General features: G+C 35.5%; 1 non-coding gene across 1 annotated transcript; it reads right to left on the minus strand.

The window, feature by feature from the left end:
• Positions 1-35,088: 35,088 nt before the first annotated feature.
• LOC121142534 lies at positions 35,089-35,255 on the minus strand. The gene has a single exon (XR_005879576.1). It is a non-coding gene; the product is annotated as a U1 spliceosomal RNA (small nuclear RNA).
• Positions 35,256-72,089: the final 36,834 nt, after the last annotated feature.

Here is a 72,089-nt window from a genome sequence, read left to right on the forward strand (position 1 = left end):
TACTTTAGATGGTCATTGTTTCTTAATTATAGTGAGTAGTCTTTTCATTTTGTCCCCTCAGTAAACATCACACAAACCATAAATTAACATAGTATGGGAAATCAAATAAAAAAAGAAAATCCTACGTTGCATTTCATTCAGGTTTCTTTTTGATCCCCCTGTCTGCCACTTTACTGCCCCCTGTGCCCAATTTACCTAAGAGATCTCAAATAATTTGTCTTCCCAGGGGGATCTAATAATCCATCTTAGTATCCTCCTTGTTGCCTAGCTTTTCTGGAGCTGTGGATTTTAGTCTAGTTATCCTTTGCTTAAACATAATATCCACTTATGGCTGAGTACACACTATGTTTGTATTTCTGAGTCTGAGTTACCTCATTTAGGATGATTTTTTTCTAGTTCCCTCCATTTGCCTGCAAATGTCATGATGTCATTGTTTCTTACAGCTGAGTAATACTCCATTATGCAAATGTACCACATTTTCTTTATCCATTCTTTGGTTGAGGGACATCTAGGTTATTTCCAGGTTCTGGCTATTACAAGTAATGTTCCTATTATCATTGATCATCTCATTAGATGCTGAACAAGCCTTCAGCAAAATCCAAAACACCTTAATGATAAAAGTCTTGGAGGGATAAGGGATACATAAACAAAATAAAGGCAATTTACAGCAATTGAAAATTAGCATCAAATTAAATGGAGAGAAACTCAAAATGATTAAACTAAAAGCAGGAACAAGAAAAGGCTGTCCAGTCTCTCCATATACCATATCTCTTCAATATAGTACTTGAAGTTCTGGCTAAAGTAGAAAGACAATCAAAGAAGATAAGATCAAGGGGATACAGAAAAAAAGGAAGAAGTCAAACTATCATATTTTGCAGATGGTATGATAGTAACAAAGTGGCTGCAAAAACTCTATCCTGGAACTACTACAACTAACAAACACCTTGAAATGTGTGGCAGGATACAAGATTAACTAAAAAATATCAGTATCCCTCCTATTCACAGATGATAAACAGGCCTATGAAAGAAATCACAGAAACATCACCCTTTACCATTGCCATAAATGCCACAAATATAAATATCTTGGGGTAACTCTAACCAAACAAGTGAAAGATCTGTACAGCAAGAACTTTAAGTTCCTTAACAAAGAAATTGAAGAAGATATAGGAAAATGGAAAGATTGCCCATGTTCTTGGATGGATAGAAACAATGTAAAAGAAATAAATGGCAATCTTTCCAAAGGCAATGTACAGTTTCAATGTAAGCCCTCTCAAAATCCCATCATAATTCTTCACAGAACTTGAAAGAACAATACACAAGTTCATATAGAAAAACAAAAAACACAGAATAACCAACACAATACTGTACAGTAAAGGAACTTCCAGAAGCATCACTAGCTCTGACTTCAAACTCCATGATACAACTATAGTAGTAAATCAGCTTGGTATTGGCATAGAAGGAGACAGATGGATCAATGGAATTGAAGATCCTGGCATTATCTGACACACCTATGAATTATCCAATTTTTGACAAAGAAGCCAAAATTGTACAATGGAAAAAGGAATTTTTAACAAGTGGTTCTACCATAACTGGATGTCAACAGGTAGAAGATTGCAAATAGACTCATGTCTATTACCATGCACCAAACTCAAGTCCAAGTGGATCGAGAACCTCAACCTATATACAGCTACACTGAACCTAACAGAAGACAAAGTGGGAAGTAGTGTTGAATGCATTGGCACAGGAGACCACTTTCTAAATATAACACCAGTAGCACAGATTGCAATAAGTGGGGCCTCCTAAAACTTAAAAGCTTTTTTAAAGCAAATGAAACTATCAATAAGACAATATGACAGTCTACAGAATGAGAAAAGATATTTACCAACCCCACATTTGACAGAGGGCTGATTTCCAAAATATATACAGAACTTAAGAAACTAGACATCAAAAACATTACAATTCAATTGAAAAAATGAGGTACAGAGCTAATCAGAAAATTCTCATCACATGAATCTCAAGTGGCCAAAAGACATTTAAGGAATTTCTCAATATACTTAATCATTCATCAGGGAAATGCAATTCAAAATGACTTTGAGACTATATGAATGGCTAAGATAAAAATCTCTGAGGACAGCTTTTGTTGGAGAGGATATGAAGAAAAGAGTTCACTCCTCCACTGCTGGTGGGAGTGCAAACTTGTACAGCCACTTTGGAAATCAGTATAACAGTTTCTCAGAAAACTGGGAGTAAATCCACCTTAACATGCAGTGATAACGCTCTTGGGCATATACACAAAGGATGCTCCAGCATTTCACAAGGATGCTATCTGTGTTCACTGCAGAAAATATTCTGTCAGTAGATGGTGGTAAATAAAGAGACTCATTGTTGCTTAGTTGAGAATAATTAAGAGTTGAGTGTTTGTTTTTTCCTAAACAGGACATTTACTCAGTTCCCTACAGATTAAAGAATGCTGTAGAGAGGGATACAAATGAATAAAATCAGTTATAGAGAGAAGGACTGAAAAGTGTTATCTCCTGAGCATTCATAAGCAGTGCAGTGATTAACTAGCAGCAGCTGAGGATGCCTGCATTGCATGAGCACAAGATTGAATCTGCCAAGCATAAGAAGCTTGGAGAAAGGTGTAATGCATCAAAAAAGAACATGCCTTCTAAGGTGAGAGTCTGTGGGAAATAGAAAAGTTGCCCTTTTAGCTCAAAGTTTGAATGTTGATATTGTGTGCAGAAAGTATCTGCTATTGTTTCCTTCCCTTCCCTTTGTCTTTGGATATTTCTGATCTGAAGAATCTGTCTCTACAATGACTTCCTCTCAAGCATTGCTACACCACTTTCACTGATCTAGCTATGTGCCATAACACCTTCATCCTTGTTTATCTACAAGTAGAAACTGGACATTTTGGTTAAGTTGTCCACAATAACCCTGGCTCCCTATTCAGCTGAGTTTCAGGAATTCTGTGATTTCTCCTTCATGAATCCCATTCAACATGATCTCAGCTTGCATTATGGCAATGTGTCAGTCTGTCTTTACTACAGACTCTTACAGACACAGTCATGTATGCCCTTGATGTCATGTGTAATTGCAGTAATAATGAACAACATTAAATTCATATGCAGATTCTTTCATAATTCCCCAGTGAATATTTTATCAACATATTTAAACCACTGAATTAAACTTAAATACATTTCATGACACCAAGAAAGTAGTATGAACTATAGAGACAAGAAATTTAGTTAAAATAACTCATATTTATATCAATTATTGATTGAATGGTAATTATTGATTATAACAATGGTAGGCTGAATATATTACTTAATAATTTTTATATTACAAATTTACTGATAATTAAGCATTTAAAAAATTGTTGAATGCCGGCAAAGTACATAAACAAGTTGTGTGGTAGACACTTATCTGAATAAACTAGAAAATACATTCAAAATACAATTTTCCAATTTATGGGAAAAAACATTGATGACTAATATAAAATGTTGTGATAAATTGTGAAGCTTTAAACAATACAGAATCAATTGAAGGCAAAACAATTGAAAGTTTATCAAAATAAAAAGGCAGAAATATTTTTTAAAAATGTGAGAGGAAACATCACTAATGATATTCTAGACAATCAAAAATTGCTGATGATATTTAAGTAAAAATAGAAAAATAAATATAAAATGATGATGAATAAGACATACAAGTCTTCATCATAATACAATGATGAAGCAGAAATGCACTCATTTCAAAAATTAATAAATGATGTATAAAAGCAGTAAAAATATTTGTAAAACTGTACAGTTTAACATGAATTTACTAGAGAGTATGAAATTCTTTGCAGCAGATAAATATTTTAGCAAATTATATATTATGCAACCAACAAAAGAAAATGAATATTTGAGAAGAAATTTTAATAGATTTCATTACCAAAATTAAACCTTTATATAAAGCTTAGCATAGGAATTTTAGCAATTATAAGAAAAATGCCAGTGACATCTCTGCTGCGAAAAACTCTGGACCAACATTGATTAATTTTCAGAATTCTACTAATTCAGTATACTGGCAATTAATTAAGTCATTCTTCTGAAACTAATGTTGCTAAAATGAAGTTTTCAATTTTTAAATACTGTGCTAATCATTGGAGGTTAAGAATCTCAAGTTATGAAGTTTCCACTTATCACTGCTTTCAAAGTGTCCCATTCTCCTATATCATTTCCTCTAACAGTAAGTTTTCTATGACAGTAATGGTGAAGATTCTGGGGAAATAAACTGAATACTTTGCTTCATTATTTCTTTCAAGTCTATGATATAAATAACCCTGATGGTGTCTGGTAATTAAATCATAGATTAGAATTATAATCAGACCTTGGTTGTAGAAGAATGCAATTCAATAACTAATAATATATTGTGTTCTCAGTAACCATTCTATCAGTTTCTGAGAAACATTCGTAGAGACAGATTCTCCTGAAAATTACACACATTGATGAACTTTGTTTCCTGTAAATGTAAATTATTTTGTCCTGAGGAGAAAGAAATGCACAAAATATTTCAGTGAGCTAGAGGTGTTTCTATGCTTAAATGTGGCAGGGATCTAAGCAGAATCAATGCATGGGAATAGGGAAGTTTGCTCCAAACACAAATATTTTTATTGACATCAAAGACCTATTACCTCTTTAAGGAATATTTGTTCAACTAATCCGTATGTCATTGCTATGGTCAGGTACCACTACCTTGACAATATGAATTGACAGAAGTAAACATAATAATAGATTAGTATAATCTCAGCTGTTGAAAGAGATAATTCAGAGCATGTTTGTATTTCAGATCTTTGATCCATGAAGCCATAGACATTTTTTGATGTACACAGTTGTCAATTATTATTAATGTCAAGTCTATTCTGCTTGACACTTCTGTGGTAGTTCTACCAGAATTTCAAATACTGACAGAAGTTTTATAGTAAAAATATTTTGTGACATCAAATGACATCAAATTTGCAAAAACATCATAGGTATTTGGGTTCTTCCAATGGAATTTATTAAATGTCATTGACAAAATAGCTGGTATTTCATAAATAAACAGTGAATTTCACTTGAGGCCGTAGCACTACTTACCTGGATACAGGTTTTTTTTTTCATGACTTTGTGATGGCCTGTGCACTGAGCTCTATTTATTTGCACTACTGGAACAATTTTGGTTATCAAAAGTCATCTTGCACATAGTCTACTATAGTTGACTTTCTTTAATTCTTTGGAGGCTTGTCACCCAGTTCCCAAATAAATACACAGAGGTTTTTTATTGCCTGTGAATGCCTGACCTTAGCTTCCCTTGTTTCTAACCAGCTTTTCTAACTTAAAGTATCCCTTTTCCCACTATATTTAGGTTTTAGTTTTCCTTTCTTTCCTTCTTATTCTGTTGCTGACTGTGTGGCTGTGTAGCTGGCACCTGGTATCCTCCTTTCATCCTTCATTTCTCTCTCCTCACTCTCTTCCCTAGATTTCTCCTATCTATTCTCTCTGCCCGCAAGCCCCGCCTATTTCTGTATTCTGCCTAGCTATTTGCTGTTCAACTCATTATTAGGCCAGTGGTTTTTCAGGCAGGCAAAGTAGCACAGAATCACAGAAATAGACAAATGCAACGGTAAAAGGCTTCAACACTACCTTGCACCATTGAACACATATTTCACAGCATAAAGGAATGTAGAACATTTTTTATCCTTTTTTATTTAAAACAGTCTTTTTCTCATTTTACATACCAATCTCTGTTCCACCTCCATCACCTCTTTCTGATCCTATACTGAACTCCCACCCTAGACCCCACGGGAAGGCAACCAACTGTGGCACATTACTTTGAGGTGGGACCAAGGCAACCCCCGCCCCATGTCTACGATGAACAATTTATCCCTCCAAAGAGAATGATTTCCAAAAATCCAGGTCAAGTACAAGGGATAAATCCTGATCCCACTGTCAGTGGCCATACAGACTGACCAAGCCACACCACTATGACCCATATTGGAAGGATCAAGTTTGGTCACATGCAGCTTCCACTTGCTGTCTGTTAAGAACCAATGAGCTCCCACTAGGTCAGCTTAGCTCTTTCTGTGAGTATTCCCAAACAGGTTGACCCCTTTGGTCATGTTATTGCTTCTCCTTGTCTTCAACTGGACTCTGGATGGTCTGCCCAGTGCTTAGCTGTGGATCACTACATCTGCTTCCATCAGGTGGAATGTAGCACATCTTAAATGACTACCCTAGTCCTCAGTCTGCATCGTATAAAGAAAAAAGTTCATTGAAAGGGGGTGATCAGGCATGAAAATCCTCAAAATTCATTTAGATAGATGGAAAATTGCCAAAGAATACAAATAAATACATATGACAAAAGAACTGTAATCACAGCCTCGTGTACCATTCAGTACATATCTAGGCTTTATGTGTTTAACCAACATTTAACTTATTAGTAGTTTTTAAAGAAAGTTGGAGAATATTCCATTTTCCTGGTTGTACACCTTTGAGGAACTTAATCTATGTTGTAATCTTCCTGTTTTAGGGTATCTGGAGACACATAACACATTTCATAGTATGTAATTAACTGAATCACTACACATCACTCAATCTATGATTTACCCATTTCTGTCTTCAGTCTCTTACCAAATTTTATCTTTTCTATATGGTGATTATACAGATTTTTTCCTGAAATTACTCATTCTATAAATGAATGTTAATATTGAAAAAATCATTACTGGAAACCCATACACATTGAGCCATCCAAATTTTATATTGCTCTCTAATATCACATGTCTTACAGCTTTTGTTTCTGTGGTCAATTTAACAGACTGAATATTTTCAAAGTACTTCTTGGAATATTAATTCTTTCAATCATGTTTTCAAAATGTGTACTAAGCTTAGTATACTCAATTCTATTTGATGATTTTATGAAAGGGCAACAATTACACTATTCCCACTCTTGTACAAAGTTTTAGTTCATGAATTAGTGTGATCATGTATGTATGGAAAATATTTCAAGTATATGTTGTCAGCCAATTATTCTAGATGGTAAATTTTGGTGGTCATAAATTTTGTACTGTTGAACATTTTATTTAAACTCAACAGTAAAGTATAATGGTACTCTCTCATTACTTCTCATCACACTAGAGCAAGTGAGTACTATAAAGAATAAGCTTGGGATTTCAATCCTGGCTCAAATGCTGACCTGAAAAAAAGTGACCTGAAAACTATGCTACCTGCCTCAAAATAAATCCTTAAGTCTTATAACTGAAGGGCTTAAATTTCTTAAATCAAACCCAGAGTCCTATCTAGCAAGTTGTTGAACTGGAACATGAATTAAATTCCCAGTCTCACAGGTTATCTTTGAAAGGAATATGACCCTGAAAATTGTAGTGGGACATATGTCCAAAGCCAGTTTATCAAGGAATATCTTGCCTGTTGCTTCTGTCAAGTTTTCTATACCAGTATAGCAATGCTTCTACCAGTCCTTGAGAGAGTTCCCTCTTCTTTAATTGAAGAACATATATTGATCTCCCTCTACTTTGCCACCTTACAGAGATTTGTTATTTTCAAGATGGTCTCTCCAGGTATATCTACTAGTTTCTGGATTTTCAACTAGAAACAACTTAACAAACACTAACATTGCCATTCAAATTATCACATGACAGAGTATTAAAGAATAAAAAGTAATCCATGAATTTTATAAATTGCATGGACATAAATTTGGAATATGAGATGTGTCTCAAGAATGTCACACAATGTTCAAGAATACAGATAATGATTCATTGGAATGGTCAGGATTTATTGGAATAGGGCCACCAAGAATATATTTTGGGTCTTCCTATTAAATTGCAGGCTCTTCACTATAGATTTGGAGGAACAACCTTTTTCCCATAAGTGCCCCACATCAGCTCATTTATATAAGAGACTGAGCCTCCCACTGAGGTTCAGAGGGAAGTCTCTACATCTATTTTAAGCTACTCTGCAAGCTTCTCTGTCAGCAAAGGGACTTTCTGATTTAGCAATATTCTTGAAATATTCTGGCAGACTTCTATAGATAAGAGGGCACACTAATGTCATTCTCTACACCTAGCCAATGTTGTTTTGGCATAATCTTTGACTCACCGCTGGACCTACACTGATACTGTTTTAGTATGATGCATTAAAACAAGGAAATCTACTTTTGCAGTTTATAATCACCATCATGGATATTTTAACTAATTTTAATAAAGAAAAAAATCAAGAAAGAAATTCAAACAAAAAGGAGAAAAAATTTATTGCTTTGTTTAGAAAAATATCTGGAACTCCAGTTTTTACTTTGATGACTGTTTGAAATATGGAAACAAAATTGTCACCATACTTCCAAAAGTAACTGACATTTTTATGTACTGAACATTATATAGTATTCATATAAAAGATGTGACTTACTGATGTATTTGCATTCTTACTATGGTACTATATGATTGCACAGATTTTTCATATTCCCTTTGGTTGTCATAGGTGATATTTTTTAATCCCTTGTTCATTTGTAGACAGTGTAGTCTAATTAAACACCTCGTGCCAGTACCTACAATAAATGTATACAGATATTTTTCATATTCTATAATCATATAGAGTGTAAAAGCTATTTGAATACAATTTGCAATAAACTCTTATGAAGAGTAACTTTGAGATATTTTAAAATATTTAATAGACAATTCAATAGCCCGTCCTTTTTTAAGAGGCTGAGAGTCATTATAGGTATGTAGAGATGGTCATAGTGATTGCACAGATTTAAGGCTGACAGAAATGAAGACAGAATGGTTTAGCATAACTCCATTTCAATGATCATCTTCATTACAGGGAAAGTGAAATTTTAGAGAGATCCAGATATAAGGAAAACACACACACACACACACACACACACACACACACACAGAAAAAATGCAAGGTCATAGTGGTTACATTGTCAAATGCTGCTGAAAATAAGTAATAGTTGTTAAATGTAAGGAGGAGCCAGTAAAGATTCTTTCCAGGATGTTTTGGAATTATAGTTAGGCTCACTCTTCTGAATACAATAAAGGTAATATACAGCAAATCAATAGCCAACATCAAATTAAATGGCAAGAAACATAACAATTCTGCTAAAATAGGGGAAATGACAAAGCTGTCCACTTTCTCTATACCTATTCAGTATAGTACTTCAACTTCTACCAACAGTAATGAGACAACTGAACAAGATCAAAGGGATAAAAGTGTAAAGGAAGAAGTCAAAGTAGCTCTATTTGTATATGTTATGGTACTACACATAAAAACCCCGAAAATTCTTTATAGGAGGATCTACAGCTTTTAATTGCCTTTAACAAAGTGGCTTATTACAAAATTAACTTAAAAAGAAATCACTAGTCCACCAGTATACAAATGATAAATGGCTGAACAAGAAATCAGGGAAACAACACATTTTTACAATAGCCACAAATAATATGAAATATCTTGGTATAACTCCAACCAAGCAAGTGGAAGACCTATATGAGTAAAACTTCAAGCACTTGAAAAATAAACTGGCGGATATATCAGAAGATGGAAATATCTCCCATGCTCATGGATCACTAGCTTTAACATAGTAAAATATAACCCTCCTATTAAAGGCAATCTATAGATTCAATGTATTTTACATCAAAATTTCAACATATTTATTCACCAAACTTAAAAGAACAATGCTCAAACTCATATGGAAAAACAAAAATACCAGATTATCTAAAACAATCCCGTATAATTAAGAAGTCCTGAATGTATCACCATCCCATATTTTAAGATATGCTACAGAGAATTAGTAATGATTACATAATAATACACAGTGTAGGTGGTAAAACAGAAGGTGGGTAATAGACTTGAATACATTGGCACAGGAGACAGTTTCTGAACAACAACACCAATAATGCATGTACTAAAGTCAACAACTAATAAATGGGACCTTATAAAACTGAAAAACTTCTGGAAGACAAAGATCACTGTTGAATGGAAAAGATGAGGTTCTAAAGAATGGGGAAAGATATTGAACAACTGACATCTGACAGAGGGCTGATATACAAAATATATAAAGAACACACAAAATTAGTCAGCAACAAACCTATTAATTTTATTTAAAAATGTGATACAAATTTAAAGAGAGAAGTCCTCAACAGAGTAATCTCAAATGGCTGAGAATCACTTATAGGAATATTCAACATCAGGGAACTGCAAACCAAGATGATTCTATGATTCCATCAAAATGGGTAAGACCAAAACCATAAATGACAGCTCATACTAGCAGGAATATAGAAGAAAGCAACAATTCTCTAATGCTTATCGGGGGTACAAAATTTTATAGCCATCATGTGGCATCCAGATTTTTCTTAACCCATAACATAAATAGACTGCAGATTTCTCATAGAGATATGTGCATATTACTAAATACATCAGTTTAGATTTAGTCATACTGGTCAAGAAGTCTGGGACTTTCTCCCTTATTTCTGTTTATCCACATAGTTATCAAAGATGCAAATAGTTACCCTAAAAAGAGACTGTTTGCCCAATGTGAAAAAATAAAACAAGAAAGGACACTAAAATGAGTCTTGTGTACTATAAAGTACATGATAGTTTTGGTAATTCAACAAGAACCCATCTTAAAATAGCAGCTGCTGATAATTTTAAACCCAGATACCTAAAGAACTCCCATTAAAGTTGAAATCAATTCATATATAGTTTTAGTATCTGGGTGACCTTTCTTCTTCTTATTTTCCCAATGGTTGCACACGGAATTTTTTACCATTACAACTTTTTTTTTGTCTTTAGATGTGTTCCTTTAAGTGATATATCCAATCCCAAATAGCTTCTGTACTTCCTCATAAGCCATTTTCTTACTCTGTGGGGAACTGATATAGAAGACCTGACCTTGGTTTTAAAGGAAATTGAAAAAAGAAAAGGAGTGGAAACTAAAGCAATGCAAAGACCTGTACAATTCAAGGTCAGAGACAAATCAGAACATAAGCTCTTCTAGAGATGTGTTATGTCCCATTGCTTTCTTTTTTAACTATTTTTAAATGTCCTATGTATATTCTTCATGCTGAAAGTACAAAACCATATCCCAGAGCACTACATGCCTATGGCATTCCAAAGCATGTGGTCTTGCAATCCTGGTTTTGCATCACTAGCATATATCATTGAATTAGAGTTCAAATACTGTTCCTGTATATGTCTGTAAATAACATCTGAGCATTCTTAACTGTGAAAAACTGAAAATTCCCCATTAAATAATAAAGTAAGTTAATGTGACTTGATTCTGTATAGAATAGAACCGATGGGAATGATAGAGATTTATGTTCTACATAGCTGTCAAAACTTCCTTGTCAAAAAAATTGATCTTGTAACAAGTATTAAGTTGCCAAATTTGCACACTTTATGCTCCTTTATTCTCTAACTCTTTATTTTATAAAATATTATAGGACACACCTAAAAATATTCAGACCTTTCATTATATAAAACATGTTCTATAATTATTCAAAAATATATTTTAGAATCTTAGAATCTGTTAATTAATGTTAGTTACAAGAGTCATGAGAGAAAAATAAGGCCTAGAAATGAAATGGTGTTCACATAGATAAAGCCTTTTCATAAAGGCATTTTACCTCTTACAGATTCATTGGAATAAGGGACTACTTCTGAGGATAAAATGGCAATATAATACCAGTATTTGCAGCCAAATATTTATCCAAGAGAAATAGGACACAGAATTCCTAGAGAATATAGATTAAAGTTGTTTTTATTGGTTTTTATCCACTCTTTTTTATTTAAATTAGAAACAATCTTGTTTTACATGTCAGTTCCCTTTCCCGTCCCTCCTCCCCTACACCCCACCAAACTCCCAACTCATTCCCTTTCTGCTCCCCAGGGAGGGTCAGGTCTTCCATGAGGGAACTTCACAAAGTCTTTCACATCCTTTGAAGCAGGGCCTAGGACCTCCCCCATGTAGCACTGAGAGAGTATCCCTCTACATGAAAGTGAGAATGTGCTAAGAGCAATTACACAGCAAGTGTCTTCTGAAAAAAAATTTAACTTAGGCAAGTAGCTCAAGAAATCCTTCCTTCTGGTAGTTGCTCCTAATTTTCTTCTGTTGTCTTATTTCAAAAGAAAGTATTCAACTTTTACTGAGTTTTGTAACTTTTGCATGCATTTGTACAAATGTTTCTATATTTGTGATTTACATACAAGAGAATATATACATGAAGAAAACATTCATACAAATTTTACACTCAGCTCATTGCTTTCTGCCTGCCCTGCTTCTCTGGGAACTATATACTCATTTTCAGTGTGTTCTTTTATTTTTTTTCTTGACACAAAAGAAAACACTTCTAAGGAAACTGACTATTCTTGGCGAAAATTGAGAGTGTACTGCCATAGTGCATGGACTCAGGTTCCCTTTAATGAACTTTTCCCATTTTGGAAGATGTTATATGTGTTTTTCATGTTATAGAACAAAATAAAACAATACGTACATGAAGGGTAGGAAATAGCTCCTCTGTAAATTCAAATATTATGACTGTTCATGATTGTGAAATGCCTAGTTAATTCATTGTAAATGTTTTATAAAAGAGTTAGATACAGAGGATGGCAGTAAATAACTAATAACTAGAAAAAAGTTATCTCCATATAGTTCTTTGCTTTCTATTTATAAAATTCTGTCTTTGCCAGGAGATGTTGGCCCACATCTTTAATCCCAGCACTCGGGAGGTAGATATCTGTGAATTTGAGGCCAGCCTGGTCTACTGATCCAGTTCCAGGACAGGCTCCAAAACAATGCAGAAATACTTTGTCTTGAAAAACAAAAACAACACAAAATTCTGTCTATGCAGAATCATAACATTTTAGAGAGTGAATCAATCTATTGTGTCATTAAAAGACTTCTTCAACAGCCTTCACTACAGAGAAACCCTGTCTCGTAAAACCAAAAAAAAAAAAAAGACTTCTTCAGAGAATTTCATTTGTATTCTGAGTAATTACATATGACTCTTGTTCTCCATTTATGAAATTGAAAATTGGCTCAGTAAGGAATCACTCTTTGTGACAGCATGAGATTGGCCTATCTTGTACTGTGTATGAATAAACTCAATGTTTAACAGAGATGGTAGTGGCTGTTCTGAATCAGCCATTTCTGTTCATTTATAAACAATTTTGTGCCTGAATCTCCCTGAAGACTAAATAACTAAAAAACAGCTCTATTTTAATTTTATCATTTTCTTTCACTGTGTATCTTATTGTCTGATACTTAGGAGGTTTACAGTACATGAATATGAAAACATAATACAAGTCCAAGGCACCATCAAAAAGCTAAGAAAATAACATAATTAATTTAGAAAGATTTGCTATTGTTAAGAATGCAGACAGACTCTTGCATCTGACCCAAACAATTTTGATATTTTAGTTCCATGTTCCAGACCAAAAATTTAGCTTGTGTGCATAATGAAATAGGTACTGTTTTTTTTTACAATAAAAATCAAGCTATTGAGGAAACAAAGATGGCTCAGTAAGGAAGAAAGAAAGTTGACTGCCAAGACTGAGTTAATCCCTGGACTCCACATAACTGGTGGATAAAACTGGGTTCTGATAACTCTTCTTCCGACCTTCATGTATGTCAAGGTGTGTGTGTGTGTGTGTGTGTGTACAATTACACAAATATGACCTCCCCAACAAAATCAGTACATTTCAAAGAAAAGAAACAAAACTATTATTTTACAATAGTAGTATTATTTTACAAAATTTCATTTGGTTCTTAGATTTATTATTTTTAACATGTAGTTTTATATCCTGTCTCTTTAAAAATAATTTTGTGTTGCAGGATTACTACCTGGGTCCCATTGCCACTTCAGACAGCAAAAGTAACACACAGAGACTCTATTAGTTACAGTACTGTTGGCCAATGTTCAGGACTTCTCATTGGCTAGTTCTGTCTTAAGTATTAACTCATGACTACTAATATATATTTCTATGAGGACTTATCTTTCTGAGGATGGCATCCTGATGTGTCCTCTCTTCCCTGAGATCACATGGCAACTCTCGTGACTATGTTTCCCAGAAACCTCCTTCTCTCCTAGATCCTGTCTATCTTGCTTCCCTATTGGCCAAGAGCATTTTATTCATTAATCAATAAGAGACATATACACAGAAGAACTTATCCCATCATTTCCTCTGTTCTGTGTAAATAAAAAGAAAGGTTAACTTTAACATGGTCAAATTATATATAACAAAACAATTATGAAGTAAGGACTATGGTTACAATAGTTCATTAACATTTAGCCATTTAAAGAAAATATTCTATCATCTATCCTATCTTTGTGAGTCTAAAGTCTTATATGTAACTTATCTTTAATCCTAAGGACAACAATAACCATAAGTATCTGTATTCAACTCCACCAAAGACCACAGAAGGATAACATATAAACAATGGAATCTTACTACCCAGACAGTCACCCAAAGTTCCTCTGTAACATAGGGGCATTCACCTGCAGCCCATGGGCCACATTGTGTCTGGCAGATTTCTCAGCAAAGCAGGAAATTTTAAACTGTCCATCTGCACTGGTGGTTTATCAGTTGTTGTTCTGTGAACTGTACAACATCTGGCAGATGCTTTTATAAACCACAAACCATGTGGGAGTGTCCATTTGTAAATTAGCAGTCACTTTCCTGTAGGTCCTGCATGTCCAGTTTATATAGCAACAGTCAAACAGTTCAGACAAGAGCTTTTTCTTGCCCAAATGGCTAGTCTTGCCACATTGAAGGCAAACTTCATACCGAGTTTGTTTGATGCCCATCTTCCTCCCTGACGTAATTGGTGTGCCAGGAATAGTAGTGTGTCACTATCATGAAAAATCTTAAACCATTTAAATGCCATATATACGGTAGGTCATAAAAGGTTTGAAGAATAGCTATCCATCTCAAACCCATCTCTGTATATCTAGAAAACGTAACTATAAGTTCTGACTATTATAGGTGACTATATACAATATGTATTTCATTATGCACTGCATTTTAAAAGATCAATATAAACAAAATAGTTAAACAAGAAGAGAAATATACATATCACAAAACTGACCTTAAATTTGTATCAATAAATGAAAATCACTCCCAATACAAAGTATTTTTTCTATGCCATATTCTCCCTTTTATCTTTTAAAAGATATTGGTTGTGATTGTTAACCACTTATAACCAACTCTATTTAAAGGAAAACAACAATTTATAAACAATATTTGGGAATTTGGTTGTTTTTCATTCCAAACTGCTTCCTGCTATTTGGGGGTGGTGTCCATACCATGTGGATCATGACAAAACACAGAAACCTGGCTAAGTACTTGTTTTTGTAGTCTGCAAGGCTGCATCTCAGCTGTTTTAGATTTTGCTTGGGACACTGTTTCCAGGGGTCTTGCTTCATCAAACCATATTAGTATGGAGTGAAACCACAGCTTTTCATTTTCTGGTGAAACACAAGTAAAAACCTTTTTTTCCCAAGTAACATGCACTTATATTTAAATTTAGAAGCCAAAGAATTTTAAAAATATTTAAGTTGGATTAATTCAGCAGCATAGATAATCAAATGTCTTTTAACAATTGTTGCTCCTTCCACAGCAATTAGAGAACATAATAGCATACAGTATCCAGACTCTCTTTGTACTTTTATTCTTTACGTGGCTTTTTTACTAATATATTTCTTTTACTTTTATTTATTTATTCTTTTCTCTGAGACAGGGTTTCTCTGTGGAAATCCACCTACCTCTGCCTCAGGAGTGCTGGGATTATTTTTTTCTCTTCTAAGCCTACGTATATCTTTATAACATACTATAAACCTTTTAGAGTTTTTACTTCATCTGAATTTGACTTTACTGTAAATATTTATGTTTTTCTGGTCATGTGTCAGTTATCTATTAAACAACATTGCTAAAATTAAACTTGTAGCTGTTTTAACTGCTGTCTTTCCAAGATGGCAGTCATAAGTTTACCACCAGCACTGGCCGTGGAAGTCTCTGCTTGTCTCTAGCAAACAGAGCCCACATGACTTGTCTCTGCTCTTTTGTTTCTAAAAATCCCTTTTAAGCTTTTTGTCATTCTATGTGGAAATTATTGTAACCAAAATTGGGTGCCATTTCTGTTGTGGGATTCCTTCCTGGGTCACATCACCGCTTTAGCCCCCAAAATAACACACAAAGACTCTATTCGTTACAATGCTGTCAGCCAATTTATTGTAGGGAGAGGTCTACAAACCCATAGTGTTGACCATGTCAGTTTGGGTGTGTTCACAGGTACATAGAACATACAGGGGTTAAGAAGAGCTAGGGGGAAGAGACTTGCTTTCTCTGGGTTCTGGTTGTAGCCTGGAGAGTAGCTTGAAGAACTTTGCTTCTAGGCTTTGTTGGCTTCTCCCTCAATAAAATATCAGAGGACATTCCGATTTTGTGTTTCTTAATATTTACACATTAATGTTGATCTTAGTTTACTACACATTATTTAAAACATATCATTGGTAATTATTTGGTAACTTCATACAAGTATTTTGATCACATCAGTGCCCAACTACTTACAAATCCATCTGCCTTCTTGAATTATCTACCTTTGTGTGTGGGACCAAACACAGGAGTGTTGTGAAACTATAAGGGGTCATACCCTTAAAGATAACCAACTCTACCCAGACTAGTAGCTATCAGTTGCTAATAAGTCCTTACAAAGGAGTGGGACTTCATGTTTCCTTCCTCTATCCTTTCTAATATTTTTAAGGTTTAGCAAACAAAGGGCTTTTGCATACTATCCTGACCACTTGAGTTCATATGTGTAGCTCCTGTTTATAAAACACTATTGTGTTGAAGTATATCGGCTCCTTTTTTCTCTCTGCTTCCTCCTCTTCCACAACGTTTGCTGAGCCTAGGGAGTGTGTGCTTGATACTGTTGTATCATTTAGGACTAAACCTCTATAGTTTTTTATTGTATATATTGACTCAGAGTAGGTCTTTGTGGTTATATATCACAAATGAGGATTGAGAGATACTAATATGTAAAATAACAGTATGTAATTAGGCATTATTTAAATACTGATATTTTTTTGCAAAGCATTCTCAGTAGCTTCTCCTTTAGGGTCCATTAGTTGTTCAGATACAGGTTCTTGGTTTTAACAAAGGTGAAAAGAAGTTCCATTTTGTGGAGAGGACCTTGCATCCAATCAATAAGTATTTGTTTTCATCCATGGCAGTCATATAACACTGTGTTGGTGGACATTTCTTGTCAGGCAGATCAGTTTTATAAACCACAGAGTTCTCGGGTGGGTGAGATTATTAATTGTTTTTCTCCTATAGTAGTGTGCATAATACCTTAAAAGACAATGAAAGCTTGTCAGTAGATATGAAACTCCTAGACTGATACCCGGATTTCATGTATCACAACTGAAATATATGGTATCTTTAGTAGAAGGGTCTAGCCATCAAGCTCTGGGTGGTAACCAAGACCAAAAACATTAGCCTGTAATATTTTACAGATTTATGGAACTTCAGTGGTCAAAGCCTATGGTGTCTTGTTGGAGGAAGACTGATTTATAGTTACAGGGTTATTCTATCTAAACTCTTTTTACATTTGTTTATATATCTACCTTAGGAAGCTATAGTAATAAATTTCACATGACATCTCAGTAGTCCTTAATATTGGATATTTATCTCACATTTCCTCCTGTGGGAGATGAATTTTCATTGCCATGTTTGAACCCACTTATCTGTTCCAGTTCCATTTTTTCCTCCTCTCCCTTCCCCCTTTCTAGGACCCTATTCTATCTCCCTTCCATTAAAATCTGTCTCCAAAATTACCCCTTCCTTGTTTCCTAGAATCTACAGACATTCTAAATGAAGCACCTAAGACACATATATAAAGCTTCTAAACTTGTATCTACACCTGAAGGAAAACAATAAATACATGTATTTCCCTGATAGGGGAAGTCCTGTACATTTGTTAATAAAGCACTGTTGGCCAATAGGAATCTAGATGGGGGGGACTAGGAGTCCAGGAGGATTCTGGGAAGGAGAAACACAGGAGTGTTCGAGATGTAACGCCATGGGGTAGGAGCCCGGAACTATTCTCCGGTAAGAGATATACTTAGATTAACAATTATGGGGTAATTACTTAAGTCTGAGCTAGCCAGTAAGAAACAAGCAAGGCCAACAGCTTCATAATTAATATAGCCTCCTGTGTGTTTATTTGGGACTGATGCGGCTCTGGAACCAGGCTGGCATGAAGGCTTCTATCAAAGAAAAAGCTTCTCTTAACAAAATGGTGATCAGGAGTGGGATCATCAATTTCCAGGCAGAATGACAAAAGCTTTAAAGGAATTTTAGAAACAGAAGAACAGAGAGAAGCACAGATTTTGGTAGCAGCAATTTTCTCAGGTGTGCTCTGTTTTGCTAGCAACAAGCCGAGATTCACGTGGCTCGCTTACCAGAGTCTTCCTGACTCCGCATAAGAAAAAAAAAAAAAAACAGCCAGCAAGGTTGTTTTAAGACTCTGCTAACGATTGAAAGGTGTGTACATACAGCTGGAAGTGGCAGCTTTTGCTGGATGTCAGCATGGACTGAGGCAGTAAGCTGGAGTCACGCTTACGCCCGCCATCTTGAAAAAAAGGCAGTTTAAACTGCCGCGGTTTTAACAGATAACACACGTGGCCAGAAAAGCATAAAGATTTACAGTAAAGTCAGACTTGGATGAACAAAACCTCTAAAGGTTTACAGAGTGTTTAAAAATATACGTGAGATTGAGAGAGAAAATGTAACGGCAAAGTGGTAAATAAATACAGAAGCCGGCATTGTGGTGTCGCATGCTGGTAGGATTTCCTCCAGAGGCAGAGGCAGACAGATTTCCAAAGAGAAACCCTGTCTCAGAGAAAAATAAATAAAAGTGAAAGAAATAAAGTAATAATAGATAAATAAATAAGCCACGTAAAGATGGAAAATACACAGAGAGTCTTGATACTGTACGCTATTGTGTTTTTCAATTTTTTGATTACTCAGGAAGGAACTGCTAAAGTACACTTGATTATAAATGCTGCTGAATTAATCCAACTTCTATCTTTTAAAAATGCCTTGACTTAAAAATTTAAGTATAAGGATATGTTACTTGGAAAAGGAGTTTTAGTTTATGTTTCCACAGAAAATGAAAAGCTGAGGATTCCTTCCAGGCTTCTGTGGTTTGATGAACCAAGACCCCCGGAAGCAGTGGGCCAGGCATTTCAACAATTGAGACAGCTAAGATGATGGAGCTTTACAGACCATGAAAATATGGATTTATACAGGTTTCTGAGTTTTGTCATGATCCCCATGGTGTGAACAGCGACCCCTTCCAGCAGGAAGCAGTTTGGAATGAGCGACGTCCTAATTCCCATCTTGTTTATAAATCTTTGTTTTCATTTAAATGAGTTGTTTATAATTGGTTAATGATCACAGCCAATCTCTTTTTAATGGTAAAAAAGGGAATTATGTTATGGGTATTGTTTTTCATTTATTGATACAAATTCAAGGTCAATTTTGTGATGTGTATATTTCTCCTCTTGATTAAGTATTATGCTTATACTGATCTTTTACAACGTAATGCATAATTAAATACAGATTATAGATAGTTACTTATAATAGTCAGAATTTATAGTTAGGTAAGTTAGGTTTTCTAGATATACAGAAATATATTTGACATAGACAGTCTTCAAACCTTTCAAAGACCTTCAGAAAATGGCATTTAAAATGGTTTAGGGTTTTTCTTGACAATGAGAAATGTCTGCTCCTGGCAGCACCAATTACGTCTGAGAGGAAGATGGGCATGGAAGAAACTCGTTATGGAGTTTGCTTTCAACATGGCAAGATTACCCATTTGGGCAAGAAACTGCTCTTGCCTAGACTGACTGTTGCTGTATAAACTGGACATGCAGGACACACAGAAAAGTGACTGCTAAACTCAGTCTTACAGGGTTCCTGCTTCATGGAAGTGTCTACCAGACTTTCTACAGGACAGAGAAATGACTGACAGTCTGCCAATGCAGATGGACAGTTTGAAATTTCCTGCTTTGCTGAGAAATCTTCTGGACACATTGTGGCCTATGGGCTGAAGATGGATGCCCCAATGTTACAGAGGAACTTCGGGTGACTGTCCAGGCAGTAAGATGTCTCTGTCAATACTAGTGTTTATATATTATCCTTCTGTCGTCTTTGATGGAGTTGAAGATAGATAGTTATAATTATAGTTTTCCTTAGTTATGATAAAACATAAGCTACATATAGAACTTTGGACTCACAAGGATGGGATGGATGATATTTTCTTTAAATCTTGCTAAAATATTGTAGCTATGTTCTTATTTGATAACTGTTCTGTTATATATAATTTGACTATGTTAAAGTTAAGACCTTTCTTTTTGTTTAAACAAAAAAAGAGGAGATGATGGGGGAAGTCCTGTACATTTGTTAATAAAGCACTGTTGGCCAATAGGAATCTAGATGGGGGGGGACTAGGAGTCCAGGAGGATTCTGGGAAGGAGAAACACAGGAGTGTTCGAGATGTAACGCCATGGGGTAGGAGCCCGGAACTATTCTCCGGTAAGAGATATACTTAGATTAACAATTATGGGGTAATTACTTAAGTCTGAGCTAGCCAGTAAGAAACAAGCAAGGCCAACAGCTTCATAATTAATATAGCCTCCTGTGTGTTTATTTGGGACTGATGCGGCTCTGGAACCAGGCTGGCATGAAGGCTTCTATCAAAGAAAAAGCTTCTCTTAACACTTCCCAATTTAGGGTTCTTAACTAAGAGTAATATTTATTCAGCTCCATACATTTATCTGAAAATTTCTTGATGTTTTCTTCACAGACAAATAATATTCCAACTCATACATGTGCAATAATTTCATTATTTTTCTTACAGTTGATAGACAACAATGCATTTTGTCCCTTCCACTAGGTATTGTGACTAGACAATAGTAAACAAAATGTTCACATCAGATTCTAAAGTCTGTTGCTCAATATCCTTCAAACATCTAGAAATGATGATGTACATTTAAATGTTACAATGTAATTTCTATATATTTTAGTGTTGTGTTATGTTATTCATAAAACTTTTGATATTCTCCCCTTACTTTTGGACAAGAAAAGTTAAACCAGTTCTGTCATCAAGCAACTGAATGAAGACCTAAAAAATAACCTATGAAAATAATCTATTTTTTTACATCAGAACAAATAGGAGATCCAAATATGAAAAACACCCTATAGTCTATATTTTTCATATTGTGGGGGTATTAAAAGGAAATAATGTACCTTAAGAGACAAGAGGAACTGTGACAAAAAGTCTTGACCTAACATTAATATTATTTCTCATATTGTTTATATTATGAAAGTAGAAATATGTGATAAACTAAATAACAAGCAATTCAAAAACTTCCTTTGTTTTTCGTGTATCAAGATAAAAACTGAATATAAAGATTGATTTTTTAATATGAAATGTTTTTTTGTTTGGTGATAATCTCTCAGTAGTATACTATTGTTGATATAGAGTTATAACTTCATAATAGAAAATGGTTAAAAGTCCAAATAATTTCATTTTTACTTTTTAAAAACTTTACATGTTTTTAATTATTTTATGGGTTTTTCTCTATCTGTGTTGTGTATCTTGGTGTGTACACATGGCATGGCATTCATGTTAAGGACAAACTAACCATGTATGGATTGGTTTTGTCTTTCCAACACGAGTTCCAGATATCACCATCCTGATTTTAGATGTCTTGGCAAGTGCCTAATTAGTTGAACTATCCACAAACTTTTGAAATCTTGATTTAGCTCAAGTGAACATTTGATTTTCTATAGATAAATACATTTTATTGATTATGAATGTTTTCTGTTCCATGATGTTAAAAATATTAGTTTGCTATATATGACCTTGCTAAGTATTCCATAGCTAAAACAATAATATAGTCGCCAAATTTCATAGTACCCCATTATATTCATATATAATTTCACTTCATGTCAGATCACCAAGAATACACTCCATTCATTTTCTAGGACCTTAACAGTTAACAGTAATGGGTTCCTTTGCGATATAGAGTAAAAAAAGACAATTCCCTTTAAGAACTATACTACTGATTTTTCTGAACATTTGCTAATTTGAGAAGAGGTCTCAATTATTGACTATGGCTAATTGTTCATCATCTGATTAAGCACATCTGCATTCCCCATAAAATGCAAGTGGTGCATAAAAAACTAAGAAGGTAATTCAAACAAGATGCATGCAGAAGTAATTCCAATGTCCACAAATCCAACCCTGTCTTCCCCTCTCAGGTCATGTGTAAGACCTGATATGGATTGTTTCGTAGTAAGTGACTAAGGAAGAGATTAGCTATAATTCACATACAGGTTATCAGAGCCCCTTTCCTTAGGTGTCTTCAGCTTGAAATTAGAAGAAAATTTCCTCAAAGAAAATTATATATGTGTGTGTGCACATGTGCACACACGTACATATGTAATATACACATGCATGTCATAAATTGAAAACAAGAACAAGGGAAAGTTGACATGTACAGCAACTTTTCTTTAAATAAATGGAAAACTTGCACAATTCAGATTGCAGGATGGTAAGACGCATGACAAGGAAATGATGAGAAACTTAGTGATGGTGGCAAGCTATAGCCATATTCCACATAATTGTTTGCTAATGCCAGACAGAATCAGACAGATAATATTTTAAATCATAGACCACAATTGATATTAAACAACTTTTTACATATTATAATGCTTTATATGTATAACTATATCTTCTTAGTTTTAAATAATCATTTACATGTAAAAATGCTGAAAGTATTTTAAACCTGCATTTGTTTAGATTGCAAATATTGAAAATTTTAAATTAATGCATAAAACAACTTTTATCACTTAATTGATGACTGGTGAATGTCCTATTATGGGCAAAAAACACTATGAGTGATGCAGTATTTGAATTTCCTTTACTAGGTATGACATATGGGATTTTGGCATATAGACACACATCACACACATACATTTGGTATATTTTTTATATTTGCATGTTATATCTTGCATATAAATATATAAATGGATAAAGATAGGTGACAGATATGTAAGTAGATAAATGATAGATCAGAGATATAAAAACACATACTAGCCAGGCGTTGGTGGTGAACACCTTTAATGCCAGCATTTGGGAGGTAGAGGCAGGGAGATCTCTGTGAGTTTGAGGCCAGCCTGGTCTACAGACAGAGTTCCAGGACAGCCTTCAAAGCCACAGGGAAACCCTGTCTCAAAAAACAAAAAAAAATAAAAACAAAAATCATACTAAGCATGAGTTTCAAGCTTTCCAGAAGAAAAAAAAAAAGATGACTATTTTTGATCTTCTTTGTGCCTATATTGATATTGCTGTAAAACAAAAACTTGCACACTGAGAAGAAGGATGCAGACATTCCAGGTAAAAAGGATTTGTAAACAGGGAAACAAGAGAAGAGCAATTACTAATGATATACAGACAGCTGCATAAATGTAGACAGGAGCCACATAGAGTCATAAGTAGAATATAAAATTATGACAGCATATTTGAATATTAGACTGGTGAGAGTTTTTATACTGAATTCAAGAATCTTAAGGTTTTACTTTATTAATTTTTTATTTTCTGTTTAATATTTATGAGTGTTTTGCCAGAATTTGTATATGGAGACAGGCATCTGCTTTGATTACTAACCATGTACAACCAAGAAAGTTGAAAGTGAAGCACCTATGGTATCAAGAAGAGAAACTCTTCTTACCTACACCAAGATTCCTGAAGTCAGTGAAAAAATGCATTGTAGTGCATTGCTGGCATGTTTTATCACCATACTTTGTGTAAATTAAAGTAATTCTTGTCTATACAATGTTTTTTCTTTTTTTTACTCAAATAATACTTCCAAAGAAATAACTCTTTGGAAGAAAGAAAAACCTATCACCATAATGATTACAAATAAAAAGAAATTGCTATAGAGCAAATTAATTCTGTCAGATTTCAGATCTCCTTATTTTTTCAAGCTGCTATGCCCAATCTATATTAAATTCCTTTCTGTGCATCTCTTTGTATAAGTGTTTTTTCTTGGAAAATTCTCTATATACAGAGAGTTTCTACTGTAAATATAGAGACTTATCACAAAGAATTTCTTTTTTTCTGATTATAAGGACAAACTTTTTTCAAAATCAGGAAATTTATGAACTAGTTGATTTAGAGTTACTTCCAATCAGAGCCTAAGTGCATGAGAACAAGAAAATAATTGCATTTAATGAAACTCTCTTGTATTACAATATATATTCATATCTAAGTATTAAGTCTGTGATGAAATGTAAAAGAAGATTGAAGTCCCACCCTAAGAAAAGAAGGAAAACAAAATTGTTCATTACTCAGATTTTTGCTCACTCAGTACCTTGATAATTTAGGTGAGTTCTCTTGTCACTTTTCAATACATTGTACTTTAGTCTGTCTATTATTTCAAATACTGTGTGACTGAGAAATGCCTTCCAGACATATCTACAAAAATATTTACAGTGGATCACTACTTATCACTAGTATAGAAATGGACTGTGCGAGCCCATTTCATATAAAGGAATACTTTCTTAGCCTAGATACAAGTGGGAGGGTCTAGACCCTGCTCCAAATGTGACAGACTTTGAAGATCCCTCATGGAAGGCCTCACCCTCTCTGGAGAGCAGAAAGGGATGGGGTAGGCAGTTGTTGGGGGCCAGGGGAGGAAGGGAGGAAAAAGGAATGTTAAAAAATAATTGCTGTGGTCATGGTGTTTCTTCACAGCAATAGTGCTCTAAGACACAGTGATTATATATATATATATATATATATATATATATACATACATATATATATGGAGAAAGAGAGAATTATTTACTTTAATAATCTAAATGGCTTAATTCTTTTTTTAAATTCTATGCTTTCCACAGGAGAAAAGATGTTTTAATGGGTTCTTTCAGCTATTTAGGCAGGTTTCTTCACACAAAGTCAGGTTATAAAATAGAGGATTGTTTATTCCAATTACTACTTAGTGATAATCCTAAGGGGAATTACATAAAAGATGCAGACATCTACTGGTCAGTCACTTAATATATAATGTAATCAGGAATTCAATATGTAATAGCATGATTGAATAAATAGTTATTTACATTCGACCCAATGGTTTAGGAACACATATTGGAACACTCCATTAAATAAACTGTTGAAAGTAACCAAAGTAACTTACTTCACACGAAGGAAAGATGAATGGAGTAACAGAGGAAAATTGTATAAACTAGCTACAAGAATGTGATAAATTGTAGAAACTGTGATGTAAGTATAGATTGATAGTCTATTTTATTTATACTTAAATCCTCCTTCTAAATAGTAGGGTTAACACTATTAACTTCAAGCAACATTTTGAGCCTAGAGGAACCAAACACAGTGTTTAAGAAACACATTTTACACAACACTGAAATAATGATAGAATTTTTACTGCAAATCTTAATATAAAATATATAGATCAAACTTCATTACATTCAAACTGCCACAGGAACTTAAGGGTCAAGCTATTACATAATACCTTAGAAAATACACACTAAACAAACACTAACTCCAAAGATAATCAAATTTTACATAGGCAAATGTTCTCCTTACAATGACTACATACAGTTAAATCATTGACAGAAAGTACATTTTTAACTCGCAATTATTAGAGGATTAGGAACTTTTCAAGTTCTGGTGTGCTTTTATAACAGCATTACTTTATTTTGTCAACAATTTGGAGCTCATAGTCATATCAAATGTTGTTTGCATGAAAAAATTATTATTTATGTATAGGAGCATGATTCCTTTATTTTTTTTCTTTTTTAAATCTTTGTAAATAGTGGTGATACAGATCACATGTTATGTTTCCTAAAATTAGTGTATGCAATCTAATCCTCAAAATAATATAATAGATTATATTAAATATGATTACTGTGCATATAAAAGGGTTACTTAGAAAATGATACTCGTATTGCCATCTTAGAAAACAGCAAGTGAAATTATAGCTTATATATCAGAAAGCAGGATATCACATGAAAATGTCACTAGGACCCCATGCTATTTTGCCATGGTCTTACCACTCTCCAGAATTATTAAGTGTGTGTGTGTGTGTGTGTGTGTGTGTGTGTCTGTGCGGTTTATGCTTATGTATGCTTATGCCTGTTTGTTTGAATATAAAATTCATTCTTATTCTCCCAAATCCCACCTCTTTTAATCCTTTCTGTTTTGTCTTGTTTTCCTCTCTCTCTTTATAATGGCTTATTTTATTTCCCTTTTCTGAATATATTCCCCCAAATCATGGTCCTTACTTCTTACCTAACCAATGAAACACATGTATGTCAAGTTAAAGGTCTCATTATGTAAGAGACAGTGTAGTTGTGATTTTCTTTGAGCTACCACCAGATTCCAAATGAAGACACAGAGGCTTATTATTAATTTGAATGCTTTACCTTTGCTTAAGCTTGCCCCATCATCTCTTACAATGTAAATTAACCTGTTTCTAATCATCTACATTTGTCTCAGGGCTTTTATCTTTCTCACATTCTGTATGTCCTACTTCCCTGCTTCTTGCATGTCTAACTGGCCACATGGTGTATCTTTTTCTTTCTTTCCCTGAGCATAAATTACTCCTCCTACCTTATATCCCTACATGGAAATCCCACTTACACTTCCTCTTGCTGTTGACCATATAGTTTCTTATTAGACAAATCGGGTGCCTGAGTCATGTCAGATAAAAAATCAATACATCTTCACAAAGTTAAATAAATGAAATATATGTTTACATAGTTAAACAAATATTAGACAACAAGAGAGTGTCCTATTTCAGGGTGATTGTTTCCAGTTTCATACACTTATCTGTAAATATCATTATTTCAGTTTCCTCAAAAGCTGAATAATGTTCCATTGTGTAAATGGATTATATTTACATTATCCACCATCAATTAAGATCAAAGCATTTTTTTCAGTTTTTTATTTATTTATTTTTTATCATTTTTTATTTTAATTTTAAATAGCTTGTTTTACATGTCAGTCCCAGTTCCCTCTCCCTCCCCTCCTCCTGCACTCCCCTTCCCCCCCACCCTCCCACCCTATTGCCAAATCCTTCCACATAGGGGATATCTAGAGTCTGTCATTTTACTCTGGGTAGGGTCCAGGCACTCCCATAAGAGTCCAGGCTGAGAGAGCATCCCTCTTTGTGCTATAGGCACACGAAGACTGTTTGTATACAAGGGATAGACATTGATCCACAGCTCAGGGCCCCATAGATTGCCCAGGCCTTCTCGCTGACACTCACATTTGGGGGGTCCAGATCAGTCCCATGCTGGCCTCCCCACTGTCGGTCTGGGGTCCAAGAGCTCTCCCCTGTTCAGATCAGCTGATTCTGCTGGTTTTGCCAGCCCATTCTTGGCCAATTTGCTCATCATTCCTCTCTCTCTGTCACTGGGTTCCTTGGGTTCAGTTCAGTGATTAATTGTGTGTTTCCCTCTGCTTCAATCAGTCACAGGATGAAGGCTCCCAGATGGTTATAGACATCAAGTTCATTATCAGGAATGGGCATTCGAGGTGGTCTCTCCACTATTGTTTAGCTTGCCAATTGGTGTTATCCCTTTAGATCACTCGAGGTCACTCTGGTGCCTGATCTGTATTCGATCCTATGATTCCCTCTTCCCCCTATTCTACCCCCACCCCCTCAACTACCTGTTCCCCCATGACCAACTCTCTTCCTCTTTACCCCCTCTCTTCTTCCCAGGTCCCACCCCCCCACCCCTCGCCATGTTCCCCATCCATTCAGAGGATCTTGTATCAATCCTCTTCTCTTGGGCACTATGCATATATGCATATCTTTTAGGTTCTTTCCTGTTTCCCAGACTCTCTATCAGTGGAAGTGCAGACTGGCACTATCCTGATCCATGTCTAAAATCCATATATGAGTGAGTACATACCATGTTTGTCTTTTTGTGACTGGGTTACCTCACTCAGGATGGTTTCTTCCAGTGCTATCCATTTCCCTGCGAATTTCAAGATTCCATTGTTTTTTTCTGCTGAGTAATACTCCATTGTGTAAATGTACCACATTTTCTCTATCCACTCTTCAGTTGAGGGGCATCCAGGTTGCTTCAAGGTTCTGGCTATTACAAATAATGCCGCTATGAACATAGTGGAGCAGATGCCCTTGTTGTATGAACTTGCCTCATTTGGATATATGCCTAAGAGTGGAATTGCTGGGTCTAGTGGTAGATTAATTCCCATTTTCCTGAGGAATCTCCATACTGATTTCCCAAGAGGCTGTATGAGTCAGCACTCCCACCAGCAGTGGAGGAGTGTTCCCCTCTCTCCACATCCTCTCCAGCATAAATTGTCTTCGGTGTTTTTGATTTTAGCCATTCTGACAGGAATAAGATGGTATCTCATAGTTGTTTTGATTTGCATTTCCCTGATGACTAAGGATGTTGAGCACTTTCTTAAGTGTCTCTTGGCCATTTTAGCCTCCTCTACTGAGAATTCTCTATTTAGCTCTGTACCCCACCTTTTAATTGTATCCTTTGGTGTTTTGGAGACTTGTTTCATGAGTTCTTTGTAAATTTTGGAGATTAGCCCTCTGTCAGATGTAGGGTTAGTGAATATCTTTTCCCATTCTGTGGCCTGCCTTTTTGTCTTTTTGACTGTGTCCTTTGCCTTACAGAAGCTTTTTAGTTTCAGAAGGTCCCATTTGTTAATTGTCGATCTCAGTGCCTGTGCCCCTGGTGTTATGTTTATTAAGTGGTCTCCTGTACCAACTCGTTGAAGAGTATCTCCCACTTTCTCTTCTAAAAGTTTCAGTGTGGCTGGATTTATGTTGAGATCTTTGATCCATTTGGACTTAAGTTTTGTACAAGGCAATAAACATGGATCTATCTGCAGTCTTCTGCATACCAGTACCCAGTTATGCCAGCACCATTTGTTGAAGATGCGTTCTTTTTTCCATTTTACAGTTTTAGCTTCTTTGTCAAAAATCAAGTGTTCATAGGTGTGTGGGTTAAAATTAGGGCTTTCGATTTGGTTCCATTGGTCTACATGCCTATTTTTGTGCCAATACCAAGCTGTTTTCAGGACTATAGCTCTATAATAGAGCTTGAAGTCAGGTATGGTGATGCCTCCTAAAGTTCCTTTATTGTATAGGGATGTTTTGGCTATCCTGGGCCTTTTGTTTTTCCATATAAAGTTGATTAATGTTCTTTCCAGGTCCTTGAAGAATTGTGATGGAATTTTGATAGGGATTGCATTGAATCTGTAGACTGCTTTTGGCAAGATTGCCATTTTTATTATGTTGATCCTACCAATCCAAGAGCATGGGAGATCTTTCCATTTTCTGGTATCTTCTTCGATTTCTTTCTTTAAAGACACAAAGTTCTTGATATACAGGTATTTAATTTCCTTCGTTAACATTATCCCCAGATATTTGATGCTGTTTTTGGCTATTGTAAAGGGTGATGTTTCTCTGATTTCTTTCTCAGTCACTTCATCATCTGTATATAATAGGGCTACTGATTTTTTTGAGTTTACGTTGTATCCTGCCACATTGCTGAAGGTGTTTATCAGCTCTAGGAGTAACCTTGCGGAGTTTTTTGGGTCACTTATGTAAACTATCATATCATCTGCAAATAGTGAAAGTTTGACTTCTTCTTTTCCTATTTGTATCCCCATTATCTCCTTTTGTTGTCTTATTGCTGTAGCTAGAACTTCAAGTACAATATTGAAGAGATATGGAGAGAGTGGACAGCCTTGTCTTGTTCCTGATTTTAGAGGAATTGCTTTTGAGTTTCTCTCCATTTAGTTTGATGTTAGCTGTTGGTTTACTGTATATTGCTTTTATTATATTCAGGTACGTTCCTGTTATCCCTGATCTCTCTAGGACCTTTATCATGAAGGGGTGCTTGATTTTGTCAAAGGCTTTTTCAGCATCTAGTGAGATGATCATGTGGTTTTTCTTTCGCCGTTTGTTAATATGGTGGATTACATTGATAGATTTTCTAATGTTGAACCATCCCTGCATTCCTGGGATGAAGCCTACTTGATCATGGTGGATTATTTTCTGATGTGTTCTTGAATCCGGTTTGCGAGTATTTTATTGAGTATTTTTGCATCAATGTTCATGAGGGAAATTGGTCTATAATTCTCTTTCTTAGTTGTGTTTTTGTGTGGCTTGGGTATCAAGGTAATTGTAGCCTCGTAGAAAGTGTTTGGCAGTGAGCCTCCTGCTTCTATTGTGTGGATTACTTTGAGGAGTATTGGAATTAGCTCTTCTTTGAATTTCTGGTAGAATTCTGCACTGAGTCCATCTGGGCCTGGGTTTTTTTTTTGTTTGGGAGACTTTTGATGACTGCTTCTATTTCATTAGGGGTTACAGGTCTGTTTAGATTGTTTGTCTGTTCTTGATTTAGTTTTGGCAAGTGATATCTATCCAGGAAATTGTCCATTTCATTTAAATTTTCAAATTTTGTGGAGTACAGATTTTCAAATATGCCCTGATGAGTCTCTGGATTTCCTCAGAGTCTGTTGTTATGTCCCCTTTTTCATCCCTGATTTTGTTAATTAGCATGTTCTCCCTCTGTCTTTTGGTTAGTTTGGACAGAGGTTTATCTATTTTGTTGATTTTCTCAAAGAACCAACTCTTTGTTTCATTGATTCTTCTCAGTATTTTTCTGGTTTCTACTTGATTGATTTCAGTCCTCAATTTGATTATTTTACTGGCGTCTGCTCCTCCTGGGGGAGTTTGCTTCTTTTTGTTCTAGAACATTCAGCTGTGCTATTAATTCTCTAGTATGACTGTTCTCCAGTTTTTTCATGTGGGCACTTAGTGCTATAAACTTTCCTCTCAGCACTGCTTTCAAAGTGTCCCATAAGTTTGTGTATGTTGTGTCTTCATTCTCATTGAAATCGAGGAAGTCTTTAATTTCTTTTTTTATTTGTTCCTTTACCCAGGGATGGTGCAATTTGCATTGTTCAATCTCCATGAGTTTGTAGGGTTTCTGTGATTTGTGTTATTGTTGAATTCTAATGTTAATGCATGGTGGTCTGATAAGATGCAGGGGGTTATTCCAATTTTTTTGTGCCTGTGGAGATTTGCTATGTTTCCTATTATGTGGTCAATTTTAGAGAAGGTTCCATGTGGTGCCGAGAAGAAGGTATATCCCTTTGTATTTGGGTGGAATGTTCTATAGATGTCTGTTAAACCCAGTTGGGTCATAATTTCTATTAGTTCTTTTGTTTCTTTGTTAAGTTTTTGTCTGGAGGTCCTGTCTAGCGGTGAGAGCAGAGTGTTGAAGTCTCCTACTATTAGTGTGTGAGATTTTATGTGCATTTTGAGCTTTAGTAATATTTCTTTCACGAATGTAGGTACCTTTGTATTTGGGGCGTAGATGCTTAATAGATGTAGAAAAGAGACCATTTAAACATTTTATATAACTTCTTGCCTACCAAAAATAGGAGGGATTATCATTTATTTTAGTGAAGTTCTGAATCTGTGCACATGATTGCTTAGGGACAACAGATTATTAAATGCAGTCATCAAATGTAGCAACTTGGAGTTGACATTTTCTCTGTTGGGAATGTTTATCCAAAGTTATAATTTCTCAACATGTGAAAGTCACAGCAATATTCTTTTTTGGTTAGAGAAACCAGCAAAGATATGAAAGAAATTTACAATTACAATGGACTTCTCTCTACTCTACCCTTAGCCAGAACACTTTATAATGTTGGGCAGCATACATAATTATACTTCATGTGAAAAATAATTAAACCTTATTTTTAGAAGACCCAACAGACATAGAGAGTTGTTAGTACAAGACTCGGGTTATTTTAGACTACAAACTACATTCATTACTTATTCCTTCTAAAGTAAAATTTTGTCGTTAAGAAAAACACTGAATAAAAATGAGAAAAGGGCAACACATGATTATCTGTTAGTGGATAACGTCACATGTTCTACATAAGTTTATTTAATCACAGAAACAGCTTCCATGAAAATGGAGACACAGCCATTCTATTAAAGGGTAGATGCTATAGAATGATTTTAATTAGCAGTTAATTAGCAACAGGATACTTTCTTGAATATAATGTTTCAAAGATTATTAACCTAAGAACTTTTGGATTATTACAAGTTCCCCTTGTGTCCATCCAGGCAAAGTCTGTAATTGCTAATGTAATACATTTCTGTGCATCCATGCTGCAAAGAATATTTGCAAGACCATGACATTGTCAGAAATACACTGTCACATTCTAGTATTAGTAATCATAATTATTTCAGGTATCTACTTTTATTTTGTTATTAATCCTGATGTAAATGCTGATAACTCTCTATCAATGATGATACAGTATTATATAAATATGCATGTATGTATACATACACATATATATTTATGATTGACATAAAATGTCTTAATAGTTTGTGTAGTTACACAGTTAAGAAAGCAGAGAGAGAGAGAGAGGGGGAGAGACAGAGACAGAGACAGAGAGACAGAGAGAAAGAAATGGAAAAAGAGAATAGAAAAAAGGAGGGATATAGAGGAAAAGTAAGTTCTCAAAGAAGTGACTAAGTCATTCATCCCTGATTAGTCACTTGTAATAATTAGTAATTTTGGGAAATATTATCAGCATATTTATAAACTTTTAAAACCTTCAAATACATATGTTTGCATAGTTTATATTATTACAAAATTTAATATTATAGTGTTATAAATTATATTTTATTCCTATTTTCTATTCCAGAGATAACAATAGAAGACTTAATGAAAAGAAACAGGATTTAAATAACCTTAGTTCATTTGTAAATATTTAAATAGATAATCTTAATTTGATTTTCTACTTTACTTGTAGCAGAAAATTTGTGTGAAGCTCTGCATTAGTCATTGACATTAGAACCTCAGCATCCATGTTACATACAAACTTAATGTTTTAAATTAGCATGATATAATTTGATTTGTGGAATACAGATTTTATAATATAATGTGTTCTCATTATGATTTGCCTTATCTCAGTTCCTCCCAACTTGTCCCCTTCTGATCTGATTCATCACTCCTCTCCACATTTGATCATCCTTTCAAGTGCCTTCCTTCATTCATAACTATGTAATCACTTTGCTTTTCCTAGAGACATCACTGCATCTTTATAGTTCATTAAATCTACATCTAACAAAATTATTGTTAAGATTATAGTTCTTATTTTTGGTTTTTTAGATATTTTGGATATTATCCCTCTATTGGATGTGTAGCCAATAAAATCTTTCCCTAATTGGTAGCCTGCTACTTTCTCAAAATGACATTGTTCTTTGTTATAAAGAAGATTTTAATTTCATATGTGAACTATATTCTTAGTTCCAGTGCTTTTTGTGCTCTTTTCCTGTGACAATGAGTTCAAAACTATTCCCCACATCCTCTTCTATATGATTCAGTGCATCTGCCATCACATTTAGAGCTGAATCCATTTAGAGCTGAGATTTGTGCAGGGTGATAACCTAGGGTGTATTTTCATTCTTCTAAGTATAGCCATCCAGTTTGACCAGCACAATTTGTTGAAGCTACTGTCTGTTTTCTAAAATGTATTTCTCGATTCTTTACCAAAATAAGTGTGAATAAATGTATGGAACTATGTCTGCTCCTGCAATCCATCCTTTTTGTCAACAAGTCTGATTTTGTGGCAATGCTATGTTGTTTTCATTATTATAGCTCTGTAGCACTGTAGTACAGTTTGGGATTGGGAATGGTGATGACTTCAGGAGTTCTTTTATAGGATTCTTTTAGCTATCTTGCATTTTTGTGTTTTCATCGGAAGCTAAAAATTGTCTATTCAAGATCTGTGAAGAATTGTGTTGGACTTTTGATGGAGAATGCATTGAATATGTAGATTGTTTGGGTTAGATGGTAATTTTTACCTTAGTAATCCTCCTGATTCATGGACAAACTTTCTGACATTTTCTTCAGTGTCTTAAAGTTTTATTTCGCAATTTTTTCAATTTCTTGGTTGGATTTACCACAACATGTTTTCTATTTCTCCAAGCTATCAGAGGACAGTTTCTAATTCAGGGAAACAATTTTTCCTCCAGTGGAATTTTTTTCTAATTTCAATTAAAAGTTTCAATCCTACTCTGTACTTATATAACTACATTCTACAAAAACAGTTAAGGTGATAGTTTCACCTACTGTTTATTCTAAAGATTACAATTTTTAAATGTTAGGGGCTACTCCATTCTGTAGTAAGCAGAAGAGAAAGTTTAAATGTGAATAAAAGGCAAAGTTAAGATAAATTTACATTCTGTATTGCTTTAGAGTCCCTAACAATCACACTCAGTGAAGTGTTTTGCCACTATGTAATTATTCCACTTTACCTGAAATATGCCCATGAAACACATTTTAAAGTACACTATAAAATTCTGTTCAAACTATTTACAGTAGTGCCATCTTTTCACTGCAAGAATTCTTGGGGAAATTTCTGTTATTTTAGAATGAACACAATAATTCTTGTATAAAGTGTCAGATTTGCTTTTATCTCAAAAACACTGTAGACAAACAAAATGATAATGTCTTCCGGTTTGTATTGGCTACTGACAAGTTTAGACCTAAATTGATTGTGTTCTACTAACCAGCATATTGGAATTAAAAGATTGTATGTAATCTACCAATCTCTTTTCTTACTACATCATATATTAGTTCCAGAGGTTTCAGATTCTTTCTCAGGTGATATTTAGTTGGAAATACTTTAGATTAAAGTCAGGGCACATCCCTGAAAAAGAACTGTGTAACCTGGAATCCAAACGGTAACTTTTGACTTCCTGATGCCTTTTCTCTCACATATTCCCTGTTGCACCCACACTCTCCTTTTCTCTCTCATCACTCTATTTTTTTATCTTTTTTACAAAGAAAGAAGTACTCCTTGCCAAGCCCTCACAATCCCTTATTATATGTACCCTTTAATATCCTGACATTCTATTTTCTTAAATCCTTTTTAAAATTTTTTTTTCAGGGGAGAGCACAAGCACAGTTCCCCACTACCACAAATTATGCAGTTGAATTTCCTGCATTTGGAGAAATTGCAGCGGTCAGTATTTCTGAAGTGCAATGAATGATAAGCCTTGCACTGGGAAAACCACCTCCATGACCACGGTATCACCGCTGCCAGATAAGTATTATTATTAGTATTTTAATTTCATTTTACAGTGTAAACAAAGTTTTCCCTTCCACCCCTTCCTCATTCCCACTGGAATCCCCCCAGCCCTTCCCCAATCCACTCCTCCCAACAGGTCGGTATGGGCTCCCATGGGTTGTCCACAAATTCTGGCATATTAAGTTGGGACAGGACCAGTCAGTCCCTCCCTCCCTGCATTAAGACTGAGCATAGTTTCCCAACATACTGAATGGGTTCCAACAAGCTAGCTCATGCTCCAGGTTCTACTTCCAGGGGCCCCTCAGGTAACCCAAGTTTCACAACTGTCTCACTCATACAGAGGGGCCAGTTTAGTCCCATGGAGTCTCAACAGCTGTCAGTCTAGACTTCATCAGTTTCCATGAGCTTGGTGCAACTGTCTCTATAGATTTCTGCATCATCATATTGACCTTCCTTGTTCATGTATTCCCTCTTCCCAGTCTCAGAATGAATTGTTGGAACTCAGCCCATGCTTGGCACTGGTTCACTGCATCTGTATCCATCAGTTACTGGATGTAGATTCTATGGTGACATGTAGTTACTAATCTAAGTAAAGGGGGAAGTTCCATTTACACACTCTCTCCACTATTGCTAGGAGTCATGGCTGTGGTCATCTTTGTGAATTCTTGGGAATTTTATTAGCACCAGCTTTATTCCTAACCCCGTAGTGGCTCTATCAAATGTCTCTTTCTTTGCTCTCCGTCCCATTCTTATACAAAATATTCTACTTGTATATATACAATACTGAACAAAAATAAACCTTTTATCTTATGTACTACATTCTGTGATTAGGGACCTGATTAACAGGATTGTATAGCAGTCATGTTTGAAAATATTTTTTTAACTTTAATTATAAATAGCTTGCTTCACATGTCTCTCCAACTCCGGCACCCACCCCCACCTTTCCCCCCCAGCCTCCCACCCAATCCCCACTTCCTTCCACATAGGGGATATGCAGAGTCTGTCATTTCACTCAGGGCAGGGTCCAGGCTAAGCCTAAGAGTCCAGGCAGACAGAGCACCCCTCTTTGTGTTATGGACACACTAAGTCCATTTGTATGCCAGGAATAAATACTGATCTACTTCCCAGGGCCCCATAGGTTGCCCAGGCCTCCTCACTGACTCTCGCATTCAGAGGGTCTGGATCGGTCCCATGCTGGCCTCCCAGCTGTTGGTCTGTGGTACAAGAGCTCTCCCCTTGTTCAGTTGAACTGTCTCTCCTGGTATCGCCAGCCCCTTCTTAGCCCATTTGCTCAACTCTCCTCTCTCTCTGTCACTGGGTTCCATGGGTTCAGTCCTCTGTATAGCTCGGGGTGTCTGTCTCTGCTTCCATCAGTCACTGGATGAAGGTTAAAGTATGGCATATAAGGTAGATATCAAGTTCATTATCAGGAATGGGCATTTAAGGTAGTCTGTCCACTATTGCTTAGCTTGCCAGTTGGTGTCATCGCTTTAGATCACTAGAGAGGTTTCACAGGTGCCAGATCTCTCTTTAAACCTATGATTCCCACTATTATGATATTTCATATCCTGTTCTCTCCCTATACTACTCTCCACTCAACTTTCGTGTTCCCCCATGACTTTCTCTTCCTCCTCTTCACCCTGTCTCTTCTTCCAAGCTCTCATTCCCTTCCATCCCCCACCGTGTTCCCAATCTGTTCAGGATATCTGGCCTCATTGCTCTTCTCTGGGGTATCATGCATACCTCTCTTAGGTTCTTTCGTGTTGACCAGACTCTCTGTGAGTAGAATTGCAGATTGGCACTCACTCTCCTAATCCATGTCTAAAATCTGTATATGAGAGAGTACATACCATATTTGTCTTTTTGTGACTATGTTATCTCACTCAGGATGGTTTCTTTTAGTGCCATCCATTTGCCTGCAAATTTCAAGATTCCTTTTTTTTTTTTTGCTGAGTAGAACTCCATTGTGTAAATGTACCACATTTTCTCTATCCACTCTTGGGTTGAGGGGCATCTAGGTTGCTTCTAAGTTTTGGCTATTACAAATAATGCTGCTATGAACATAGTGGAACAGATGTCCTTGTTGTATGAATGCACATCTTTTGGGTATATGCCTAAGAGTGGAATTGCTGGGTCTTGTGGTATACTGATTCCCATTTTCCTGAGGAATGTCCATTCTGATTTCCAAAGTGGGTTTATGAGTTGGCACTCCCACTAGCAGTAGAGGAGTGTTTTCCTCTCTCCACATCCTCTCTAGCATAGATTGTCATCATATTTTTTGATTTAAGCCATTCAGACAGGAGTAAGATGGTATCTCAGAGTTGTTCTGATTTGCATTTCCCTGATGACTAAGGATATTCAGCACTTTCTCAAGTGTCTCCAAGCCATTGTAGACTCCACCATTGAGAGTCCCTATTTAGTTCTGTACCCCACTTTTTTATTTATTTTTCAGTTTAAATTTAGATTAGAAACAAGGTTGCTTCACAAGTCAATTTCCAGGTCCCTCTCCCTTTCCCTCCCCTCCTCTCCTGCCCTAGCCCTAACACCCCCAATATCCCCTCATTTCCTCAGGGAGGGTGAGGCCCTCCATGAGGGTGTCCATAGTCTGTCATTTCATCCAGGGCAGGGCCTTGACCCTCCCCCAAGCGTTCAGGGTAAGAGTGCATCTCACATTGTTGTATGGGAGTCCAAAGTCCGTGTGTATACTGGGATGAGTACTGATCTACTGCCCAAGGCTCAATAGATTACCTAGGCCTCCTCACTGACACCCACATTCAGGGGGTCTTGTTCAGTTTCATGCTGGATTCCCAGGATGATGCTTGGGATTCAGGAGTTAACCTTTGTCAGGTCAGCTGTTTCTGGGGGTTAAACCAGCCCCGTCTTAATCCCTTTGGTCATCAGTGCTCCCTCTCTGTTACTGGCTTTCTTGATTTCAGCTCAGTACTTAACCATGGGAGTCTGCCTCTTCTTCCATCAGCCACTGAATGAAGTTTCTATTTCCCAGACTCTCTGGCCATGGGATTGTAGGCTGGCACTCCCCAGATCTATGTCTAAAATCCATATATGAGATTGTACATGCCATGTTTCTCTCTTTGTGACTGTGTTACCTCACTCAGGATGGTTTCTTCTAGTGTCATCCATTTGCCTGCAAATCTCAGGATTACATTGCTTTTTTCTGCTGAATATACTCTATTGTGTAAATATACCACATTTTCTCTATCCACTCTTCGGTTGAGGGGCATCTAGGTTGCTTCCAAGTTCTGGCTATTACAAATAATGCTGCTATGAACATAGTGGAACAGACATCTTTGTTGTATGAATGGGCGTCTTTTGGATATATGCCTAAGAGTGGAGTTGCTGGGTCTTGTGGTAGGTTTATTCCCATTTTTCTGAGGAATCTCCATACTGATTTCCAAAGTGGCTGAACCAGTTGGCACTCCCACCAGCAATGGAGGAGTGTTCCCCTTTCACCAGATCCTTTCCAGCATAAATTGTCATTGGTGTTTTTGATTTTAGCCATTCTGACAGGAGTGAGATGGTATCTCAGAGTTGTTTTGATTTGCATTTCCTGGATGGCTAAGGATATTGAGCACTTTCTCAAGTGCCTCTCAGCCATTTTAGACACCTCTATTGAAAATTCTCTATTTAGTACTGGATTCTTTGGTGTTTTGGATACTTGCTTCTTGAGTTCTTTGTAAACTTTGGAGATCAACCCCCCTCTGTCAGATGTGGGATTAGGGAATATTTTTTCCCATTCTGTGGGCTGCCTTTTTGTCTTGCTGACTGTGTCCTTTGCCTTACAGAAGCTTCTGAGTTTCTGGAGGTCCCATTTATTAATTGTTGATCTCACTGTCTGTGCTACTGGTATTATGTTCAGGGAGCTGTCATCTTTACCAATTCGTTCAAGGGTACCACCCACTTTCTCTTCTAAGAGTTTCAGTGTGGCTGAATTTATGTTGTGGTCTTTGATCCATTGAACAAAGTCAAGTTAGTGTCTAACTAGAGACTTCATCCCTATTGACTAGTATTCATGGTACTGTGAAGTACTCTGTATAATACCAGAGGAGAAATGTAACTGCAAACCTAGCTACAAACACTTCAATTTACAAAGGCAGACTCTTTTTATGATATGGTGCTATAATAGCATCATCGTTTTGTGGGAGCAACAAACACTCTCTGGATTTAATTCACACTCCATGAGATGGGATACATGTTTGACACTAATTGAGTGGCCAAGAAAAATAGACTAGATTGGTCCCAGTGTAAACCAAATACTATTTTTCTGCTAAAGATCATAGCAATAAAATGACTTCTATTGGTATTCTGTTATTCCTATCTGGCATCATTTGACTAGGTGTATTCACAGAAGCTTTTTCTTGCAGGACATGGGAACTAAAACAAAACCCGAGGATTATACAATGTGCAGATAGTGGGAGCCTTCAGAACACTCAGTCTACATGGGATACCTTCATCAAACTTCTCCCTTTAGCACCCAGGAAATTATGTGGAGAGACAGGATTGTAAGAGCCATATAGAATAGGTGGTATCAAGCAATCAGTGACTTCCACATCCAACAGGATATATGAAATAAGAGAGACTATAGCATCACAAACAAGTACTGCAAAGTTTCAAACCAAGTGGGTTCCCAATTCTAGGAGGGAATCAGACATTAGCTCCCATCCCTAACCAGAAATCTGTCTCTAATTGACAAACACTTGAAAGGGAAAAGTTAGTTGGCAACAATGGATCTCCCTTATATATAATCCTGACTAAGGATAGGCTACTTGCCTATCAGTAGATAGTAGATAGATAAAACAGAAGGAATTCAATGATACTTTTGGAGACTTTTTGTCTCGTAGTGGATTGTTGAAACTTATTTAAACTAGTCTTTTGCTTGTATAGTATGGCTTCTGGTATTGTGTTTTGTGATTTTAGGGGCATTAAGTCTCAGGTGCTTTTTCTCTGTTTTGTTTATTTTATTCTCTTTATTTCTGGTTTGTTGGGTTTATTTGTCTATTGTCTAAAGAGGGCGATAAAAAGGCACGGAGCCTTATTGGTTAGGAGATAAGAGGATCTAGGAGGAAACAAAGGAAGAGAAACAGTTATAAGAATATATTGTATTAAAATTACTTGTTTTCAATAAAAATACATTCCTGTATTTCTAATACAATTAAATAAATTTCTTAGTGATTACATTATTTTTTAACTTTTCAAAAAAAACTAACTTTTTTCTATGAAGACAGTTTTCATAGTAAGTGCTCTGGTCACTTCATCACTATTTTTTTAGAAGACGACAAACTAAATTCTCACATCTCCCCTGAGTATTACCTTTTATCTTCTGGTTCCTTGGAAGTTGCTAAATTATCTAAGCTCCAAGTGGCTCTAGGGTTCTTTTTTAACTTTACTTTATAGTCACTGTACTTAATTCAGAATCCTTACTGATCCACTGATTTAATGAAGACACTACCTGAAATGCAAGGTCTCTTTCTGCACAGACACATTAGCCCACACATTGGCTGCTTCACTAATCCACAAGTCCTATGATAAAGAGAGTGTATATTTTAGGGAATTTAAGCTGTCACTCTCTCTTCCTCAAGTACTCACAATTTTCATGGCAAAAATGCTATAGTGACAGTATGAATTTTGTTCACCAGCTAATATTTAATATTTCCTGAAATTTTATATAGCTGTGATAAGAAAGTATTATTTATATCCCAAGCTTCAAATCCTAATGAGAAATGTTTCTCAAAATTGGGTTTCCTCCAAAGCAATATAGAGAATCTCAGCCGCAAAAAACAAAAAACAAAGCAAACAAAAAGGAATTGCATTACCTTGATTTTTTAATAATGTTTTGTGACACATTAATTAGTCATTAATGTGGAGATTTTCACCGTCAACACATTCTAACAAAACCAGACTAAAGTCCACAGGTCCAGAGAAGCTAGATAAGAATGGGAACCCTAAGCGGGACACCTGGATCATCCTGGGAAGAAAAATGAGATATCTACAAGGCAAACTGGCAGCAAGAAGGGTAAGAAGGAGGGGAGGGCTAATGAGAACAGGAGGGAAAGAGATGGCCTAGGTGGGGAGGGATGCAATGAAAAAAAATTAAAAGATATCTTAATAGAGAGAGCTACTATGGGCTTAGGGAGAAACCCGCTGCTGGGGTAAGTCCCAAGAATCGACAAGGAGGACCCCATCTCAGACTCTTAGCCTATAGTAGAGAGGATGCCTGAAATGTCCTACCCCTGTAATCAGATTGATGAATACCCCAACTATCATCATAGAGCCCTCATCCAATAATTAATGGAACCAGATGCAAACATTCACAACCAGCCACCAAACAGGACTCCCCGAATCCAGGTGAAGAGACAGGGGAGGGAACGTATGAGCAAGGGAGATCAAGATCATGATGGAGAAATCTACAGAGACAGATGAACCAAGTTCATGGAAATTCATGGACTCTAGGTCTACAACTGTGGAGACCTCAGGGGACTGAAATAGTCCTCTATATATGTGAAGCTGGGATCATTAGAGGGTCCCTTGATAGCGGAGCCACCATACAAAACCAGTACATGAACTAGATTGTTGGAGCCCATTCTCTATGTTGGGATGCCATGCTCAGTCATAATACATGTCAGAGAGACCAGGTCTTACCCCAACCTAATGAGCCAGGCTATGTTGACTACTCATGGGAGCCCTTACCTGTGCAGAGGGGTGGGCTGGTGCTGGGCAAGGATGGAGGTCAGCGAGTATAGGAGGAGGTGAGGGGGGATGGGAGGAAGGGTGGCAGTGAGAAATCTGGTTGGAATGGAAAATGAAATAAAAAATAAATAAATAAACATATATTTCCGTTAGAAAAGGAAAATAAATAAAAAGAATAAAAAGAATATTTACATATTCTATCTAACTATTTGTTATTAGATTTAAGTATTCCCATTTCTATTTCTTACGCTTCATAAAAGTCAAAACAGGATTCTGTGGGATTCGTTGTTAAACCAGTTTTCTCTAGTAGAATTTTGTATCTGATGTGTTTTTTAAGTTATACCAAAAAGAGCTTTATTGACTGCAAGTGTGTAATGTGATCAACTTTATCACTCTATCCTTAAAATAATTTGTAGAGTATGGAAATAAATTTGTAAAAATGTTTCCATATACATGTTTGTGTGCATACATCAACTCTGTGTCCATAAATTATTAAATTTTCTCAATATTATATAATACAACAAATATTAGTATTTTTTCATTTTTTAATTTAAATTAGAAACAAGCTTGCTTCACATGTCAATCTTAGATCCCTCTCCCTCTCTTTCTCCCCTGGCCCCCTTCAACCTCCCCGACCCCCCACCCAATCCCCTCTCCACTCTCCAGAGAGGGTTAGGTCATTCATGGTGAATCTCCAAAGTCTGTTGTATCATCTAAGGCAAGACCTAGGCTCTCCTCCATGTGTCCAGGTGGAGGCAACTTCCTTCCATGTGGAATGGGCTCCCAAAGTGCATCTGGATACCAGGGATAAATACTTATCTCTTTCCTAAGGCCCCAACAAATGCTAAGGCCTCCTCATTGACACCCACATTCAGGAGATCTGGATCAGTTCCATGTTGGCCTCTCAGCTATCTGTCAGGGGTCCATGATCTCACCCTTGTTCAGGTTAGCTATTTCTCTGGGTTTGATCTGCCCAGTCTTGACCCCTTTGCTCATCACACAACCCTCTCCAAAATTAATATTTTGACAGTAACATAAATAAAATCAATGTCTCTTCTTCTTTGCAGTACAATACCCTATACACAGGAAGTTAGAAGTTTCCTAAAAATGAACATGACTATTCTTTTTAAGACTATATCAACTTCACTGAATCTGCTTTCACACCTAGAACAAAACTGTAAAATTTTCTTTGACCTTCATGTTTTGAAGACATTTCCTTAATAGACTTTATTCTATTCCCATTTCCACAGTTTCTTTCACTCTTTTTTTTTTCTGGTATTCAGTCTTCAGTTGCTTCGAAAGTAAGTCATTTTAAAAATGCATCTGTATATACTCTATCACTATATTTTATAATTCTACTTATTTCCCACAAAATTCAAGTTGTTTGTTTACATAAATATATACATATATCTTTATGCTCCTAGCAAATTCACAAAATGTTAATTTTTCTCTTAGCCATGTTCTACTTATTAGGATAAACTTTTATCTTCACATATATATCAAGAATATAATCATTGCTCCTTTATTAATTTAACTGAATCTATTTATTTAGAATATGTACTATTTATTTAATTATTCATTCTTTCATTCATTTTACTCGTGCGACAGATATATTCCAGGGTCTTTTGTGGGGTGAATTGACATCTGATCACAGAACTTCTTCACAGGAGATTATAACTACCACTTGAATGAAAGTGTTTAATGGAAATAATCAGACAAAACACACCTGAACGTCTGAAATGGCTACACAATATGCCTGTGAAAAAGAGAGAAATGTACAGATACCTTTAAAGATTTTAAAAATGAGACTGAGTAATATACTACACTTGAAATTTACCTTTAATATTTATTTTGTCCTGAAACAAATTATTGATTGAAGATTTATAAATGACATTAAACCTGTGCTTTAATTTCTGTGGAACAAGGTAGCATTTTGACTTTCAGGTTTCTTGTTCCACAGAAATTATAGCACACATCTTTTGCAAAATGGTATATTGTCTCTGAAGTCAATATGAACTTCCTGTGACCACAGCTTAAAGCAGATCTCTGAGTGCAGATAGTTCCCCCACAGATCTCTTCACCTGTATTCTCTTTGCCATGTAAAACTACTGCCCAGATTTATCAACAGCAGCTGTTTGCTGCTGTGTCTCGGTGTTTTATATTTGCTCAAACTGCAGATCTTCAATAAAGCTTGAAAATTATAGAAAGAGGAAGATTCCATGCAAGAAAACCAGCAATCTCACACTATTTAGGGAGTCTATTAAATTGCTACAAAATGTCTTATTTGCAGTTTTTTTGGCACTGTATTTGCAAGTTAGCACTCTGTGAATGCTTCCATTTGGTCGTCAGCTAAGTTAAAGCATACATAATTTGTAGAGTTTCCAAAGATGATAATTAAGGTTATTGCAATGATAACCCCTGGCATATTTGCAGGCTTCCTGGGCAGCAATAATAACTAGCTCATCATCTTTTAATTAACACGGTAGAGATTTTGTTAAAAATAAAACAGAGCTCCAATTTCTTGTCAAAGCAATGGTATATACACTGTACTAAACATTTTAATGTAGTATTCATTCAACATTAGAATACTGGTTCATATAATGTGATTCGTGCTCTCAAACTAAAATTTAAATAATAACATGATGGCTACAGTACTTTTTGGGCCAACAACATATTTTCAAGTGCATCTATGCATTTGTTTATATAAGGCTTTCTAAACAGAAAACAAGTACACAAAAATCTTTTGTAAATTTTTCCATAAGGATAAGTAAAATGGTGTTTTAATCAACTTAAATCTCTAATAACTAATTTTGTAAATTTTGGCTTAAATTTCCAATAGTTTAATTCCTTTCTTGACATGTTTTCCTTGGTAGTAAACATGGATATGAATACAGACAGGTATGGAGATAGTTTTGAAAGTGAATTCAAGGGTATTTAAATATTATTAGTAAGCACATGAATTATTTAAGGCCTATAAAATGAGGCAGAATCTGTTTTATAAATTATAGAAAGAAGGGTGTGTTGTAAATTATAATATTTTATACACCTTATATTTTTTCTTCCTCATAAAAATCTTTTGACCTGTGTACACACACACACACACACACACACACACAGAGAGAGGGAGAGAGAGAGAGAGAGAGAGAGAGAGAGAGAGAGAGAGAGAGATTAACCAAACCATTTGTTTTAATAAAATGTAAAATTACAGATACTTCTCATATTTATGAAAAACTAGAAAATTCCAGCTTCTCTCAGTTCAAAAAAAGGAACTACAAATAAGCAAAGGAACAAAAGTCTAAGGGGGAAAAGGAATGGACTCACACACAATTGTTCCTCTGCAATAAATGTATTCATTTTTCTCCTCTCTTTCTCTCTTGCTGTTCTGTTTCTCTATTTCTGTTGTCTCTCCCTTTTTTGTCTCTCAATTTGCTCCCAGTTCTTGGGGGTAGAGGTATATATACACTTTTGCAACAGCAATTCTTTTTGCAATACAATGGGAGGCTCAGGTTTCTCAGGGTCAGCAAGGCAGATAAGATTTACACATAGAGCAATAACCTAAAACTTCTAGGAACTTTTAGCATCAATTACTTAGGGCTGTAGGTCAAAAAGATGGTCTAAGCTTAATTTGCAAAAGAAACAAAACCTGGTATATTCCTGTGCTCTTGCTTCAGAGGCAGCACAGGTCTGCAGGAGAGTTTCCATTTCCCTGAGGATGAACAAAATGGCTGATTACTTTTGTCTTTATCTTCTCAGGAGAAACAGAAGGCAGCAGTAAAACTGTGGTCTAGAATCTTGAGTTAATACAAGAAGAAGTTTGAGAATCTCTTAGTCTAGGGTTAGTTTAGGTTATCACTTCTCTATTTGCCAAGGGCATGCTATGAACCGGCAACTTTAGATGTGGATAAATCTAGGTCCTTGGATATCTGGGTATGTCTTAGATGGGATGCTTTTGCATGGGCCCTAAACAGTGACCAAATGCCCATCAATAAGGATAACTGCCGGAAGGCAGAGCTCTGCAATTGCAATGCAGAGGGGAACAAGGACATGATAGTGGGAAACAGGCCTGAAACAAAGCTGAGAAATATAATCAGTAAACTAGGACCTGTTGATGGAGAGCAGGTATTTACGCATAGCTAGTGAATGCAATCAGTACAGCTTTTGTATTGATATCACCCATCAAAAGAATTCCCAACTCTATGAGCCACCTCGTGACACATTGGCTGTACAATTTCTGTGCGATCTTGCAGTTTATGGCACATATTCTTACTAAAATTGTCACAGTAAAATTTTTAAGCAATTTTACATAATAATTAATAACAAATAATTTATTATTAATATGATTTCTATGTAAAACCATCACAATATTTTGTATCCTCTTCACATTCAGAATAATTGTACAAAAATATTTATTCATTTGGTAATTCCTGAAGCATTTCTTCCATGCTCTTATAATGCTTTCATTGATCATATCTTATATTTAAGACTTTAATCCATTTTCATTTATTTTTGATATTGGTGGCAGATCAGGATAGTGCCAGTCTGCACTTACACAGATAGAGAGTCTGGGAAACAGGAAAGAACCTAAAAGATATGCATATATGCATAGTACCCAGGAGAAGAGGATGGAGACAAGATCCTCTGAATGGATGGGGAACACGGCGAGGGGTGGGGGGGAGTGGGACCTGGGAAGAAGAGAGGGGATAAAGAGGAAGGGAGTTGGTCATGGGGGAACAGGAAGTGGAGGGGGTGGGGGTAGAATAGGGGGAAGAGGGAATCATAGGATCGAAGACAGATCAGGCACCAGAGTGACCTCGAGTGATCTAAAGGGATAACACCAATTGGCCAGCTAAGCAATAGTGGAGGGACCACCTCGAATGCCCATTCCTGATAATGAACTTGATGTCTATAACCATCCGGGAGCCTTCATACTGTGACTGATGGAAGCAGAGGCAAACACACAATTAATCACTGAACTGAACCCAAGGAACCCAGTGACAGAGAGAGAGGAGTGATGAGCAAATTGGCAAAGAATGGGCTGGCAAAACCAGCAGAGACAGCTGATCTGAACAGGGGAGTGCTCTTGGACCCCAGACCGACAATGGGGAGGCCAGCATGGGACTGATCTGGACCACCAAATGTGAGTGTCAGTGAGAAGGCCTGGGCAACCTATGGGGCCCTGAGCTGTGGATCAGTGTCTATCCCTGGTATACAAACTGTCTTCGTGTGCCTATAGCACAAAGAGAGATGCTCTCTCAGCCTGGACTCTTAGGGGAGTGCCTGGACCCTACCAAGAGTAAAATGACAGACTCTAGATATCCCCTATGTGGAAGGATTTGGCAATAGGGTGGGAGGGAGGGGGGGGGAAGGGGAGTGCGGGAGGATGGGAGGAAGAGGGAACTGGGATTGACATGTAAAACAAGCTATTTAAAATTAAAATAAAAAATGATAAAAAATAAAAAAAAAGAAATAAAAAAAAAGATCTGAATTAATTCTTCTACGTGTGGATATAAGATGTTTCAAGAACTGATTCTAATGTATTCTATTGGCATATAAGTTACATAGGAGTTCCTGGAGAATTTTGTCCATATTTCTGAATTTCTGCTAATTTCTATAGGTCTCTGCATTTGGATTTACACCCTTCTTTATGGCTACAGCTTTTGGGTACACAGGGAACCTGCTTATATGTAACAATTTGTTCTCTTTACTCAAGTACACCTTGTCTATACAAAACTTTATGTGAAACCCTGGAGGTTTTCTTACTCAAGGCTTCCATTGTTGTTATAAAGCACCAATACTAGTAGCAACTTGAGGAGAAAAGAATGTATCTTGCTTCCATTTTTGGATCATAGTCCATAATTTAAGCTATTCAGGGCAGGGACTCAAACAACACAGTAATCAAAGGCAAGAGCTGACACAGAGGTCATAGAGGAGTGATTCCTATGGTCTTGCTCATTCTTCCTTCTTATAACCCACAAGACCGACTCAGGGTGGCTTTACCATTAATGGATAGGGTCCTCCCACATCGATCACCAATTAAGAGGGAACCCATCCCTGATATTGTCTGGAAGGCCAGGATCCAGAGGCTGGATAGCCCAGAGACCTAGGATAGAGCCACATATGTTTAGAGGAAAAGTTAATGAAATAATTCTTATCAAGATTCTGCTATACTCACAGATTGGTGCCTAGACCAACTGTCATCAGAGAGGCTTCACCCAAAAACTGAATAAAACAATTGATGAAACACATGGCCAAACATTGGGGGAAGTTCAGAGAATGATATAAAAAAGGGGGAAGGAAGGATTCTAGACCAGAGCGGAATATGGAATGTTAAGTTGGAGTAAGACTTGATGCCTGGCTGTGGGTATATGCATCTATTTTCATCTGCTTCTGGGCAAAGCCTTTCCAATCTCAATTCACCTAGCCACCAATCCATGAGTATAGCAGAATATCATTAGGAATAATCTTCTTATGTAAAAAATCTTATTTTTTATTTTACATATCAGCCCCAGTTCCCACTCCCTCCCTTTCTTTAATCTCCCTGCCTCTCCCCTTCCCATCCCTCTCTATTCCTCATCTGTGGTAAGACCTTCCTTGGGGAGTCAACAAAGTCTGGTATACCAAGTTGAGGCAGGACCAAGAGCCTTCACTCTGTATCAAGGCTGAGCAAATTCTCCTAAAGTGCTCATTAGGATTAATTTTATTGACTGTTTTTGTTGCCAGTTATGTTTATTTTAACTATGTACATTTTAATTGTACTCATCATTTGAGAATTGAGCACATTCATATACCGTGCTCTGCTCTTTGATACTTCCCATTTGTGCTCTTCCATTCTTAATTTCACCACTATGTCACAGTTTCATATTCTGTCACACTTTAAATGCACACTAAATCCTTTAGTGTTATTTGAACTAGATTTGAATAGGTGTGAGGTGTGACATATCTGTTGGAGCATGGATAGCTTCTTTGAGTTCATCCCTTAATAGTCACAATTGCCAATAGCTCCTCAGGTAGGGGTGTGACTTCATGACACCTGCTCCACAATTCATGCTGGGATTTGGGTAGGCTTAACCTGTTCATATTACTGACATACAATCAACATGGATTTCCGTTTATATGGGAAAAGCACAATCCGTCCTAAATTTCCATAGTTGAGATTCGTAATTTAGCTGTTCCAATCAAAGATAAAATCAAAGCGGCAGCCTCTGTCATACTGAGAAGTGAGGCCTGAGCATGAAATGATCATGTACCACTTGTAAACTGCACTTCAGCTCTCTGAATTATGAAATGAATTATTATTCAGTTTACCTGAAGTGTGGTGATTTACTCAAACAGCTCTAGGAAACTAAGACATAAATTTGAAAGGTTGGTGCTTCAAAAAAACCTAGCACTTTTATATTTGGTAAAATAATAATCTGGATAATTTCTTTCTGATTTCACAATGGATAAATTCTGTTCACACTATATTTATACACAAAAATCATAAGTACAATTCCTCAAGTTTACTTAATATTAAAGATAAAACATTAACAAAGAGCTGTTAACATCTACTTGTTTTCAATTTAAAATCTAACTAGTAGTTAGGGAAACATCTGAAATTCTCTGTATATTAATTTCTTTGGAATAGAAATATGTTCAAGTACCCATTGAATTCACTACAACTAATAGCATCTTTATATACACAGAAAATTACAAATATTGAAAATGTGATAGAGATAAATAAAATTAGCCTTATGTTTGAATTAGGACAAGTATATATTCAATGCCTTAACAAATGGAAAAATCTACTCAATAATTACCCATTTTTTAGATTATTATAACCTGTAGATTCAAAGAATAGCATAATCAAAACAAAGTTCTAAGCAAAAAATTCTTGGGCTAATAGTGTTTAAAACTGGCATTTGTTGACAAAAAATTATTTATATTCTAACACTACAACAAACCATGTTTTGTTAACAACTCTTATTTCCCCAAGACTACAGAAAGCTATCACTTTCTGCAAAAATCTTTTCATTGATGATATTGATGCTTTATTGATATAGGCAGTTTAAATTTGTAAAATTAGAAATAAGCAGTGTGAATGCTTGTGTGTGTGTGATATTTATGCATATGTGATAAATCATTTGTTTAAATTTTATCTAAATATTATATTGATAGATTTAATTCCAGTCTGTCACACTTCTGTCCTTGTTCCTATTTTATTTTATATTATTATTTCCTCCTATAAGAGTAAAATTATATATCTTGACATTTATTTTTATACTTAGAGAACTCCCAAAAATGTTTCATGAAAATGCACTCTGTTTTTCTAAAGGCTGGAGGCTTTATGAGCAATACAGCCATTTAAAGTTCAGTTCTCAGTGCTTCTGAAATATATTCATTTAAAACCTCTAATGCCTACTGAGCTCACTGTCAATTCCTGATAATGGCATTGAGGAACAGAGACTGAGTTTCAGCTCTCCATGGGAAACACACTTGTAAGAGGATGTAAATATCTCTTCAGGGGAATACCATAAAACTGAATTTGTAAAGATGGTGCTAAAATATGACTGGTAATCCATCCTGAAAGCACAAAACCTTTCCACTGTGAAAAATATAATCACATTTACTCAAATATTTATTTGAAAAAATCACAAGGCTGGATAGAACCCTAGGAGCCTGTCAAGTCCATTTTCTAGCCTCTAGGCAAGGCCACATTTAAACTAACTGAGATAGTAAAAATCACTTTCCTTCCAAGGGACTTCCTTGGGCAACCCATTTTTATGTTCAGCCTTCTGAATTGTTAAGAAATCCTTTATTACATTCCCCTTACAGGCTGGCTTGAACTATCCATGCTGCAGTTAATCCCCTTTCTTTTCCAATCTAGCTAAAAAAGAAAGGAGCTTAACATTATTTACTGAAAGATAACTATTTATATGTTACATTTTTGCCTATAACTCATCTTTATTGTTTTTAACACTACTGATAGTTGTTTTTCACTAAGTCCTGTTTTTGATATACACTATTATTTTCCAGAATGTGTTTCAACTTGTGCTTAATCTTTGGAAACTTTGGAGAATAGTCCCAAACAAGACAATATGGTAAAATGTGGCCCTATTGTTTTACACTAACCATTCTTCCTTATACTCTGTATTGCCTATTGCAATACATATCTTATTATGCAGCTTTTGCAGTTAGCTAACAAATACTGCTTTTGACTACTTAGTTATACTTAGATATGTGTGCTATTTATGAAAAGTGCCACATAATTTTTTGTGGAATCCCTAGGTACTGTATAATGAGACTGATATTATGCTTCTGCCTGCTAAAATGATCCCTGATAAACTGCATTTTCATTGACTAAGCAAATGAGTTAGGATTAGATGGCAATAATAACTCCTGTTTATTTTGTCTTTGATATGTGACACCACTTTGACAAACACACTATAGGAGTCACATAATTTAAAACTGTTATAAAAACGATTAGAGAACTTATTGGTTTCTACTTAAGGGATAAAGCACTGAAATGATTAATAAAAGATATCTAATTGCCATTATGTTAGAGACATACCAAATTCTGAAGTCTGTGATTTCAACATCTACATGACTCTCCAAGATTTTTATTTGTTTCTCAATACTTCATAAATTACCTTTATGAAAAATATCTAATTCCAATTCCAAAGCAGAGGGAGACCCTGTCAAATTTTATATCAGTGCCTCAGTAATTTCTAGCATGGAAAACTTAGAGGCTGTTTAACACCCACTACTGGAATGTTTAAAGTAACAATCTCTATGTTAGTGTTTGGATACAATTTATTTTGCACAGCTAAAAGGACACAGAGTAATTTATTAGTGGAAGACAGTTGTATCCAAGTGAGATAAAAAGTGGCTTTGAAAAGAAATTTTAATTTTAAAAATAATGCCATTTCAGCTTCTAAGTGAGATAATAACAATTGCAGAATTGACCTAGGAACCTTAACCAAAATGTTCCAAGTCATACATTTGAAATTATTTTATTTTTCATGTGATTAAAAGCCTGGAACAGCCTAGTTGAAATGACAAGAAAATTTAGATGACACATTTATTTAAAGTAGTAATGGACACAGAACAGAAATTGAGACTCAATCTACTCTCTACCTCCTGGCATCTCCAACCATGGCTGCTGTGTGTGAGTGTGTATGTGTGTGTCTGAGTGTGTGTGTGTTTGTGTGTGTGTGTGTTTGTGTGTGTGTTTTATTTTTTTTAATTTTTAATTTAAATTTAAATTAGAAACAAGGTTGCTTCACATATCAATTCCAGGCCCCTCTCCCTTTCCCTCTCCTCCTCCTACACCCTCCCACCAACCCCTCCAATATCCCCTCATTTCCCTCGGGAGGGTGAGGCCCTCCATGGGGGTGTCCATAGTCTGTCATTTCATCCAGGTCAGGGCCTGGATCCTTCCCCAAAGGTCCAGGGTGAGAGAGCATCTCTCATTGTTGGATGGGAGCCCAAAGTCCATTTGTATACCCAGGATAAATACTGATCTGCATAGCTGCTTTAATAAGAACAAAATAAATAATGGTGGGGAGAATCTGCAAGAATCTGAAAACTTTGTTCTGTGGATAAAAGAAGAGGTAGATGTAACAGTACAGTTTTTTTTAATTTCATCTTCAGAAATAAGTTTATCTACCTATAAATCATTATTAGAACGAAATAACTGATTATCAAAATAGAATTTACTAAAACAGACTAACCAGAAATTAAATTAAATATTTTATTAAAATTATTTCATTGAGTCTCCACCACATATCTGCATAAGAATCACAAAAGTTTCATTGTTATATATAGAAATGAGGAAGTGTGAAGCTGGCAATCTTAGCATGTTATTATGATAACTTCTAAAATATATTGTAAAATATGTTCAATTTTGTGTAATAGTTTAGAACATTGAATCACAAATGTTAAAAGAATTAAATTTTGTACTTACTCCAACTTAGAGATGAAATTGAGAAAAACAAACATAACACAAAACTGTGTGTGACAAATTTTTAGTGTAATTTATCAATTAAAAATAATTTTCAAACATTGATAAAATACAGAAGCAAACCAGAAGCCAGACAGGATAATCCTAAGGGGAATCCTGAAAGGTCACAAAGGCAGTCCTCGTCCTTATCTCTTTCTTCTTGTAAACAGAAAAAGGGATAGTATTTTAATTCTCCCGTTGTTTGATGAGGTAACCTTTGGAGGAAGAAGTAGGCAGAACTCTGTTCAATGCCAGACTGGTGTACAGAGTACATTCTAGGATTTCAAGGGCCATGCAGAGAAACCCAGTCTGAAAAACAAAATGCATGAAGAACAAATGAAGAGTATTTTAATAAAAATACTTCCTATGAATTTGTTTAATAATAAAAATAAATATCAGTCTTTAAATTATAAATTGTTTTGTTTGTTTAGTGTTTGTTGCTCTGTTTTGATTCTTGAATAGGGTGTGGAGTTGTGAAAGTCCAGTGCAGAGGATCTGGGTGGTTTGGGGTAAATAGGAATGCATGATCAAAATACTCTATGCAAAAATTTAATTTAAAATTAGTCTAATGAATTTTTAAGGTTCTGACAGAAGTACAAAACTAGCTAGCCATTTCTTCTTAAAGAAAACAGAAATAAGGATAATAATGGAAAATACTATTAAAATACAAAAAATATACTAATAACTTTGTGCAATAGCATAAAAATATTAAACATATAAAAACTCATGAGAGTACACACAAAGCATTTTAATGCTTTATATTAATTTTATTTGAAATCAGTCTCTTACTATTTCATATATGCATATAGTGAATTCTGATTACTCTAACCCCCATCTACTCAAATTTCCCTCCACCGGTTTTACCCTCTTTCCTCCCCAAATGTCCTTTTATATTCATGTCTCTTGCCTTTGTTTCAGAACTCATGAGCTAAACACAGCAAAAATAAAAAATAGATTCTTCCTATTTCTTCTATGGAGATTATTATTATACAACCACAAGCATGTTAGAAACATGGTTAAGGGAGGAGTTTATGCAATGAATTAAAAAAAGCTTCTTGTTAATTTCAAATTTTTTACAAATTACATAAGATTTAGGAAAGCAGAAAAAGAATCTCTCGAAACAAGACTGAAACCCAAATTAAAAGTCAATTTCTTGAAATCAGTACTTTCATTAATAACTTGGAAAGTGGAATTTGAAATTGAAATGGAAATAATCATGAAGCAAATAGAGTAATTAAGACAACAGAAAATTGGAAATATTTTTAAAATAACATTGTGGGATACTGTATAGAATAACTTGTTGAACAAACTTAAAAACACACAAGAAATAAAGGGTAATAAGAAATTTAAATTTAAAGCATCATAGATTATATGATATATTTAAGAAACAAAGCAGTGGAAATAGTTAAATGAGTATGGTATTCAATGATGAATAACCAAAATTTCATAGATAAAATAATGTTATGAAAGAGGAAAAATTGGAACATAAAAATGCCCTTCCATGGGATGACAGAATTTAGATTTAACCAAGTTCAAAATTGAATCAGAGAGTATAGTAAACTTTAACTATGTGTTCTGTGAAGCAAAAATTTAAACTGTAGCTATATACTTAGAATAAATTTCACTTTTCAACCATTTAAATTAGCAAGATGATATTCACAGGGTTATTTTAAAGAATTTTAAGATGGAAACTATGCAGCAGGAAAATAATGAATGAATGTGTGAATTACTGAAGATATGTTCCTTTTCCACAATTTAGAGTGTTTAAATAATTAAAAGAGTAATAACCGACAAATTATCATGAATTATTCGTAAGGTTTACTTTGCAGAAATGAAGTTGAAGTTATAAAATAAAATTGCATCAAATGTTCACATGGGAAATATAGAAAAGAGTAAGATTAATTATAATTATTTTGTTAGTTTTATGGGATAATTCATTGTTCATTATTTTCTGTTTTAATTTACTATTTTTTTGTTGTTGTTTTTCGAGACAGGGTTTTTATGTATTGTTTTGGAGGCTTCTGGAACTTGCCCTGTAGTCCAGGCTGACCTCGAACTCACAGAGATCCGCCTGCCTCTGCCTCCTGTGTGCTGGGATTAAAGGCATGTGTCACCAACGTTCAACTAGTTTTTTCATTTTAAAATTTATTTTACATACAGACTGCAGTTAGTTTCCCCTCCTTACTCTTGTCCCAGTCACTTGCCCACCTCCTCTGCTGTTTTTCCCGTCTATCTGATGTGCTTCCACTTCTCCTCTGTCTCCTTTCAGAAAAAGGCAGGCCTTCCTTGGGCTTGAGCAAGGCAAGGCACATCAAGTTGAGGGACGATTGGGCTCCTCCCTTTGCTTCCAGGCTGAACAAGGTAATCCAGCATAAGGCAGCTAAGTGCCAGAGACAAGTCCTGTTATTTTCAATCTTTTGTGCTTGAACCTTATCTCCACATAAATAAATTAGTCCTTTGAGATTTCCAAGATGTGTAACTTTTATTGTTTACCACCCTCCAATTAGTCAGAGATTCACTCTTCCTCTGTTACTGGGTCTATTTTTAGTCGTAATTTTTCAGTAAAGTATATTAAATCCAGTTCGTTCTGCCTGTATGTATTAGGAAATGTCTCCTTACTGGGACATGGTCAATTTACCAAGGATACACTCCTAGAAATAACTAACTTCCCCTCACTTGGCAGCCATCAACAGTCGGCAGCTCCTGGACTAGAGTTGGGATTCTGTGCACAAAACCATTCTTCATTCTGGGTTTGGTCTTTCTTGGTATGTCACAGGTCTTCCATGTGTAGAAGCAAACACTGCTAGCTCATATATTCTGTTGTCTGTGATGTCAATACATGTTTCCTGGTAGCCATCCATCTCTTCCAATCCATCACTCTTCCATTCTTACTGCTGCCCTTTCACAGGATTCCTGAACCTTGGGAGTAGAGGGTGAAGTGTGCGTGCTCTGATCAGGGCTGAGAGTTTCATAGTCTCCTATTTCTGCATCTCAACCAGCTGGGGATCTCTGCATTAATCTCCATGAACTCCAAGTACAGGCTTGTCTGACAATGATTGACACATTAATCTATGAATATAAGGATAAGTTATTCAGAATTTTTTAAATACTGTACTATTTAGTAGAATATTAATAGTATGTTCTCCTGATAGTCCTATGACCCATATAACCTTGGGTTCTTGCCACAAATATCATGCCAGGTATGAATTTTATCTTGTGTTGTGGAACTTAAATCCAGTCATTACTTGTAAACATTGCATCAGTGGGAATATCTTGCCAGGCTAAGCATTATACTAGGGGGACACAGCTGGGTAACATAGCTCCTCACTTTTCTCCTCCAATCAGGTGTACAACACCTCTCAGTAGCGTCTTTCCATTAGGCATGAAGCTTCCAGGTCTCTTCTAGCTAAATTTCTCTATGAATATGACTTAAGTATAAAAATTTTTCAGAAAAACCTCTTACCTTAAAATCCAGAAAGTTACACAAGAGCGTTGACTATAGCCTTTATTATTTGGGGTTCTGTTGAACCTCAATTTCCAAAAACTCTATAAAAGCTAACCTATTACAGTTATTGTACTTTTTATTTTTTAGTCATTACTAGTGTTAGGGTAGTTTTCTGCTAATTATGTTATTTTAATATGTGTATGCCTTAAATAATATATTTGGTTGTAGAAACAAAAATTGCTACAGTTTCAGGAATTGACATGGTTCAATTATAACAAAGAATCTTTAGAAAATGTCATGGTCCTAGCCATAGAACAGTGGTTCTCAAACATTCTATTGCTGCAACCCTTTAAAACAGTTACTCATGTTGTGCTGACCCCCAATAATGAAACATATATTTCTTTCCTGCTTCATAGCTATAATTTTACTACTGCTATGAATTTTAGTTTAAAAAACTGATATATAAACCTTTTGAAAAGGGCATTTGACCCTCAAAGGTGTTAATACCTAGAGGTTGAAAAATGCTGCCATGGAGGTTTGTCTTACTTCTAAATCCTTAGAAAACAAAGATATTACTGTTCACGGAGAAACACACCTTTAAGAATGAGATACTTATTTTAACTGCATATCTTCCACAAGCAGCATGTGCATTAAGTACACTTACATTAAATCAGAAATAATGATTAATATTCAATCATAAAACTAGTATTTTAATTATTAAAATGAAGCTGTAAATAGACAAAAATTTCTGAGCTGAAAGAACTATGTATATAGTACGTGTGATAGTTGTCATGTTTCCATGGAAAACCCCAGGAAGTTTTGTTTTATTTATTTTAGGGCAAATATGTTTATTTGAAATGAATGCATGCTGTCATGACAAATGAAAAATGAGGATGTGTTATTACTTATAAAGATGTAGTATAATTCTGTCATTTCCCTCGAATAACTCAAGAAGACATAAGGAAAGTAAGAGTAGTGCCAAACAATAGTTCTACTCATTCTTTATGTGTTATCAAGAAATTATTGCTTTTTTGCATAATGAAATATTTAATCTTTTGAGAAATGCTTTTTCAGTGACAAGCAGCAAAGGGTCTATCATGAGTTCTTATAGAATATGGCATATAAACGTCCTGATGCATAATAAGAAATTCATAAGTTACTTTACGGTTAAGCTATTATCTCCACTGGTTTTTTCCTTCTGAGAAAAATAGCACAATTTTTGTGAGAATAATTAATAAAACAAAATTTTGAATGAAAATAAAAATCTGTTAGTGTTTTTAAAACATACATTCACAAGAAACAACACATTCATTCATGTGCAAAACACTCATACAAAAGTTGAGCAGTTATTCTCCAATCAATTCTAAGAAACTATAAATTCCTCTATGATTAAAAATGTTAATATGTATTAAGGTGTCTTGAGGTTTTAAAGTCATTTAACCTCTGAAGAATTTAAACCACTTATCTATCAATATGTACAAACCTTAGTCCAAATAGATCAAGAATATCAACATAACGTATGATATTCACAGTTTGATGATTTTAAAACTATTTAACCTCTGAAGGACTTAAAACCATGTATTTCTCAATCTGTACAAAACCGGAGTCCAAATGGATCAATATGACCAACATAGGATATGATATTCATAGTTTGATGGAGAAGAATGTATGGAGGGAGTACACATGGCCTTCTTGACACAATGGGGTGTTTTTGAAGGACCATGTAAAAACGAAAACTTTCTGCATAGAAAATATGCCATCACTTACGTGCAGAGGCAGTCTACAGAATGAGAATAAAGTCTTTACAAAATATACATATAAATACACATACGTATATTTAGACTATACCAATAACTCAAAAATTAAACAATAATTTTTTATTGTTTATAAATAAACACAGAGACCATATACTGGACAATGTATAGAATGGGAGACTTGGAACATTTAATCCTGCATGGGACTTTATCAAACATATCCCCCACGGAACCATATAGAAGGGGAAGCAGAAAGATTTTAAAAGCCAGCAGGGATGCATGATATAAAAGATACATTATCTTCCAGACTTTATAGGACCGCTGCACATAGGAACCAACAGAGACTGTGACAACATACACGATCTTGCATTTCATGCCAGACATGCTTCCAGTGCTGAGAGGTTAAATTTGAGATAATCTCCTAAACCTAAACAAGAAGGTATCTACAATGGATATATGCTTTGAAAGAGAAAAATTGTTTTCTCCAATGGACTCTGACTGAGTAAAATAATCACACTTACTGGCAGGCTCCATGACCATCAGCTGATGGTTAATCCAAGATGTACTCAATTGTATTCTTGTAGACTGTTTGTCCCGTACTGATTTGTTTGGGGATGTTTTTGTCCGACTGACATTCTGCTTGTGTATTTCCTTCTGATTTTGTGTTCTTATGGGATGTGTGCATGCACATGCTCAAACTTATTTGTGTGTTTTCCTTTTTATAATTCTGTTCTTTTGATTGCTTGTTTTTGTTTTCCTGATTATATTTTGCTTTCTAACATGAGAGAGAGAGAGAGAACAAAGCAGGGATTGCAGTTTGCTGTTGGGATGTGTGGAATAACTGAGGAGAACTGAGGTAGGAGGAGAAAGGATAGTCAGAATGTGATGTTTGAATTTTCTTTTCCTTTAAAAACTAAAGAAATGATAATCCATTTAAAATGGAGTGTGTAACTAAACATACGATTCTCAAAGGATGAAATAGAAATGGCTGAGGAACGTTTAGAAAACTATTAATACTCAAAGACGTTGGGAAATTAAAAAAAAACTACTTTGAGATAACATCTGACTCCAGTAAAAATGGACAAGATTAATAAAACAAACGACACAGTAGGTGCTAGTGTGGATGTGGGGAAAGGGAAGTGCTTTTTAACTGCTGGTGTGAGTAAAACTGGTGGTGCCATGATGTAACAATATATAACAATAAGATAAAACACATAGTCCACTATTTCCCCTCCTGAGCAAATATCCAAAAGACTTAATTTCCTATGCAGGAGATACCTTCATTCATGTTCATTCCTGTCCTGGGCATAATAAATAGCCAGGGAATTGATGAACCCTAGAAGGTTATCAATCTGATGATGAGTAAGTAGTAAGTAAATTGTACCATATTTACATAAAGTAATATGATTCATCTGTTAAAATGACGTTTGGATAACAAGTAAAAAGACTTGTGTCAGAAAAGAGTTGCCTCTTTTGGAATTGTTGGGTTACTGGATATTAAGGTCTCATAGTATCACAAACATTACAGACTGTTGTCTATACTCTTTTATTAACTTCTAGAGCTTACAATAAGGCCTAGAAGCTTCATTCCTACTGCCTAGCTTCCAAAGAACTGTAGCTGCTATGCACCCTATTTAGGAGAAAATTAAGCATTAATCATGCTCATCTATTAATTCTTTGATCTACTTTAATGACGAGCTTGGAAATATATGACCATTGCTGTAAATGTATCGAGAAGAGCCCTGAATGGAACCCACCAATTATCAATTGGATATAGTTCCCACTACATGAGATGAGAGGCTAACATTGACAACATTGCAGGGCAAAAAAGTGTTGCTAGATAGGCCATAACGACTAATGGAGAACCTACCAGAGAAATTCTGCTAAACGGACAAAGTATTAAATCAACCTCTAATGGCTTATTATTATAGGTATAAAATAATGAATCTCCCAGTCCTCACCAGATAGCTTTTATGTGTTGGAGGTGGTGGTTAGCATAGAGACCCACAACTGACAAAGCAGCCATGGAATGAGACACTGGCACATGTTGAGCCCTAAATGAAACTCATGAACTGTGTTCTCTGCTCTCAAGGCACAGTTTTCAAGGCACAGAAAGACTGTAACAGCTAAATGTGGTAGACAACTATATGGAACAGTGTCTCCTGAATACACCAGGGGAAATGAGTGTGGTTGTGAAAACATGCAAGCGATCTATGTACACAGCCAAACAAACTGAACGTCACCACAGAAACTGGAGTTGGGAATGACATCCCTAATGTATTTGGATAATTTAATGGGGATATTTGCCTTTATTCCTCTGTGTGTTTTAATATGCAACAAATAATTTATGGCTAGCGTTACAAGGATATGCATTAATGCATGAGATTAAATTATCCCATCAGCTGTCTATCTACTGATCATGCTCTTTTATCACCCACTCTCTCCACCTATGTCAGTTTTTCTCAACCCCCAATGCTCTGACCGTTAATGCAGTTCCTTATGCTGTGATGACCCCAACCCAAGATTTTTGTTGCTATTTCATAACTCTAGTTTTGTTACTATTATGAATAGTAATGTAAATATCTGTGTTTTATGATGGTTTTAGGTAGTGCCTGTAAGGGTATTGAAACTCCGAATTTCCCGTGACCCACAGCTTGAGAACTGCTGCTCTACCCCTTCCTTTTTCTTCCATCCTCCCTCTAAGAACACTTTCCTTTCTGGCTATCCATGCATCTGTTTCTCCAGCCATCTCTATGAGCATGCCTAACACAATTTGTTCATCTGTATTAAAACAACCTTCAGTGTTGATATTGAGCTAGAGATCAATCAGCTAGAAATTAGTACTGAGGTATTGACTCTGATCACTTCCGTTATTACTCTAGTCTCTTCTGTGTTGTCTGTTAATTCTCACACTTACGGTGTAAGGTAAGAAAACTCATTCCTACCATATGCAATTAATGAAACATCTTTAATTTTTGTTAACTTTCCAGTATCTTATCAATGTTGCTAGCTCTAATCCTGCTAGTCAAGAATGCATTCAATAGTTATATGCACTTCATTTTCCTTTCTTTTGCATACTTCTCTCATTTCTAAATTCACATAGGTATGTTCTGTTTCCCAGTGGCAACTCCTTATATTAGATGATTTCAAACTCTGTAATACCATTAGAGAATTTTGGCATAGTCCATAGTCTTTCCTAAAATGCTTAATGGCCTGAATATTCTTTACTATTTGTTAATATTTGTAATTACATTTATAATTAGATTTATACTTTATTGTAATATTATGTATAATAGATTCAATACAATTAATGCTCCCATGATCTATTTTACTCCCCTATAACCTTGAACCTCTTGGAATCCACTATTATATTACTTTTTCTAACAGCTGTATATTCTATATATCATATAAAGAAAATGTAATATAAATAATTATTTAGATTGACTTCCTTAAATAGACATATTTTACTTTTATTTGGCTTCATAACATTTGTGTTGGACAATCTAAACAATATTTCATTGTATTGGCATAATAGTACTTATTTGTTTTTTTAAACCTGTTTGAGCATATTTTCATTGCTTTCATGTTTTGACAAATATGAATGAGGCTGATTTAAACTTCATTGATTAGGTTTGGGTAAATGTGCATCATTGACCACAGCATTGCAACTGCCACTATCTTTTGTTATCATTCCCCTTATATTTGACATTTAAATAGATTTACATTTATATAAATTCCATTTTGATAATGTCTCTAAAAGGGTGATTTTGAAGTTCAAATGAATGTGAAATGCATCATGGAAAATATGTCCATGAGTGCTCAGCTAAATAATGAAAGTTAATACATTTTTTCTTTTTCTTTTTTTTAGTTAAATTTATTTTTTACATTCCAAATGAAGTTTCACTTGCTTTCTCTCATCTCCTCCCATTTCCTTCACTTTCTGTCCTCCTCTGCTCCTCTGTTTCTGTTGAGAATGGGAGACTTCCCATGGGCATCAACTAGGCATGCCATATCAAGCTGCAGGAGGACTAATCTCCTCCCCTTGCATTGAGAGTGGGCAAGAAGATCCACTATGAAGAAAGGTTCTCAAATGCCAAACACAGCGCTAGGGACAGACCCTGCTCCAACTGTTAGGAGTCTGATAAGTAGACCAACGTACACATCTGTCACATATTTGTGGAAGGCCTAGGTCTATTCCATGCAGGCTCCCTGGTTGTTAGTTCATACTCTTTAAGATCCTATGGACCTGGATTACTTATTTCTGTGTGTTTTCTTTTCTTTTTTTGGGGGGGGGTTCGAGACAGAGTTTCCAGGAGCCTGTCCTGGAACTAGTTCTAGTAGACCAGGCTGGTCTCGACCTCATAGAGATCCTCCTGCCTTTGGCTCCCGAGTGCTGGGATTAATGGTGTGTGCCACCAATGCCAGGTTCTGTGTGTTTTCTTGTGATGTCCTTGACCCCTCTGTCTCCTTCAGTCCCTCCTCCCTCTCTTCATTAGTCCATCCTCAGACCCATGCCATGACAGTGAACCCACCCCTGATACTGTGTAGAGTGCCAGGACCCAGAGATTAAATGGACCAGAGACCTAGGATACAAACCAAACAGGATTGGAAAAAAAAATAGTCAATGTAGCAATGCATCATGATATTCTGCTATCCTAATTGTCACCAGAGAGCCTTTAGCTAGTAACTCTTTAAAACAAATGGAGAGACCCACAGCCAAACATTAGGCAGAGCTAAGGGATTCCTGATGAAATTTGTTCTTTTAATTCTTCTAGAGACTAATTACTTTAGAAAACAATTAGTTTCCAGCAAATGATCAAAAGGATACATACACATTGTGTGTACTTAACCAACTTTTCCCAGCAAATTTATACATTCCTTAAATTGATCAACCTCACACAATACTTCTTTACCAGCAAAAGTTAATAGTTGGCATTAGTTTGACCCCTGATGTCAGGAGATAAATAGGCTTTGGCAATGTACAATTCACCATGACAGGAGGATATGGAGTCTTCCAACTGTCATAAAAAATCTTGAGCATATCCCTTCCTCCTATGCCCTTCATTCCACCCCTTTCAGCTACTGAGCTTTTGATGGAATTCCCAGATTTTTCTGTTCCAGCATGTCATATTATGGGTGATATAGGACATAGCCATATCAGAGTAACATTCTTTTGTGAAGAATACATACCTAACTTTTCATTCTTGTATAATTTTCATTGTATTTATTTACTTATTTATTCTGTGTGCATGTGTATGTGTTTCTATAGGAAGTAATAAAATGTAAAATGATTTAAACAAATGTCTGTTATGTCTTTTTAAGTTTAGCAATTTCATTCCCATAATCTCTTTAAATATTGCTCTCATTAAAAAGTATTTAATAGTCATAAAATACATTCAAGAAATATGCATGTGATTAAAATCAGACAAAAATAAAATGTCATGAATCTGGTAAAGGAAATCTTGAGGATGATGAGGAAGTGATTGAAAAAGAGTGATATAATTGATACTGTGTATAAAAATCAGAGTGCATTATATACATGATTGAAAGTACCGAAGGAAAAAAATCTAATAAAAATAAAACAAGTAGAGGTTTACTAAAATGTTCTCTTACTGACACTTTTCAGATAAATAATATTGTGATAATGAAATTTTGATATAATAAAGTATAATTCACTGATTTAAATTTAACTGGAACATTTCTGTCTATCATTCTCAATTTTAAATCCACCTTGAAGTCCAAACAGTGTTTTTGAAAGTATGTTGTCAAGAAACTAATGGAGCATTTGTCTTTGGTAACAGAATAAATGTGAACAAGTTTTCTCATTTTAAATTCCCTGTTGTTTCTATATCTATAAAACCAATCATACATAACAACAATTTATCTCCTTTTTTTCTCAAAATTTCCTAAAGTTAACAGTGGTGGTGTACCTTTAAAGTGATAATATTTAACTGTTTCACAAAATATCATTGACATTCTGTTTGCCAGGAACAATAGTTTTTACTTTATTGCATTTTTTTTGGTGTATCACCCCCAAACAGGGTGGGAAAATCACACAGTTTTCTTCACCATTTTTCTCAATTTCTCAGTTATCCTATTTTAAATGATATAAATAGAAATAATACAACTTGATTTTAAATTGTATGATTGTGTTAAATGAAAATTCATGTGCTAAAGTGTATATCTTGCATGTCTCTGAAAGTTTGTGGAGAGAGGGGAGAAAGAGGGAAAATGTTTATACAAATGTAGGTACACATGCTTTCTCACCTCAAAGTTACTGGCAGGAAGCAGTGAGATTTGAGAGATTCTGGGGTCAGCTTCTTGTGTACCCATTGACAGAGCTGACACTGATGCTCCTGGCAGCACTGAGATGCTGCACACTGTATGACAACAGGCTTGAAAAGACATCACAGAAGGTGATGCTAATGAGGAGCAGCGGGAGGACATATCTCAGGCTGCGAGGCTGGGAAGGTATCAGCCATTTGATGGAACAGGCTGAGCTTCACATCCGTGCAGACGTCCTTCCTCTATTATTGAGAGACCTGCTGAAATAGGTACCCTATACTCTAGGGCAGACGTGTTTGCTGTAGTTTAAGAGCCTGCAAAATATTCTTCATGCAACAGCAGGTTTGCAGAATGATAAATCCATGGGAAGAAAGGAAATTTGAAAAGCAAGTGACTCGATAAATCACCTGTGGATTTTAATTTCATCATAAAACTGACACAGCATGTGAAAGTAAACTTTATGTTATACTTATTAATATTCAAAATAAATATTAGCTTTCCTGACCTTGGTCAATCTTTTTAAGTACCTACAGGATTCAGCCCCTGTCACATCTTAATAGAAAGGGTTCCACTTCTACTGAGAAGATCTGTCTCAGCTTGCAGTTTGTAATAAAATAAGCATTTACATATGAATTAATATAAAGAGGACAGAGTTTACTAATCCCTCAATTATATACTATTATGTAGTTATCTCCTGTGACTTGTTCTTTCTTGATGGAAGGAAGATGGCTTGTAAGACTCATAATGTAAATACAACTTAGAGGTCTCAAGAGAATCAGAAAGTACCGGACTTCACAAGGCTTCTTTACAAAGCTCTGAAAGCATCAAAAATCACTGGGAAAGGGTGATGAGGATTTAGAAAGGTCACTATTTCTGTGGCATCCCTTTCCCCATTAAATCTACATTTGTCATCAGTTTACAAGAACAGATTATAGATCTAGATCTTTTCATCCACTCACATTTATTTCAAACTATTTGAAAACACAGTCAAGTGTTTCTCATGATAGAATTCATTGAGCACTTTGATGATCCCCCACTCTCCCTGGACAGCAGAAGGGGATAGGGTGGGGGACATGGTAGGATGGGAGGGAGAGGGAACTGGAATTGATATGTAAAATAAATTGTTTCTAATTTAAATTTAAAAATCTAGAAAAAATAATTCATTGGGCTGCTATTTTAACGTGTAGAATATTTGTTCAGCTTATACTTGAGGATATAGCATGCAGAAAAAATAGCCAACCAATCAAACAAACAAACAAAAAAACAGTCTGTCAAGGAGATAAGACAGAGACATTCTGCAGTCCCAGGCCTACAGTGGCTGAAACTCTCTCCCCTCAAATGAATATCACATTGAGTTGCTGGAATCAAGGAGGAGTGATTTCCACATACAACTGTTGGGATGAGAACTGATTGCACTTTCCGTCTCTGAGCATTCCCTCTCATTTACTTTCAAAACTTGCCTTTCTTCTCTGTCTGAAGTTCCACCTCTAGCAATGCCCTCCCCAGGGTTCTATTCTGGACTCTGGCATCTCTGTCTTCCCGGAGTCCTATTATTCATGCTAATGCTCCACAATGTTGGCTGTCTTCTCCATGACTCTCACTGAGTTCTCAGCATTCTTTCTATAGCTGCCTTCATGCAGTTCCAATAGATTGTTCAGGATATGTCTTGAATATCTTGTTTGAGGATTTTGATCAGGAAATTTTTTCTTCCCCATTGTAAAAGTTTGACTGTCAGCTGCTGGTTTGCTGGAGCCAGAAACCAGTCTGATAAAGGCTGAGTCCTACCAAGCAAACATCTCAATTGGTCTGCGTATTTTAATAATAGGTCAGCTTTCTTCTCCAAATACCTTCCTCTCTCTCTGAGTTTGTGTGTGTGTGTGTGTGTGTGTGTGTGTATGTTTCAAAGATACATTGTACTTTTAATAGGCAAGTAACATAAACTGCTATCAAGGCAAGAATGCAGTTCATTCTCAAGGGGGAAAACCCAATAAAATATATGCAATTTTCACTTAATTGTTGCATGCATTGTACATTATTTCTTTATGGTTTTGTCTTTCCTTGTGAATTGTTAAAATGTGCATGCATGTGGATGGCCCTGGACCCCATGGTTGCTGGATTATCCTGGGAGTGGGTTTGGAGACAGCTGTGAGCCTTCCACCTTTCTCACGTCAGTGTTAGGAACCTAATTCAGGTTAAGTGGTCGAGAATTACCTGATTTTAAAGACTGAGCCATCTTCCCAGCCTAAGACATGCAACATTTGAATATTAATTCCTTATTTTTTCCATTTTATTTTATATTTATCAGTGTTTCACCTACACACGTCTGTCATTACAGGCATGCAAAATCCGGTGTAGAATACTCTAGAACTGGAGTTACCAACAGTTATGGGCCAGATACGTGTCATGGGAATCAAACTCTGCTCCTCTGGTAGAACACATAGTGTGTTATTACCTGCCAAGCAATATTTCTACCCCAACATCCAAATATTTATGTAAAGTGTATGAAACATTGAGGAAATACCTGCCCGACACAAATTTTCTTAGTGTATTGCTATTGTGTTGTTTTTGTTTTGATTGTATAGGAAAAATAATTCTTTTTCGTCTTTTCTATATGTCGTTTACTCTTTTTTAACCAAATTATGACTCTCACCTTAACACCTATTAAATACTTACAATTATTTACAAAGATGACAGGAACAATAATTCTTGCCTAATGCATTTAAGTAGTATTCTATTTTTAAATGCCTGGAATTAACCCAGTGAAATTTAATGCTTTCTTTACCTCTCTCTTTTCCCTGTGTATTAGTAAGCAGATCTTTCTTTGACAGGCAGTTTGAGTAAAACCTAAAACTAGAAAGGGACCAGTAGAGGATAAAAATAGATGATGGGGAAGGTGGATGAGAGTGTGCAAAAGAAATATATAAGTCATAAAAGAGGAAAAACCTATGGGTAAGGTGACAAGGAGAATAAAATTGTAGGGACAGGGGAGACATGAGAGGGCAAATTTGTTCCAAAATGCTGCAAGGGAATCTAATGAGGTCTTTGTTAATTAGAAAACTAAAATGAAAAAAATAAAAACGTACATGCAGTTATTTTCATGTGGCTAGATAGAAGCTTTCCTCAGTCAGTTCTATTGCCTTGGTTACGAGATCTCAGATATTTCTGTGTCTAGGAATGAGGCTCTGCTGTGGGATGACACACTGCCTGCATGTGATGCTGATATCTGTATCTCTTTTCCCCCTCAGGAATTTAGCTCCCTGGGGACTTTCACCAAAAACGTACAACTAGAAATATTATCCGGGAAAACTTTTTTCCAACTAAAAATCACTTCTAGATAAAAAAGATAGCTTCTGTTCAAATGTTATAATGACTATTTTATTTTTTTCAGGAGCAGTTAATCTGAGTGCATGAAATACCTTCAAGTTGAGAGATGCTTTGAAGTGTGTAGTTCAGACCAGTGGTTTCATGGGAAATTTATGATTAAAAAGTCATCATGCTTTAAATTTTATCTTAATATTTATTCTGCAACTGATACATTAAACCATAAAATAAAATCCTATTGCAACTAATGGAGTTCAGTTGTCAGGTTTTGATTCATGTTTCCATTGCCCAAACTTCAAATCAGGGTTGGCAGATTTACCTCTCCAATCATGTGTTCTTCTTATTTGGTGAAAATATTCACAACCTCTCTTGTAATTTTCTGAAACATGTGTCGCATTACTATTATTGATGGCAGCTGGACTGTGCTATCATATGCTAGATCTTTTCACCCCATTTTTTCCTCCAGTAATTCTCAACCCATTAATCAACTTTAACCAATTTCTCTTCTCCTTCAGCTGCTTATGACTCTCCTCCAGGCCTACCTTGAACTCTCAGAAGCAAAGATAATTGTGCCCCAAAGTATAAAACATAACTGGATTACAGGTACCATGCCGGATTTCTGAGTAAATATGTATTAAATTGCAAATTTAATAACAATGCCCCTTCTTTCTCTTATTATAAAACAAAACCGGCAACAAAAAATAGAAATCTACTAAGACTTACAGAGGCTATGGCGGTAAGTGCAGCATCCTCTTCTTATACTTAACTAACATGCCTCCATTCACCAGCCACCATTGGTACGCCAAACACATTTTCATTTAAACTGTCTGCCACTATCATGGTCATTGCTACAAAATTTATATTTTGCTAAAATATTTACCATATTGCAGCTGAACCCAATTATTTCATAATGAAGCCTTCTCTATTTTTATAACATCACTTCAAAGAAAATATACTTCATTTTTTTCTTAATGTTAAAAAGAAATTTTAACTTATACCATCAAGGTGCTAACAATTTTAGGGTCTCTAACATTCTCTGCCACGCCATTATTAGAGGGTTCACCCAGAGATTTAAGACCAGATCTCCATGATATCACTCTTGCTCAAAAGGGTTCCTACTATGTCCAACTCAAGGGCTTTAGTCCTTCTCAATAGTACATGTGTTTTTGGATGGAAGGAATACTAAGTACTTTACTGGGCATCTGTGTGATAGATGCCCTATGTATATAGTACCTCGTATTCTTTTTGCCCTCAGGACACACTAAAAGAAAAGAGGCCTTAAGCCACTTACTTGAATCAAGTTTATATTTCAACTTCATGCTTTTGTTCCTCCTAATTTCTTCCTTGAGATCATAGTATTAACTAGCAGTAGCAGTTTACCATTACAATAACACTGTTCTACCATTTTGGCTCTACTTAATCTTCTTTATGCAGATACAAATCCTCACTGATACCCTGCTGCTTTTGATAAATCTTTAAATAAATTTTAGGTTATTTAAACAGTGAAATGTACTTTACTACACAGTGTCAGTCATTATTTATAACATTTCTATGCAAAATATAAATTATTTACTCAGTAGGAAGTCTCTTTATACCTACCAAAATTTTACTGTCAACCTCTTGTGTAAATTATTTGTCTGAACTATACGTATTTTAAGCTACCCATCAGATTCCAATAGGATATATTCAGATAAAGTTTAAAAATTGTACCTGCAGATCCTGTAGGTGGATCCTGAGGCTGTAGTATCACTTAGGAAATTTCTTAGAATGAACAGTAAAAGTACCTAAACTTGATGAATACCAGCAGCCTATTTTTTTTTACCTAAACAACCTGATATTATGGTGAACATTTAAAAGAATAAAATGACACAGCAGCTAATAAGCCAACATCCAATTTGCCATCTTTTCCAATGTTGACTTTGACATTCATTTACTTTCATGCTTCTTACTTTATTTATCTAACCACTGGGAATTCTTTATCATGCTTGTAGGTTTATTACGTCTAACCATCAACAGAGCAGACTTACAAGCTCCAAAACATTTTTCAAGTGGACCATTTAATTTATAAAATAAAATTGATGGTATCTATTTAAGTAAAGACTTACATGTTTCATCATCAACTGTTGGCATTGTACAAGCTTTAATATGTACAGAGGAGTGCTTTCCAGAGAGGAGAGACTTGACAAAGTATGTAGGTGATACCTTCTACCATTTCTTAAATTTTACACTGAAAATCACAAGAAACTTAAAAACTGTAATAACCAGTAATAAAAGGTCAGTCATCAGAGGAGTACCCTATGTTGACACCAAAATAAGAAAAATAGATAACAGTGTACCAACTCTTGATATATTGAAAACAAGTTTTATTGAAATAATGACCCATGGTTTTTTTATGAGAATATTATTATCACAGGCATTTTAGGAAATTTAAATATAAAACAGTATTAGAACCAACATTAATCTGGCAATCAATCCCCAAATAAATATAAAGATATAATAGATAAGGAGTAAAGGGAATTGAACCCAGATTATTAGAACTGATCTAATTCTGGAAAGCACTAATTAAGACACCTAACTTACATAAATCAATAGGATATTTGTTAAAAGTTTGATTTTTCTTTTTTTAAAAAATGTTATAGTTACTTGTTGAAACAGTGATCTATTTCTAAAAGAGATATGTATACAAAATCAGCCTTTATTGACCTTTTATATAACTTTTTATAAGAGCAAAAAGTTTTAGAACTTGCACAAATGAATAAATAAAGTTTAAATGATATCTAGCTGGGTAATTTCAGTTGCCATTTATATAGAAATGCATTTCATTTGAAAGCATTTAACAAAATGTGGAGTTAAAATTTTAAAACGATATATTTTTCCACTTCTCCAAATTAATTCACTCTTACGATTCAACCAACTTAACACCCACTCCTCCATTTAAAGTGGGAAGCCTGGTTACTTCAGATTATGTTATTATCATATGTCTTCTCATGTATAATTTATGACTCTGCAAATGTTTCTTCTTTTTTCTGCCATGAACTGTGGGCAGTGTATTCAATTTCAACTAATCCTTTCATCTTCCTTCCATCGAGATCTTGAAGGCTAGACTGAATACATATTCCTTATGAAATCAGAAGCAAGGTCAGTCTTTGAATTTTACAATACAAATTTCCCAAAGGACAAAAGATGATCTCTGGGAATCAATCCAGCAGCACTGACTGCTAGGAGCTAATTATTGAACAGTTTTCTCTAAACCTTGTACTTTAAAAAATAAAAGAAAAGAAATTTTCTTTATCCAATTATAAGATTGTAAGAATGAGATAAAATTAATTGCAATCAAATCATGGTCACTTAAAGTTTTGATAATTTAAAGCAAAAAAAAAGTATTTCTGCAAGATGATTTTCTGTCTGGAAATTATTTGAAGTATATTTGAGGACTTCAAGTACTGAAATCAGCGGCAGAAGGCTTTATCATAAGAGTGTAATTATGAAATTCTTTGATGATAATCTAATATCATTTTTATCTCTACAAATCAGAACCTAGTCTTTTTGTTTGTGGTCACTGTTCCTGAATGTGATAAACCATGTTGGTCTTTCTTCTTTAACTTTTATACACTTTATTTTTCTTTATGCCCTTGTCTCTGTCCCTCTATCTCTCTCCCTCCCCCCTCTGTGTCTTCTTTCCTTCCTATGTCCTGTTTCTACAGCTTCCCTCCCTCTTCCTCACTTTGCCTCCCCATCACCCACTCCTTTCATCATCCTTTATCTCAGATTTGTTATTCCAAATCCTTACATGTTTACTCTGGGTATGAAATTATATGTAAATATTTCTCTACACCACACATCTCACTCATATCACAAAATCACATTTTTACACTGATTTATCTCTCATATATTATATACATTGCAACCACAGTTTCTCCTCCCTCCACCTCTCTTTTGTTTCCCTTCAGAAAAGTAGAGACCTCCCAGGGATATCAACAAAACACACATAAACAGACACAATAAGACTAGGCACAAACTCTCATAACAAGGCTTGAGGAGACAACCCAGTAGGAGGAAAGTGTTCCCAAGACATGCAAAATAGTCAGAGACTCCACAACTCCACTGTTAGGAGTTGCAAAAAAACACCATGCCTCACAAACCTGATGTATATGAGGGGGACCTAGCTCGAACACATACATATTCTCTGTCACTTAAGTTTCTGTGAGCACCTGATCCCCTCTCTACAATCCAACTTTAAGCTGACCCATAACAGTGATAAGGCTGAAAGGTATGATTGTACATTAGGGACAAAAATGATGTGGAAGTAATTCACCAGTTTTTAAGGATTCAAATAAATCAATTAGTTTAAGGAGCAATCTATGAGTTG

Source organism: Mesocricetus auratus, unplaced genomic scaffold (genome assembly GCF_017639785.1).
Source record: "Mesocricetus auratus isolate SY011 unplaced genomic scaffold, BCM_Maur_2.0 Super-Scaffold_100009, whole genome shotgun sequence".
Classification (NCBI taxonomy): Eukaryota; Metazoa; Chordata; class Mammalia; order Rodentia; family Cricetidae; genus Mesocricetus; species Mesocricetus auratus.